Source organism: Uloborus diversus, chromosome 7, assembly GCF_026930045.1.
Source record: "Uloborus diversus isolate 005 chromosome 7, Udiv.v.3.1, whole genome shotgun sequence".
Lineage (NCBI taxonomy): Eukaryota > Metazoa > Arthropoda > Arachnida > Araneae > Uloboridae > Uloborus > Uloborus diversus.
The window spans coordinates 74,280,293-74,350,974 of NC_072737.1; the positions used below are offsets into that span (position 1 = coordinate 74,280,293).

Below are 70,682 nucleotides of genomic sequence, written 5' to 3' on the forward strand. Positions count from 1 at the left end.
ATTTTCCTCTTTGTCTGCTCATAAAAAGTACAAATGCGTCAGATGCGAGAGAAAAAAAAAGCCTTCAAACTAAGATTTTAGCAGCCAAATTTGGCCAATATTGTACCACTTAAACTTATTTTTTTTAAATTGACTGTTCAAATTTGTTGCATTTTATTCAGACACCCCGTAAATCAATTGTTGTATTACAAAATACTGTTGAATTTGTAAGGGCATGAACTTTCTATATAATGTGAAAATGATGCATCTATGTTTTTTTTCCCACGTGAAAGTGAAAAGTTAGGAGCTTCTGAAGAGCTTGTTTCTTTCTGCACTTAAAACTGAAAATAAATTCTGATTAAAAAATGTTATAGGTAACTTAAATTAGGAGTTAAATTATTCTAAAAATATTTATTGCCTGGATCCAAGTCAGGGTACAAAAGGAGCAACTGTATAAGGTCCTAGGTATTCAGAAGGCAGTGACTAATTAAATGCAAAATAGATTTGATGAAATTTGTTTCAAGTAGACTGAAAAATATATTTTGATTATATCATTATTAAAGACACTTATGAACATTACTACAGTTGTTAAAGTTTTCTCTTTATCCAAGTCACAAATATTAAATTTCAGAAAAGGATTTGGCACTATAGGTGCATAGGTTCGTGAAACTTCTCTCTTAGCCCCGGTTTATTGCTCAAATAAATTGAATGTGTAAATGAAGTGCTCAAAACAGAAATAAAACAAAATTAAAGTAATAATTTAATATTTTCTAAACAACAATACAAATTTAAGAATAATTACAATGACCATAGTTAAACATTGAGCATCATAAACATATTGAATTTTCACCTGAACTTTTTATTAAAAAAAAAACTGGCAATTCATTGCATTAAGTAAGTTAAAAGCAATATTGTGTGTGTTCAAAATATACAAATATGTATAATCAAAATTACAAAGAACTTCCACAATTCTTTCCAGATTTTGGTATTTATTAGAAATATTTAACTACATAAATTTTTCATTGCAATTTAGTTTTAAATCAGTATATACACTTATATAATTGTATAGCAGAAAAGTATTATGTTTAAAATTATTAAGTTACCAGTAATAGCATATGTTATTTATCGTATTGCTTCAATAGCTGAATACAATGTCACCCAACCGTTTTTTACCCGAGGGCCGTACCTTATGCTAAGACAAATCTTGCGGGCCTGAACACAATATACAGTACAACCTCGATATCTCCAATCTTTTGGGAAGGAAAAAAAATTGAGGTATAGAGGTTTCAAGTTATGAAGGTATTGAAAAAAAAGTATAAAAAGAAGATAAATGAGAGATAAATAAGAAAAAAAATTCAGTCATTGTAACTCTCACAATGGCATGTAGATATATCACATTGCATAGAAGACAAAACTAATAATTCCTTTCAGCAATGTAAAGGTACTAATTTTTAAACACACACATTCCTCTACTTCAGAATAAGCAGATTCTCGAATTTTCATTTTTTTTACAATTTCCTTGATTATAGTTTTTTTCGATAGCTTGACGTTTTTTTTATTATTAAATGCACTGGTAGGGATTTTAAAATTAACAGCAATTTCAATTTTCTTCTTCAGCATGTTTTCATCAATAAACTTCAAAATTTTAATTCTATCCTCAACTGATAATACACGCTTTTCACCAGCCATTTTGCAGGAGTTGAAAATCAGACTGAAGAAGAATGCGTTTTCGCTGAAAAACTGGTCAACTACAAAAACTCGATCCCCCATCGTCAAAGTGAGCGCGTGTTCCAAACCAGAATAAAAGAGAGGAAAAAGAATCTAACCTTTAAAGAAAACAGATAAAAGACGTCAGCAACTCCCCTCATACCAACATCCCTTCTCTTACCCCAAACCTCTATTCTCATACTTTCCAGGAAAAAGGGGTGAATGGCTACATGCAGATGTCTTCATAACTGGTTCTGCTACAAAATTTTCCAATGGAAAAGCATCATAAACCTTGCTTCTGTGGCAAAAATATAGACATAGCAAGGGTTCTGAAAAATAAATTTCGAGATAACTATAGAAAACACTTGAGAGTTTTATGCAAAATGCAGGGGAAATTCGAGATATCGAGGGTTTTGAGATATGGTGCTTCGAGATATCAAGGTTTGACTGTATTTATTACAATATTATTAATATTTTTTCAAATATTTTTAGATAACCTGGGCAACTTTGGACAAAGGAAAAGAAAACTTACGAACTAAGAATTGTTGTTATCAATTATCTATGCCTATTTTATTAATATGAAGTCTTCATCTGTTTTTTACAAACCCATTTCTGAATATTTGGCTCCAAATTTGCAATAGTTGTTCTTAATATCAAATGAAGATGATTGGTTGCTTTGGAGGGTTGCAGAATATAGTTTTCGATTTGTAGTAGTTAACATAACGGATCACATGGATCAGCTTTGTGGGCCACATTTGGGCCGTAGGTTGGGCACCACTGGTTTAATGTAATGATTTGAAACACTTATATAAAAATCATACTTTTAAATAAAAATTCAAACATCAAGATAAAGGCTTTAAAAAGTATAACTAATATATTTCAATTAATAAAGTTAAGAATCTAAACAAAAGCATGCAAGAATTCAATCAATGCAGAAATATATTTTTCAAAATTTTAAAAAGAAAGAAAAATCAATCTTTCCCCCACAATGTACTTTGACTAGACAACTGAATATATATTGTATATGATATTATACAATGGAATCATGTACTCTTATTCTAAATACTAATAAAACTCTAACACAAAATGATTAAATAAAAATTGTTTTGCAACCTAAAGGGTAAGAATGGCCACTGGACAAAATGATGGAAAATTTCAAACTATCCCACTCTCAAAAATCACTCCCCTAAGCTTCAATTCTTAAAATGAACCTGTTTTAGAATTGTATTATTGGATGACACTGAGGAAGTGACAGAACTCTAAGAGGGCAGGGTTTGCTTGCATTTCCTAGATATTTACATCAAAGTATCTTTTCATATAAAAACTAGACAGGTTCTGGGTGCATCTGTTGAGTAATTGAGAGACTCAGTATTGGGAGAAAAAAAAAGAACAGCATTTTTGACAACTTTTAAACAAAAGAAATCTGTCAAATAACAGTATATTCTCATGCCTGCAATTAAACACTTACAATAACTTAAAAATCATTCTTAATGATTTTTTCCAGTATGTCCAAGAAAAATAAATATTCAAAATGTAAAGTTATGTTTTATATTCATACTTAAAATAATGCATAAAAAAGTTGAATAGGACATCAAACAAACATTGCTGTGTGCTTAGGGGGGGGGGGGGAGTGATTTTATCTACACTAAATACAAAATCATCAATGTTAAATTTTAAACATCATCTTTGTTGGTAAAAAGGCATTTTGTCTCATTTTTGGGTAGTTAATTTACCAAGTGTAGTTGAACCGGGAAATATTTCAAAAACAGTTTATAAATAAAAAAATCTAGTTAATAAATCAATAATTCTAAAAAATATTTCTAACAGGGCAAAGAGTTATATTCAAATAAAAATAACATTTTCAAACAACAGGAAATATTACACACACAGGTTATCAATTAGCAAAAAAAGAAGAAAATTTCCAAATTAGTTTAAATATTTAAAAAGTATATATTTTCAACAAAGTAAGTATATGACAACTTGTTTATTCTTTTATGAAAGTTGATACTTGATGTTTCACTGGATTGGCTACTAATATTTTAACATAGTGCTTTAGTTGTGTGGGAATGTCTTCATTTATTACAGTAAAATTATTAAGTAATTTAATTTTGTTATACTACCAAAAAAGATGTTCTTTAATTAGCACCATTTCTAATTTTTGCTGACTTTTTCTGACCTGGATAATAATTAATTGGACACATACAAAATGTTGTATAAAACTAGATACACAATTATTTGAATAATATTCATTATAATAATTATAGCAAACTATTCTACATTATAATACAACTGTATTTATGTCTATTGCACTTTTATGATGTTGGAGATATGTTGTGAAGTTGAGAAATGTCTTTCTCACATTTTTTTTTTTTAAATTTCATTATTATATACTTTTTATGTATATATTTTTATACCTCTTCCGTTTTATCTTGAATTAACACTAGAATTACGGCGGTCTTCGTATATCTGGAAATACAGTGGGGGTCATTTTGACCCTCGTAAGAAAAATATGCATACTTTTCAATATTCTTTTTCTTGAAAACCTTGTTTTCACATAGAACAATGATTCAGGAAATGTGAAAAAAAAAAAAGTCTGCTTGGTGTCAAAATGACACCTTTTGTAATTCTAGCGTTAAGAATATCATTTAATAATCAAAACAAATAGGTTGCTTGAAGTAAATAACTCTTGCCCAATCAAATAAAAAACTTTCACCTTCCCAAATTTATAAATTGTTACCAATGGTTAAATCACAAGGCTGCAGAGACAAGTACAGACCAACTTACAAAGCTACGCTGTAAAGCAAAACACATTAGATGCCTAAATTTGATCAGGGTATACATTTTTTAATACAAACTGCAAGGCAAAAATTTAAAAATGCATCCCACAAGGGTTTTACACTTTTTTTTTTCAACTAAAGCAGTGTTTACATAAATCAAACGTAGTTGAGAGTTGAATGCCTTAAGTATTCTTCATAAAGAACACTTTAAATATTCTTACAGCACACAATGCTTACAACTTTAAAATTTCATTTGTAATGAAAGTTCTCCAATTGCATTAACAAGGAAAAGTTGATGATGTCCTGTTGTACATTCGATAAGACATCCTTAGCCACACACTGATAGCCACATCTCGGTCATTCAAAAATCCACTATATATAAAAATAATTTTATGTACATAACAGCTTTAAAAGTTAATTGTGAATACATACAGTAAGTTAGGAAACAAAAACTATAAAAAATGGGTTATTGAAAATTCACATAAACATTCCGACTACGTATATAAACCAAATACAGCAACCTATATTATTAATAATTTACTGTTACAAATATATATTTCAATATAAATACAAAATTTATTTCATAAGCAATTCATATTTCACTGGGGTCAACAGAATTCAGAGCTGCAGGGATAGCAAATATGCTTATTTCACCATCCTCTTGGTGTTTTTGTATATGAACTGCCAAATGGTCAGACCTTCGAAATGTTTTAGGACAAAAATGACAAGAATAGGGAAAATTAGCACTATGAGTTAATAAATGTCGTTTTAAGTGATTATTTCTCGTAAAACCTCGACCACAAAGTGTACAAGTAAACGGACGCTCTCCAGAGTGTATAAACCCATGTCTTTTAAAATCTTTTCGAGAATCAGTAGAATAAAGACAAAGTTCACATCTAAAGCGATGGTGTGGGTTTCCTCCTCTATGCCATTTTTTATGACGAGACAGAGCAGAGTTAGAAGCATAAACCATTTCACATTCGTCACAAGCATAACACTTGACACCTAAAAAGCAAACAATCAATAAAATCACATGAATTTTAATTAAAAATGAGCTATTTTTTACATTAATTTCATAATTGAATAAAAAGAAACAATGGGATGATAATATATTAAATAGATACTAAATAAATTGATAATTATGAAATTATATAAATTTTAATTAAAAATGAACCACTTTTATATAAATTTTATAATTGAATAAAGCAATGCAATGGAATCATAATATACTAACTATATTGAATCAAAGTATCCAACAAAAGTTCTAATAAATACAGCTATTTCAGCATATCTATAAACAACTGAGATAAAGTATTATGCAGTATTGTTTATTATTAGTAGTTTCATTAGATATTTATTTTTTAATTCATGATCATCAAGAAAAAAAAATTTATTTGTGTAATAGATTTTTTTTCAATTAAATCTAGTAAAAAAATACATTACGAAAGAAAAAAACAATGACTAAGCTTTGTTAAAATATACTGTAGAAGTCATGCCATAAGATATAAATACACATTAAGTTAGGTAAAAGCTTTAAAAAAAAAAAAAATAAGTGTAAGAGCTTTTCTAACTATCACGACAAAAGAAAAAAAAATCAACTGGAAATATTTGACAGAGCCAATCTGTCACAGTTTTTAACACTGGAACAACCACTGAAACTGAAGTTCAAGAAGACAGGAGTAACATTTTCCAGGTTTACATCTACAATGAAAGATAAAGAATTTATAAATACTTAAGAGAAAAACCAGGAGCTGAATATGAAATCTTTAACATCTTTTATTTCTTCAGGCATCGATAAAACTAGATCAAATTGTGGTGAGCAACAAAATGATATGAACTAGAGAACATTTTAATAATTTGTTAAACATTTCACATTGATTAGCATAGCATATGAAATCAAATATTTTTGTTTCAAATATGACAAAATGTTCTGTTTGAGATTTTCTTTTCAGATGAAAAGAATTTATGAACATTTTACAAAACAAAGCATATTTCTTTAATTTCACATAGCATAAAATAAAACCAATGAATTAACATATATGAAATTCAATAAAGAACAAAATACATCAGATTATTAAAAACAAAACGGTTATTTTTGAATTTTTAAGCTAATATTAGTGGAGCAGATGTCCATACAATTTTTAATAACACATTACAACTATGATGGCTGTCGATTACAATGGCTTCATTTATTTATATATAGTCATTTCAATTCACAGCTTTTTAAAATACTATATATATATCATAACTAGCTTTTACCTGCGGCTTCGCTCACGTTGATGTAGTTTTTTCAATTGATTAAAGTTAATGATCAACACAGGTAGAGGTCAAATAGTTACCAAAAAATGGTTTTTCCCTAGTTTTGCCGACAATTCGAATTGCCTCTCCTCTTTAATCTATTAAAGAGTTGATTAAAACTGAAACTCAAAGGGGGGGGGGGGAGGGTAAATGAAATGTCGGCGAAACTGGGAAGAATCCCTTATTGCAATTTAAAAAGTTACCAAATTTGTGGTAATCGTTTTGGGACACCTTGGATAAGGCTCCCCCTCCCTACTTTTTAAAACTGTGTTACTAATTTTCATTGAAGAGATAGTGTTGCCAAATGCTGAGATAATTCTGGCGACCATAAAATGCTACCTGAAATGTTTCAAAAAAAAGTGGTAAAATTTGGAAATTGTTTGAAATTGTGCGCAAATTTGTGCTGATTATGGATTTCCTTAATTTAGTTGGCGGATTATTTTACATGTTAACAGATGATTTAAAGAAATATTGAAGAAATAGCGATATTTCGGTTACATGTGATAATAGAGAAACAGTATTACGTAGTTTTTAGCTTCAAAAAGAGCGACAATTGAAAAAATTGTCAAATGCCTTAGCTATTGAAATGATTCCACAAAAAAAGATTGGCGAGATTCCTGCTGGTCTATCAAATACTCAGTGAACTCAAATAAAAATATCTCATAATTGCCTCTAAGTTGTGTTAAACTGGAAAATAATCAACCAAATCCATGTATTATTTACCAATCTTGTTCAAAAATCTTACTTTAAGATTTGACTTGAGAAAAGCCTAGAACAGTCAGACGAAAAGCAAAAATAGTCAACAATTGTTGCAATCGACGGGGGAGTTGAGATGCTACACTAAATAGTGTATTGGGTTGAGGAAAGTCTTTGAACAGGGAACTAAATAGCTCGTAACTTGTTTTTTAGTCTACTTAGAAATTTCGACAGGTGCCATCTTAAGCAGAAAAATCAGAATTTTTGATGGACACATAATGTTAATACGTGCAAGTATTTTTTCATCCCCATATTAGAGAATTTATACAAAAATTGTGTTTTATCGCGACTAATGGGGGTTTTGCTCCCCATAACGGGATGAAAACTACCCTATGTGTTATTCTGATGCATAAGCTATATTATTGTAAAGTTTCATCAAAATCCTTTTAGTAGTTTTTGCGTGAAAGAGTAACAAACATCCATCCATACCCCGGTAGCAGAAACTGCGAGACGCGAGACGTGCGTCGCAGATTTTTCAGCGGCCTGCAGACAATTTTAACAAAAGAACAAAGAGAAAGAAAGAATAAATAAATAAAATTTTAAAAAAAAAGAAAAAAAAAATACAACTTGGCAAAGATCGTTTAGAAATCATTTTTAGACCAGAAAGTCGATCAATGCTTTCAGCGTATCAGGTAGAAACATAGTCGCCATATTTGGTCATTCACAAGATCGAAGTAGATAAGATGCTTAAGTGCCTAAGTTTTCAAAAACGAAGCAGAATTGGATGTTTTATTTAACAGAAAACTAATAAAAATAACTTAAAATGTGCATGTGCAGCAAATTGTTTTATTTTTTATTGTTTAAAGTAATTTTCTTGAGAAATGAAAAGTTTTAGATTTAAAATTTCACCTTATCCTTATTGCTTTGGACGCAAAAGCGCAAAAAACTTTTCAACTGAAGTGTAATCTCATGAAGATTCTTATTTTTAAATTATTTTTTGCGCCAAATTCAAAAATTTATATCTTAATTTTCGGCGTAGTCGCCATGTTTGGTCATTCCTAAGATGTTGGTACGCAAGACTTGGTAAGTGCCTACGTTTTCATAAACATAATTGAATGTTTATTGCAATGCAAACTAATGAAAATTATGTAAAATGTGCCTTTTTTTGGATAATTCTTGATTACTGTCTTAAAAAATGCAAAATTTTATCTTCAGAATGTTATCTTATCTTCATTGCTTTAGAGGCTAATGTGCTAAAAACTGACTATTTCATCTAAGTTGTAGTTTTTTAGGGATTTTGAATTTTTTTTCTACTTTTATGTTACAAATTCAAAAATCTATTTAGAATCATGCATTTTTCGCGTTGACGCCATGTTTGGTCATTTGCAAGATGGAAATAGACGAGACTATTACTTCCCTAAGTTTCCAAAAACAGAATTTGATGTTTACCTCAATAAAAACTATTGAAGATTATATATGATGTACAATAAATCATGTTTCTTTTTAAATGATTTTCATAAAAAATGTGAATTATTACCTGCACAATTATATTTGCATTGGAAGCTTTGCTACAAACTGAAACATTCATCTAAAATGCAGTTTCCTGCCAACTTCTCATTTACTAATTTATTTATTGATTCATTTTCTGAAAAAAAATTCGAAAACCTATTTTAACTTACATTTTCCACATTTAAATACATAGGTATTGAATAATTGCTTTTCATAGTGTGCAGAGTTCTATTTATTTTTATGAAAGTAGTGAAAACTGCCCCCCCCCCTCTTTTTTATACTTTAAAACGCGGCGACGGTGGGGGCCACCAAGTTTTTTAGGTCTAGGGGCCACTGGCCAGTTGGAAAATTTCTGAGTCTTGACCTTTACTTGTGTATTTTATGAAAACTTAAAATGATTAAAACTTATAATAATGCTGCAGATTATTTTCAACTGCCCAAAATAGTGTCGCAGACTGGCTAGAAAGTTTCTGCTACTGGGATCCATACAGACAAACTTTTGCATATATAATAGTAGTAAGATACGTCTTTTAACAACAGTTATTGAACAATTAGCTACATCGCCCGGCGTTGCATGGACTACCTCAAAAATAAAAGAGATGTCAAGTTGACGTTTTTGTAATACTCTGACACCAGTTTCTAAAGCGCTAAAGATTAAATAAATGCATACCCAATGCAAGGTTTACTAAACACCAGTAAAACATATTTTTGGCAAAAATCTCATTAACGTTAACAATAGTTGTCAGTGACACAAATTATGAGTATTTTCAAGTAGTACAAAAAATTAAAATACAGTTGGTTCTCTGTTTACTGACCCTCTATTTAACAACTTTCTATATTTAGAGAACTGTTCACAGTCCTGGACGTCTCGCTGTAGTTTTAGAATCACTCAAAAAGTTTCGTGCGTGTCGTAAAAGGCGATTAAAATGGATACCCAATCTAAGGTGTGAGGCACCGTGCTGATGGATGGATGGCATCTGGGTTGTATGATATCTAAACAGTCCCCTCGAGGAACCAGGCGAAACCTCGTTGTAATTTGCCTTGCACTCGTACAGGGTGGTTGTGCGCCTATTGACCTTTTACCACCGCCCAGTTCTCAGCTCCTTTGGAGCTGGGTACTGGCTTGAAGAAGAGAACCAGCAACCTTGCTGCTGGAAGAGATGAAGGGTGCAGGTCTGCAACCCACCGAGGGGTGAGGGGGCATATCTACAACCCACCAACACTGCAATAGGGGGGCAGGGGGTACTCATGAGGGGAGGCTGTTACAGAAGGCAAAAGCTACTGGGTCAGCCATTCCCGAGAAGGTAGGAGAAACCAAACGTCATCGATCGGAGGTTTCAACTCCTTCCCCTGCACAAACTGCTGCATCTTAAAGAGTAAGGACTGGTCAACCACAACCCTATGCTCAAGCAGTGCATATGTTTAAGATGGCTGTTGTGAGCGAAACCTTCCTGTCGGAGAGGTTATCTCGCGATGACATTGAACATATTCAGCTTGTCTTTCTTTTTAAGGAGGACAGACCTGATTCTCTCTGAGGATCACATGCCAAAAATGCAGTAGGCTTCTTAACAAAAATAGCATTAGGAAGGCTTTTGGTCTTCTTATTGGACTTACCACCTTAAAGCGTCAACTTGCTATAATGGGTGTCAGTAATGATCCAATTTGCAGAGGTTAACTCTTTAAGGAGGAAACTATTACTCACACCCTGTGTGATTGTGAAGTGTTTTCTACCTATAGGTTTGAACACCATGGTCATCATTTACTTGAACCATGCAAGATTCATGATATTCCTATTAGGTGTTTGCCGAATTCTGCTTCAGCTACTGGTCTGTTTTAAGACTTCTGTTTGGGGGCTAGTACAATAGACCTCTGGTCGCAGTGTTTGGTTCGTTGCAGCCCCCATTTCATTTCATTTATTTTCATTCCCTTAAGACATTGATCACAATGGAGATGAGCGAGGACAAGCTGGCAGAGAAAAGTTCAATGTAATCTAAAATTTTTAGCATCAAACTTGCCTTCTAAGTTGGTAATCTGGGAGAGAAGTCAAAAATCTGGTAACAAAATACGAACTGTAACTTATTTTTAACAAAGCTTTAGTGTATCTAGTTACATCAGAATACAGTTGATAGCTAATTATCCCAGAAAAATAAACAATTTTCATATGTACCAATATATTGTTTTCATTACAAAATTTGAAATATATTAAACTTTTATTTTCAAAAATCTTCATAATACTTATTGCACTAAAAATTAACGTATCAGATCCAAACTGAAGTAATTAAAAAATTTTCATTAATAATTTTAGTAAGATTTATACAGAATGCAACAACAATAAATTGCATCAACAGTATGTCAATTCACCTTTTTAATAATTGGTGGAATGATATAGATATTTTTTCATCATACTGTTAAAAGAATTGACAATTGAAAGTTACTTGACTTTACTATATGTTTATGAATACTTAATAATATAAATTGTTCTTACACTACATTCAATGCGTCGAATGCTCACTGAATATTCGGTCGATGTTTAAAATTGATAAAATATCGAGATTACATATTGTTAAGAATAAATCATAACATGATCAAAAAAAAAAAAAAAACATATTTATTTTACATTCACCCATACATATACACATCAAGTAAACTAAAAGAAATAAATTAAAATCTTAGGAGACCATAATTTAGAAATTGCTTTCAATGCAGAAATGAGTGTTTTATCTATGGTTTGGAGCTGATGAGCTCAATGGATAGTGTAGAGCTCAATGGATAGTGTATGGCACTGAGTCAGCAGTATGGTAATTTAAATTTTAATATTTTTAATGCTTTCACAAAAGGGAACTTAACACAGACATAAAATAGTTACTAGAAAATTATTTGAATTTACGAGAGGTTTAAAACATTAAATCCAAATACCTGAGCTGAGTGCTTACATCTTTATTAGTTGAAGTAAAAACCAACTGAAATATTAAAAATAGTTAAATACATTATTAATACAGGAGTTTCCAAGAAGTATCATTAACGGTTTCTTTTTTTAAGAATCATTGGACGTAAATTATTATGGATATTCATATTGCTACATTTACTTTTGTATTTCAATAATAAAGTCTATATTTTAGAATTCAATGCACTGAGTGACATGGGATAATGATAATGAAAACCGATAACTTACCAGATTTTCTTTTTTTCAAAGCTATACTTACAAACAAAAATATTTCACAATATTATATACAAAATTTTCTTTCCGATTTGACATATTTTGCAATTTAAAAACTGAAAAATGCACAAAATTCCATCAAAAAGCAGCAAAAATGCATTCTTACACAATTGCTTGAATGAAAATGACAAGGATTTCATAACTACAGTAGAAATTATGAAGGACATTTAATCATTGCATGCGATATAATGACTAAAATTCATTCTTACGAAATTACTTAATTGAAAATTATAAGGATCTCGAATATAAAGTGAAAACTATGAGGGAAATTTAATCATAGCATGCAATTAAATGACTTAAAATTCATTCTAATGAAATTGCTAAAACGAAAATTATCTCATAAATAAAGTGAGTGAAAACTATGAAGGACATTTAATCCTCGTATGCGATAAAAAGATTTAGTAATACAACACATATCAACATCAAACAGCACATTATCCATTTTATTGTAAAAAATATAGCCAGATTTTTGATTCGCAAGCATCTTCGTTAGAAAATCAATTTCACTTTCAAATATTAAATTACCCAAACAGGCCTCTCAAAATTTAATTCGTTAAGTACTAGTAAAAATTAATGATGATAAGAAATGAAACTGTAATTCCAAAACATACAGTCATTTTTTCAAGTAGTTTACAGACAAAATAAACACCAAATTAAAAATTGATAACTATTTTTAATATGCTGTAGTTTTATTTACGCGTGCTTACGATGGGAGGGGAAGGGGGAACAGCAGACAGACACTTCCTATTCCTATTCCTATTCGATGAGCCATCTAGCTCATATTTTTAAAGAGGACTGCGTGCTTAAGCGCCTAGCCTCTGTTCTTTAAAGTTCTTATTTGCGTCAAAAGGTGGAGCTTTAAGGTGACGGAGGAGACAAAACAAAAAAAAAAGTCAAACAAAAAAGGACAAAATCGCGGACGGAACGCCGTCCAGCGATAAAAGTTGCGAATCCAGAAAATCAGTTGTCAAATGAGAAAATTCAGGAGGGATAATGTTAAGCAAATTGTTTCTTGCCCTGCGAAAATTACTGCATTGTTGAATACGATGACTAACTGTATTTGTCACTTTGCAGTGAGAACACATTGGTGATGATTCAATTTTCATACGAAAAAGTTTTTCTTGAGTAATGTAGCAATCGGTGATTAGTCTGTTTAGCAGAATTTCTTCTCTTCTATTTCGGCATTTGATTTTATTCTTGAGGGGAAGCTGTCTGTCCTTGAATTTTAGAAAATACTTGCTTTCTTTCCACTTGCTTTCTCTTTCATTTTTTAAGTCAGTTTTGATTTTGTTTTGACAGTCTTTCCACGTGGAGCATTGAATTTTTGGGGTATAGTCCTGGCTTGTTGCTTCTTTTGCTAGTAGGTCGGCTTGTTCATTTAGTTGAATTCCAGTATGACTGGGGACCCATACGACTTTGATATTATTTTTGTCTGCTAAAATATTTAGGATGTTTCTAGTTGCCGTAATTGAATTGTCTTCTTTTCTCTTTTTGTTTTGAATTGCTTTAATTACGCTTAAGCTGTCTGTTAATATAATGGTTGATTTCATGTTGCTTATTAGGAATTTAGCTAGATAGTAGATAGCTGTTAATTCGGCTGTAAAGATAGAACATATGTCTGGAATTTTTATCTTCCTTATGATTTCATTGCTGTGTTTTACAATTCCGAAACCTACTTTGTTGTTCATTTTCGATCCATCCGTAGCGAAAATATCTGCATTAGTATTGTCTTGCATATAATCGTTGAAAACTTGTTTCATTACTTCTCCATTTTTGTTGTATTGTAAGAATTCATCTTTTACAACAAACTCCAGTTGAGATTCGTGCCAGGGCGGTATATTTTGACTGGAAAAAAAATTATATTGCTCATCAATCAGGTTTTTATTATATTCTTTTACATAGTTGATAGCTTCATTTACTAAGTCGTTTTTCGAGTTAATAAATTGTCGATTATAGATAAACTTATTATTGTTATTATTTTTAAAATATTGCTTTAACATATATTTTATTAAATTCCATTTTACTCTCACTTCATATTCGTCAATTTCTGTCATTCGTCTAATGGTGTCATTAGGAGCAAAGGAATTTAGCTTTAAAATAGTTCTAATAGTTTTGTTTTCCAGGACATTAAATTTTCTTCTATTGCTTTTTGTGTCTTTGGTTCTGACTATACTTCCATAATTGATCTGTGGGATTATGATTTGCTTCATAATCGATATTAAATTATTATTATTCATTCCAGTATTCTGATTACTTAAAATTCTGAGGACATTGATGCTTTTGGTAACTTTTTTTTCAATAAGCTCCGTGTGTTTCTTCCATTTCATATTGTTGTCTATGATTAGGCCCAGAATTTTATGATGCGTTTTCCATGGAATGTTGGTGTCATGAATTTGGATCGAGAAAGTTGGTTTAATTTTGCCAGGAGACATATTTGATACTGCACATTTATCAGGAGAAAATTCTAGCCCATTTCTCTTTGCCCATTTCGAGATCTTGTTAATCGTGTTTAAGACTAATTCTATCGCCGAATCATTATTTTCGTGATGAATTACACATGAGATATCATCTGCATAGGAAAACAGGTTGCAAAAGTTATTTTGAATATCCACAAGATCGATCAAAAAGCAATTGAATAAAAATGGTGAAATAATAGAGCCTTGAGGAAGACCTTGTTTATACATTTTTTCTTCGGAAAATTGGTTTCGCCATTTAACGCAAAAAGATCTTTGTGTAAAAAAATCTTTAATCCAATTGATGATTTTCTCATCCAAGTTTGTTTTGTATAGTTTGTTAAATAGGATGTTGTATTGAATATTGTCATAAGCTCCCTTGATATCAAGCGAGATGAGATAAGTGAAATGTTTTCCCTCCCGGGCATTGGAGATCGTATTAGCCATTTTAAATAGGCAATCTTCTGTCCCTCTTTCTTTTTTGAAGCCATAAATAAAATTGGGGAAAATTTTGAATTTTTCTTCCCACCAGATTAGTCGTTCTAAAATCATCTTTTCCATAAGTTTACAAGTACTTTGTGTCAATGCGATCGGCCTATAATTGCCTGCAAAGTTGCTGTTCTTGTTTGGCTTTTTGATGGGAATTATTGTGGAAATTTTCCAGAGCGCCGGAACTACACATGTTTTTAAACTTTTATTGAAGATTCGTAAAAGGACAATTTTACCTTCATCAGGCAAATTTTTTAACATTTTATTAGACACATTGTCAGAGCCAGGAGATGTGTTTTTAAGGGTCTTAAATGCTGTATTAAATTCATTCTTTGTAAACGGTTGCGATAAATTACATCTGTTTTTATCTTTTTTATTGATGATGGTTGAATTGAAAGAGTTGCTAGTTTTAGAGAAAAAGTATTCTGCGAAAATATCAGCTTGCTTTTTTCCATCTAATATTTTGATGCCATTATCTTCCAGAACTAAATTGCTGTCAATTCTCTCTCTTTGTATGCCATTTTTTAGTTTGTTGACTGATTTGTAGATGTCCTTCGTATTTTTTAAGTTTTTATTGATTTTAGCCCAGAATTTCACTTTAGCCTTTTTAATAGCCCGTCTGAAAACCGCCAACTTAAATTTATATTGAATCCAGTCTTCTAAAGATTGACTGTGAGTTGCTTTGTTAAAAGCTTGGTTTTTTTCCCTTTTTTTCGTGGAACAATTGAAATCCCACCATTTTTGATTCTGTGTGTTATCTTCGTAGATAATGGTTTTGGAGTTATCTTCAGAACATTTATAAATAATACTATTAAAATTATTAAGGATATTGGAGTTTTCCATATTGTCATCATTGAAATTATTTTCATTAGAAATTTCTGTTGCTATTTGCGATTTCGTTTTTTCCCAGTTAGTATACCTCTTTTTAACAACTTTCTTAATTTTGTTCTCTATATGTTTTAGCAAGATAGGGAAATGATCACTGCTTCCTGATTCGCTGCCATACATGATGTTGTAATTCAACATTAAATTATTACTCATACAAATAATATCCAGAATACCTTCTCTTTTTCCTCTATTATGACGGGTTGGAGTTTTGTCGTTAATTATGCAAAACTCGTTATCAGAAAACCAGTTGTAAATTTTGTGGGCTGTAAGGTGGCTAACAGAGTCGCCAATTGATATATGCCTTGCATTAAAGTCGCCAGCATATATTTGGTTTTTATCTTTAATTTTATTTAACAAAACAATGGTATCATCTTTGATAGGCCCCGGTGGTCGGTAACAATTAATAATCTGTATAATTTTATTATTAATACTGACTTTAACACTATTAATTTCTATGTCATTCTCTCCTGTATTAATTTTAATTTCATATGAAGGAATTGATTTTTTAACATATATACATAAACCCCCTCCTTTCCTAGGAGGAACTCTCTCTTTAGAGTAGTAATTATAATTGCATAATAAAGGAATTTTATCATCTTCGCACCAGGTCTCCTGGATACAAATTACATCCGGCTTGGACCAAGAAATGAAAAGTTTTAACGTGTCAATGTTTTTACAGATACTCCTGCAATTCCAGCAAAACAAGAAAAAAGGCATCACAAACACACACACAAAAAGGGGGAAAAAACCCCGAAAACAGCAAAATTAAGTGGAGATATCCGCAGGCGGAGTATCTCCTGGCACCACTGTCATGTCCATAGGGTACCCTAATAAGATATCTTCACACTCGCTACGAGGGGTACAATATCCCTCCTCGGATAAAAAGTCATTTATTTTTATTAGTTCTTCATGCAAACTTTTATTTTCCTTTTCTAGGACATCTGATTGGGTCAAGTTTGTCTCTTTATTGTTAATTAATTTCATTCTATTAATTTCCAATTTTAAATTAAGGATCTCTTGCTTCAGAATTTTTATGTCATTATCTTTTTCTTCTATTTTTTTTAGTAATAAATTTATTTGAGTATCTTTTCCTTCCTTTAGGGGACTGTTTGGTATTTTGCTCGGTGACTGTGAGCAAGTGGCATTCGCATAGGTTTTATTGATGATAGTGTTAGTTGTTTGTGTATTTCCTGATCTTTTATTCAGGGAGGGACATTTGATGTCTGTCGCTTGATGATCACCTTGACAGCGGAAACAAATAGGTTTTTTGCCGCATGCTGTATGGCTGTCTCCACAGTCTGGGCATTTAATTTCCCCTTTACAGAATTTTTCAGGGTGTCCCACTTTTAAGCATTTATGGCATATTCGAGGTCTGTCTATGAATTTACTAATTCTGTACCTTACTCTGCCGATATTCAAATGTTCCCTGTTACTTTTTCCTATCTCTTTGATGAGAATGACAGGAATTGGCTCTTTTGTTCCCTTTTTAGTAAATCTACAAATTTGGGACACATTTATATTTTCTTCTTTTAGTTTTATAGCAATGTAGTCGAGCTTTATGTCTACGTCAACATTTTTAATAATATATTTTGTACAAATATAATCTTCTATCACCCTTTTATTAACCTGAACATCTAAAAAGGTTTTAAGTTTTATTGTTTTTTCCAATGTTTCCTGATTATTTGTTGTCAGAATGATATTTCCATTACGGGAAAAGATAACCGAGTCTCCTTTATTTGTGAATTTGTCAAGTTCCTTGTGAAACTTTAAGCCTTTATTTGAGGGGATTTGACCTTCAATTCCAGAAATGGCTAATTTTATATTTTGGCATCCATTTTTTAATGCTAGCTTAAATATTTCTGAGTCAGATAGGCAATTTTGATATACTAAATGGTCATGCTTACGAATTTTATCACAAGCCAGACTTTCTTCGTTATCAGATTCTTTACTTTTCCGCTTTTTATTTGTCATTTGGATATAAGCATAATAACCAACAAATAAAAAAGAATAACCACCACGAGAGAAAACCAAAAAAAGGAAGGTACAATACTTGAGTCTTCAAAATAATGTCCCACCGGAACGGAAGCAAAACACGAGTCAAATGACTCAAGGAAAGGGCGTAGAAAAACTTGTCTCCTCCGTCAAAACGATGCTCCTATGTCGACCACCAAAGGGCGAAAAAAAACAGACAGACACTTCTAACCCCTATGTTGAACGTTGCCAAAATTTTAGAAGAAATATTTTAAAATGTTTTGATATTTCAACGCAAAACTGCTACTGCTATTCAAGAAATGAATGCATTGTATTCAAATAAAAAAGACTTTCAAAGCATCAATAAATGAATCCCTTTTAATGAAATCGTATGTAAACTGAGCTTTTCAGTGCGTCACTGTAATTGTCACGACAACATGTGCGTTTGTTTACACTCGGAGCTGCGGTGTCTGCGCTTTACAATTTTTTTTTCAACTCCATGAAGTTGAGTAATAACTTGTGCAATTATAGCTTAACAAACTGAAAAATACTAATTTATATCTTACTTTGGAGCAAAGCTTAACATATTTAATGGATTATAACGTAATGAACCTTGTTAGAGCTCTCATCGTATTTATTCATCAAATCATGGTGTCTCATTGCGTGGTGAAATTATCTTATTACCACAATAAAAAGGACCTGCATGGATAATTCAATACTTACTAATCATTTCTTTATATTGACGATAGAAAATGTTTGACTCTAATATTTTATTTTGTTGTGTAACTGTGTCACCTGAACTATTATATCCTCTTTATTAGTATTCTTGACATGGAAAAAAATCATAGAAAAGCAAAATGAGCGATCAGGATTTCTTGAGTAGTATTAAAGATTTCCATTTCACAAATGAAACTGATATTATTGAAATAAGTTGTAGTTCCTCTGATAGTTTATGCTCTGGGTCAGAAATGCATATTTGTAGCTCTAACTGTTTGAAAGTTAGTATACGAGAAGTAAGTAGTTTTAATAAAGTACCTATGTTTTAATTTTTTTTTCAACTTTCTTCTTTTGTGCAGAGCTACTTTATTGCTTCTGTTATGCTTTTAATTTATATTTTGAAAAATGGGTAAACTTTTGAGTTTTGAATCTGCTGTTTCGAATTTGTTAAATCCAAAAAGTAATTTTTACTTTGAAGTAAGGCACTAGTCTATATAATCATTTTCCATTTATCTTTTATAATCATTGTGCTGTAATATTAATGGTGTTTAAAATGCCATATACAACAACCCCACTCCCCCCCTGTAAGATTACTTTAAAACTACAACTACTAAAAGCATGATAATGATTTGCTTTAACCATTAGTTTTATGCTACAGAATTGAATATTGAGTAAGTTGCTCTGCTGTATAGAAAAATTAAAGACTTTTTTCACATTTGTCTGTTCTGTTTAGTATTATTGTAGTTTTACAAACTACTGAACTATTTCACAATTCTTCGTTCCCCATTTACAGTGCTTTCCATCATATAGATATGGCACATTTATGTCTATGTTAAAAAGTTAGTAATTAATAAACTACATGTATTTGTTAGGCAGTTTTACTTGTAATGAAGTTCATAAAAATAATTCTGTTAAGAGGAATAAATACCTTTGTGCTGAAAAGTAATGTAAGAAATAACATCAAATGAGCTTATGGATGTAAAGAATGTCTTTCTATCCTTATGCTCATTTCTTTTGCATTGAAAAAGGCGTTCCTTGTAACGCCGAAACACATGTTTACAGTAATTTGCAATATGCTTTTTGACATTGTTATTTCTTATTTTAATTCTATTTAGTATTGTAACTTTTATTTCCATTTCTTTAGCTGCTTGATCCCTCTTTTGGAATGTATGTGTGGCCATGTGCTCCAGTTCTTGGCAAGTATGTTTGGTTTCACAAAGAAAGATTGAAGAATAAAGCTGTATTAGAGGTAAAAAAAATTTAAAAGTAAAAAATGTGGAATCGAACAATAAAACTGCAATTTAATTTTACTTTTTACACTAATAATGTTTTAACAAGATTTTTATTATGTGTCTTACAGATACATTTGCTCTCTATGTACAAACAGAGTTGGCAAATTTTTTGACATGAGTTTTTCACAAGTTTAAACTGTGCCTAAAACTCTATACCAAAAGCTGAAAAACCTCTAATTTTAAAATTACAGTAGACTTTTGTTTTATGCGGAGTTTACGTTCCACGCAAGGGCGCCCATATAGGGGGGCAAGAGGGCGCTTGAGCCCCTCTTTGAAATTAGAACATTTATACTTTCAGTACTTTTTTTCTTTGCAAAAATGTAAAAACATTTCTTCTCCAGCCATTAATGAATAAGTTATTAAAAATGTCAAATTTTAATGACTCTAATCTGTCCTGAAATCAGTTTCCACGGGAAAAATATTCAGCCAAACCACGGGGAAAATATTTGAGCCAACCCTTGCAACTTTGCATATGGGCGCCCATGGTTCCACGGAAATGCCGCATAAATCGATGATCCATGATCACTTGCGTTATTTCCATGATAGAATATTCCTTCACTAACAAATCAGAAAGATCATTTTTATTGTTTAGGAATGGCTCAAAATTTTCAATGTGAACACTTTTGGTTGTGCATCACCGATGTCGGTACCCTCGTTGGTTTTGGCCTCCTTTTGGCGCTCCTAAAATTTTGGTTTGAATTTCTAAAAACACATTTCTCATTAGGAAGAAATTTGTACAAAAGTATTTTGCAAACATAATTCATTTTTTGTAGCTTTTGGGAATCTGTAAAGTATGTGAACATTGTTGGTGTTTTTATTCTCCTATGTTTATTGTACCGTAATTGCTGTCGCCAATGTCAGATGGTCATGTGTCTAGTTGCAAAGTGAGACAGAATGATTGGAGTCGGATTTCTATCGGAATCCTCCAACCCTATTGTCAGGGTCGCCGCTACCAGCAATGGGGCCTGGGACCAATTTTAAATCCGTGCCCTTCCCCATGACCCCCCACCCCTGCCATTGCTTATTTTTATAACCGTCAATTCATTCCCTCTCACTTATACACTTACTTACTTCAAAATGAATTGCTTAACCCTAGTGTCAATGACCGGGTACCCGGGTACCTTTTTGCGACTTTTATCATAATTTTTACGCTTTGTGACTAGGTCTTGGTAAAATTACTTTTAATCCTTGTTATTTGCATGAATCTGAACTAAAGAAAGTTGTAGCCATGTTTTCAAAAATATTTTGGGGGAGAGTTTTTTAGCCTTTAAAATTTTTATACCTAGATTCAATAACCAGGTACCCGGGTACCCATTGCAATGCACGTCAAAAAATGCCCCTTCAAAAACCTTCTGACACCAATTTTTGATGACTCTCATGTAAAATGAGCCCTTGAATCAAAGTATGACCACCGCTTTCCCCCATCATTCCCCCTCCCCCCTTTGACATCGCGCCCCCAAATTGTATTACGTTTTCGGTAGTTACATAGTAATTATTTATATTTGATAGGGAAAACAGCATTGTATTCACCATTAATATTCTTCTGAAGGGTTAGAGAAGTGTATTGTTCAAAAGCATGAACATTTGTAGCAAGTTGGGACACTGAAGCGCGTCCCCCCCCCCCCAAAAAAAAAATCTAAAAAATCCTCAGAAACGATTTTTTTCGATAAAGGTTCGTTTTTCAATTTTTTCACTTATTTTCTTGGTGTAAAACCGAAGAATTGGACTCACTTCCCATGCCCGAAAAATTTTTCACGCTGTAAAAAAAAAAAATTTATAAACACTTGAAAACATTGCATATTACATACGAGTCACACTGCAGATCTTTGACTTAAAGAAAGTTTCTGTATAATTTACATTTATTCAAATTACATTTACAGCTATAATTAAGATTTTAAATGAAATTAATTATACTCATAATTATATTTCAGAGGGCAATATACTCGTTGGTGTTCACCATTCGATCAAATGCTTCGAAATTATCAAAATATATGGAATATATTATCTGTCTTTTTTTTTTGAGTATACCTACGAATGTCAGACGGCATGAGAGCAAATTTTGAGCAAATGATTGTGAGGATAAAATTAACTGATAATATTTTTTGGTGCAGCAGATCTATGTGTATATGGTATGAGTTTCGTGGGCCCCATGTGGTCCGTGGGTCGTAAGTTGAGTATCACTGGTGTAAATACGAGGCGTATTTTTAAAGTAAGTTCCGTTTTGATATAAAAAAAGAACGAGCACAGATAGAGCAAAGAAATTTATTGCACAAAAATCTACCATCCTTACGCTATTTTTTGACATTGCTCCCGTGATTTTCCAAACATTTGTCATAGCGTGGTACAGGTTTTTGTATACCTATTCATAGAAAATTGCCGCCTGTGTAGTCAGCCATGGGATAACATGCTCTCTGAGCTCATTATTGCTGTTGTGCCACAGACCACCTTGGAAAGACTTTAGATGCCGAAACAAATGAAAGATGCTGCAAGCGAGGTGAGGGCAGACCAGAGGATGTTCAAAAACGCCCCAGCCAAAGCCCTGTAAGAGTCCTCATGGTTGACTAAACGGGCGGTAACTTTGTACGAATAGGTATACAAAAACCTGTACCACGCTATGACAAATGCTTGGAAAATCACGGGAGCAATATTGAAAAATAGCGTAAGGGTGGTAGATTTTTGTGCACTAAATTACTTAGCTCTATCTGTACTCGTTCCTTTTTTATGTAAAAACGGAACTTACTTTAAAAACACGCCTCGTAAATAAAATGCTATGAATTCACAATAAAATACCAAAGTGTGAAATCTAATACATCCAGTATTACGAAAAAGCTGGAGATACACATTTTTTTCTAACAGACAACTTAGCGTGAAACGTAAACATAAAACGCTGGAAAATAATAAGCCATTTCGTTTTTTGGTAAAAACAGGCTACACAAACTTCCCCAGATGAGGGTGGAAGAAAATGTTTTGATTAAATAGAAGAGGTGTTAGAAAAAAAAAATATTTTTCTGCTCTAAATCTTCGAAATTAAAAATGGGTACCCGATTATTGAAAGTAAGGGAAAAGTTTGGTCATTGACACTAGGGTTAAAATTGTATTCATGTGTGATGTTGCATTGTTTTGTTGTTTATAACTGAATTTTAAAATTTTAGTGTAAATTAAAAAACTAATTTGAAGTTTGTACAAAAATATGTTTTCAAATACAGTATCTTTTTACAGCAAAATCTGTCATGTTTGAGATAAGTGAGGTATATCAACACCAGCGAATTTCTGGTAATGCCATAAGAGAAATTGCATTGCAGTATTTATAGTCAAATCTAATTTGATGAATGGGCCCCATAAGGTGAAAATAGATCAAGTGGATTTACATTTATTTATCTTTTGACTCTTTTCACAACACCTTTCATGTTCAACCCATTATCAAACACGTGTCTTCTGCAATCTTCTAATGGAATTCTGTGTCTTTTAAGGAAATTCATCAATTCTTGAGTAATATCAAACCCGCTTTTCCTGAGAGATTCAGAAACTCAATAAATCTCTCTTGAAATAGCTTAATTTTTTTCCACGAAATTATTAACATTATTATTGGAAAAACGGTTTCATGACCATACGGGCCCCTTAAAGCTCCAGACCCCAGTACTATAGGTCTGGTATCCCCCCCCCCCCCCAAACGGTAGCCCTGCCTGCTGCTCTCTTCTTGTCAATGTTCCGTGTTCTGATCAAGGTCTTAAACAAGGAGAGAGAAAAGCCTTTATGAGCAATCTTTTGGCATTGTTTTGCACTCTTCTTCACTTTGGTCCCCCTAATCCATTAATGTTTCAATAATCAACGTAGCTTTGTAATTTTCGCATTCTATGTCGCTATCATAATCAAATTAATCTTTTGTCTCAAAATGTGATGCCCAACTTATGGCACCCATCACCGCTCCACTGCGATCGAGTTCTAATTCATTTTTATAAAAATTATTCTTCTTCAAATTGAACATTAATACACTCGTGTTTGTGAAAATTGCAACACCAAGAAGGAATTATGCAAATGAACTGAAATTCACAGGAAATGTATAGCATGATGAGAGATGCAAATGATTGGAATTACAGAGACGTCGCGCATGCGTGGACCGAGTTACACCCTCTGAACTGCCGCGTAGTCTCTACATAAGGGGCTTTAAAGGTTTTTTAGAATCCTTCTTGTATGATTATCTGCCGATAGTAGAAGTTTTTCTACTACTCAATATGCATTGTCCAAAACGCAGAGCGTCATACGAACGAGTAACGAAGTTAGAATGGGGCCGCATGATCTGCATGCGTGAGGATGAATGTACGTATAGAGAAATCAGTGTCAAAACGTGGAATAATGCCTCAAATGTGATGCGTATTTGTAAAGGATGGACAGAGGACGATGAAATTGAAATGACACCTGCCTAGCTGTGATGGATCGTATAGCGTCCTCTCGTACACTAAGTATGCTAACACAGCGTTGGAGCATGACTACAGGTGTCACACTTGCTGCATTCTCAGTTTCAGGGCCTGCATACAAGGAATCCCCTGTACAGGATTCCCTTTACCCTCAACCATTGTCACTTCCGGCTTCAACAAACCCACTAACACACCCCATAGCGTGTGAACTAGCAACAGGTCATCTTGTCTGATGAGTCCAGATTTAATCTGCACCATAACGATGGACGTGTACGCATCAGACGTTTATCCTGGGAACGTCACCTCCTAGAGTGTGTAATTCGACGTCATACCGGGCTAACGCCAGGTGCCATGGTTTGGAGCGCTATTGAATATCAATGGGCAGTCCCATCTAGTAAGAATTACGAGTAACCTCAATGGCGAGAGCTACTTCAGGGACGCTGTGGCGCCGGATGTACTACATTTTCTTTAGAGCATTCCTGGTGCAGTGTTTCAGCGAGACAATGCACATCCACATGTCGCACGCAACGTACAAGTGTTCTTCGGTGCACTACAGGTTATGCTACTTCTGTGGTCTGCCGTTTCTCCGGATTTGACGCCCATCAAGCATGTCTCGGATTGCAATGGTCGGAGACTCGCCCATGTGTCTCGTCCGGGAGATGGTACGAAAGAACTTTGACTTCAGATTAAAGCCATATGGGATGCTATTCCCAATCGTGACGTTCAGAACCTCTGAATGATTTGATTCCAAACGTGTACAGGCTCACATAGCTGCGCGGGGTAGCTACATTCGATATTAATTTACGTCAGTTAATTTCATTTCATTGATCTATAATTTTGATCCTTTATTTGTAGCACTATGATCAATATGTGCAGTACATTTTATCCCTTTCCAATGAGTCCTTCATGCTTTTGCAATTTTCACAAACATGAGTGTAGTTTCTATTACCTTATTATTTTCAGATAACCAAACTCAGTATCCTTTCTTACGGAAAGCATAGCCTACCAATATTCCCTTTTGGGTTTTTAAATCATCACTAGTTCTGTATTTTTTGCAAATTTTAACATGAGACACAATACCAAAAAGTTTGAAGTGTTTAACAGATGGCGTATAACCACCGTATAATTCAAAAGGTTATTTTTTCCGATTATGGCATAACCTATTCCATTTATATGCTTAATGCAGCATAGCCTCTGGCCAAAATCTTTTATTCATGCCACTGTCTTTTAATAACACTTCAGTCCCTTTGTTACTATTTGATTAAATGAACCTGCTATCCCATTTATTTTGAAACCGTGATCAATAGCAATTTCATGCTTAATAAATACCCTGTTTGTCTAGAAAAACTTTCAACTCATCATTTTTTACAAACTCTTTTCTGTTATTAGTTTTAATTGCTTCTACCTTTAAATTTTGAAACCTTCCAGCTCTATTAATATGATTCTTTAAAATTTCGGCAATTTTATATGTTTCCACAATACAGATGCCCTTCAAGAAAAATCATCAACTACTGATATGAAAAACCTCTCATCTTTCCTGCCTCTGCCTGGTACGTTACATGGTCCTAATGCTGTTACATGCAAAAGTTCCAAAATGGCCTTTTTGTATTACTTTTATCAGTAAAATTAGCTTTCATTTCTTCAAATTTTTCTAAATTGAATTTACATTGCAACTCTTCGTTTGTAAAATTAGGTAGACCTTTAACATTACATACACCATCAGTACGTTTCATATATGCATTATTTACATGAGCTAGCCTCTTATGCCAGACTTCAAAACTTTCTACATTACTATTTTTATGAGTAATTTCCGAAGATTTCACAACTTTTGTATTTACATAATACACCCCATTTTTGAGAACTGCTTTAAACATAAATTTTCCTCTGTCTAATACTTTTACAAAACCTTTGCCCCCTTCGAAAGTAGCTCCACCTTGATCAAAACGTGCACCAGATAACAAATTATTTCTCAAATTTGGAGAATACATTACATTAGACAATTTTATCTTAGTTTTACCAAAATTAACAATTATATCTCCTACCACTTCAATAGGAAAAGTATGACTGTACAGCTACCGCCAATTCTTTATCTGTTACAGGCGTAAATTCAACAAATAAACTTTTATCATGAGAAAAATGATGACTCGCTACAGTGCCAAAAAGCCAAGCAGAAGAGTTGTCCTCTATTTTACTAAAATTCACTTTGGAGATAAAGAATGATTTCTACTCGCTCCTACTGGGTGATGAGGGTCTTAACCTGCTCCTTGGAAAACCTCTCCTAGTCAGACGTCTTCTGTAATTCCTCCTATTTGAGCCTCGTCCTCTCTGGAACTGAGAGTCATCTCTACTCAGACTGGTGGCAGGACAATCAACCTTTCTATGTCCTTACTGGTTGCATCTGTAACACACCATCTCTACGGAAGGCTGATCATGCAGATCAATATAATTATCGGAACACAGGTCTTTGTCGACATTCTTCCGAAATTAACTCTTCTACTATTTTGTCAAAAGCAAAATCTCTATCTGTCTTAGCCAAAATATGTCGGCATATATTCTCATAGTTTGATGGTAAATACCTTAACAGATGGAAACAAAGATATTTCTCAGAAAATTCTGGGTCAATTACTCTAATTCTGTTCCAAATATTCAACAATCTCGCGGCGAACAAGTCTACCGGTTCATCTACTTTCATCCGACAACTAGTCAGCTCTGAAAACAAACTCATATGCACCGATCGATTATCAGGGTAAAAATGTCTTTTAATTCTTTTAAAAGAATCAGCTGGATCATGACATAGTTCTGTTATATTTTTACTTTCTACTATATCTAATACATAGAAGAAAGTATTGGATTTGTGCAAATTTTCGAATTTCGAATTTTGACGGATTCGAACGTTTTGAGGTGTGCTGAGTCCATTTCGACTATTTTTGGAAAATGTCTGTCTGTCTGTGTGTGTGTATGTATGTGTGTGTGTGTGTGTGTGTGTGTGTGTGTCACGTCTGTGTGTGACCAGTTTTTTGTGGCCGCTCTACAGCAAAAACTACCGCATGAAATCGAACGAAATTTGGTACACATATGTGCCCCTATGTGAACTTGTGCCCATTGGTTTTTGGCGCGAATTCCTCCAAGGGGGGTGGAGCAATGGGACGTTTTTCGAGTTACGCGTGCTTGCTATTCCTCAGGAAGTAATTGGCGGAATCAAACAAAATTTGGTCCATATGTTGCCATTAACAGGTACAGGTGCTGATTCAATTTTGGTGTCAATAACTCAAACGGGGGTTGAGCTATAGAACGTTTTTTGTCGTCAATTGTGACTGCTGTATCTCAAGAAATAATGAACAGAATGAAAGAAAAATTTATCGGCAAGTAGTCCTTAGTGGGTATAAGAGCTGATTTTATTTTTGTGTCAACAGCTAAAAAGGGGGTAGCGCAATCGCCCGTTCTTTTTTTCCATTGTGAGTGCCCTATCTCAAGAAGTAATGCTACGTTCTGGTTGAAATTTGGAATATATGTGAATCCATATGTAAACAGGCTTAGGTTCAATTTTGGCGCCAATCGCACCAAGAGGTGCTGATTTATTTTTATTATCATTATTTTTTTAACGAATAAAAATAGCTTTATTAATGCAACAATAAGAAAGATAAATCGTAATAGATTGTAGTCTGCGTATTTCTGGGGATTTTAATTGTATGGAAATGATCGGAAATATTCATAGACTAATAATAAGAGTAGACCGAGCTATGGCAACCCTTTTGCTGCTCATAAACCAAACCATGTGACTGGTGGATATCCTAGCAACAGCGGGCGTTAATCATAACAGACGAGCAACGCCAGCGCGAAATAAAATAAATAGAATTGATGGAACACGGAAGAATGATCTTTTATGGAGTCCGATTTGTAAATTTGTTATTCTAAGTTGTAAATATTTTGTTAATATAGTGAGTTTTTCGTTTAGATAGCATTGTGCATTTTCTTTAGTCAATTTCAATAACTCTCTAAGCAATAAAAGATGCAAGCGACCAAGAAGAATCAGCAAACGGTAAGATTTTTACCTACAGTTTCAATTTAAGATACCGATTAGTACATTTTTGCGTTAACGCAAAACGTTTAAGCCATTTCGTTCACGCCAACGCTGACAGCTCCAAATGAAATAAAAGTTACCGAAAACTGATCAAAAACTATTACTAATGTCAAAATAAGGAACTACTTTGATATACCCCCCCAAATCGGAAATTTGGCGACTTTTTTTGTTTTTGTTGACACAAAACTTTGTTGCCACAAAAACTGTTGCCACAAAACTTTAAAAAAAACTCAAAAAATGGTACAAAATACAAGAAAATACTTAATTTGGCAACAGCAAAAACCTAAAAGCTGAAAAAACCAAAATTGGCAACACCAAAATAAGAAACAGCAACCCTAAAAAGGCCGTAGGAAATGCCAGATTTGGCGCGTAATTTTTGGGGGTGTATATCAAAGTTATACCCAAAATAATGCATAACTAAAAGAAAAACAGTTCAATCTCTGCACCTGGAAATTTTTTTTAATGAAAACACATTGTCTTAAAATACATGTTGAGTGCCAAACTATAGATAATGCTGCCATCTAGCAACCATGCTGCCAAAGTCTTCGCCAAGCCCTTCCACTAGTCACATGATACATCTATGAACCAATTTTCTTTATCAGTAAGAATGAGAAAGCTCGGTCTACTCTTATTATTAGTCTATGGAAATATTATCTCAATGATTTAAAATTTTTAACTGTTGCCATCTTATGTTTGTTAACAAATAAAATATTTGTAATAAATTTAAGCAAGGCTTTTAAAATAACTATCATTTTTCGCTTTTTGCTTTGCTTTTGCAATAATTCAGACATTGGGATGGTCGTCAAGTGTTTTCATGTGTAATTTTGTTTTTGTTGGGAATATTGCTTCCTCGTCAAGCATGGGGAGGGATCAGAAAAAAAAAAAGAAAAATATAGAAGAAAGTTTCGTGATGGCCACAACATACTAGTTAAATCTTGGTTCAATAGTCAAGTAAATTATTGATAAAGCAGCCCTCTGCCTAGCCAGGAAATCATTTACTTCTTTATCAGTGACCCCTGATTTCTCATTTTTTACGGGTAATTTCTCTTCTCCAGTGCCTATTCTCAAAGCACTTCGTTCTAATAATGCAAATTTAACATCAGAACACCATTGGGTATAGTTATCACCTCGAAGCATTGGGGTATTGATGCCCTGAGTAGTCTATTTCAACAGACAAATTTAAGTCCAAAGCCAATTAAAAAATAACTCAAAGTTCAAAATCCACTGAAAAAACGTAATCCTAATTCAACAATATTAAGTCCTCAGAAAAAAAAAATTAAAGTCCATAATTTAAAAATTTGAAGTTCACGACTTCAGAAAATTTCACAGTCCACCATTTTAAAAAAATCGCAAAGTCTACAATTCCAAAAACTATGAAAGTCAACAACTGCAAAAAAATTTCCAAGTCCACAATTTCAAAGTTCAATTTTTCACAACACTTTTTTTTTCAAGTCAATAATTTTTCTCGCGAAAACTGAATTCCAGCAACTAATATCAATATTGAAATTCAAAAACTAACACTACTCCAATTTTTCATTTGTGGGCGCCCCCCCCCCCCCCCCCCCGACGATAACAAACGCGGACATTCACGGCCTAACATCGATATTGAACCAGACTACCAACAGTAACTAACACAAGTTCCCTCATGTTCAAGAGGGATCAATTTTTACGAAGTTTATCACTTATACTAAACATCAGCAATAACTAGATAAGGGACCATTATGACTTCAGTTTCTTAAAATTTCCTTAGATGGTCCCCTGAAACTTTCCACCGTCTAAACCGCCGGAAACTGTTTAAAATTGCGTTCTTTGGATTACAATTTCAAAATTTTCTCCGGCGGAGAACTCCCGGATCCTCCTAGTACAGGAAATTTTAAGCGTCCACCCCAAAAAATATTTTCTGTTTGTGCTATTGTCGGACAGTGTGGGAAGCTGTGGCCGTACTTAGGACCCATAAATTGATGAATAGATGAAGACAACTGAGAAACAACTGCTTTCAATCATAACCATTTTAAGGAGCGCAGGGGGAGGGGCGAGGTTTTATTTTTGGAAGAACGTTTAACTTTAAAAGAATAGAATTACCAAAAGGAAGGGAAATAAACTATATTTGTTATGCAAAAATGAAAACATGTAACGTTTAAACGTTTAAAAAAAAAATATTTTGTTTACCGCTGGGAGGGACGGCACTTTGCAAATTTGTTCCGGGGCGGCAAAACTGCTAGAGCTCGCCCTGCTTTCAGGGAGTTTTGAACTGTGTGAGTTTAATAACTTTACTTCTGGAAAGAGCTTTGGAACCAATCGCATAAAATGTCTCCAGTGGCCCAAGCTCGATTATTAGCTCGCCAAAATGCAGTTGATTGCGCATAATCTGCAATCTTTACGAGTTCGGATTTTGAAAGAGGGGAAATTTTTATCTGTTTGCATTGCCACATCCGCGTAAAACCGAAACTCATCTGCCTAAAATAAAATAAAGGTGTCAAATCTTAAACCGCGTATAGTCGAAACCGCGTAAAATAAATTCGCGCAAAACGAGGGTCTACTGTATTCTTACGTTGGGACTCATAACTGACATCTGAAGCAATGCATTTATTAGATGGTTGTAGATTCAAGAACATGGTCAATTATTATGAATGTAGCTTTTCTTGAAACAACATTGATAAAAGCCTGAATCTTACTAATATTATATATGCGAAAGTTTGTCTGTATGGATGTATGTATGGATGTATGGATGGATGTATGGATGTTTGTTACTCTTTCACGCAAAAACTACTGAACGGATTTTGATGAAACTTTACAATAATATAGCTTATGCATCAGAATAACACATAGGGTAGTTTTCTTCCCGTTATGGGGGGCAAAACCCCCTTAGGGGGGCAATAAAACACAATTTTTGTATAAATTCTCTAATATTGGGATGAAAAAATACTTGCACATATTTACATTATATGTCCATCGAAAGCTCTGATTTTTCCGCTGAAGATGGCACCTGTTCGAAATTTCTAAGTAGAATAAAAAACGAGTTATGAGCTTTTTAGATCTATGTTTGAAGGCTTTCCTCAACTTAATACAGTATTTAGTGTATCATCTCAACTCCCTGTCGATAGCGACAATTGTTGTATTGTTGACTATCTTTGCTTTTCGTGACTGTTCAAGGCTTTTCTCAAGTCAAATCTTGAAGTAAGATTTTTGTACAAGATTGGCAAATAATACATGATTTGGCTGATGATTTTCCATTTAAACGGAACTTTAATGTAATTAATGGTTTTTATTATTATTTATGCTGATTGAACACTTACTCATTATCCAAACAACCAGCAGATCGCCAAAATATTTGCAGAAAGATTTCCGTAGCTGATGCATTTGGCAGTTTTTTCAACGTTGCTGTTTTTGAAGCCGAAGACTACGTCATAATGTTTCTCAGCTTTCACCATGTAAACAAAATATCGCCAATCAAAAAATTTTCAAAAGACTTTTTTTACTGTATTAAATAATCCAGCAACTAAATTAGGCAAATCCATAAACAGCACAAAAACTTCCATTAATTTTCCTTTTTGCACAATTTCAAACAATCACCAAATTTTATTACTTATTTCGGTAACATTTCGGATGAAACTGTTTAACGCCATTTTATGGTGACCAAAAATATCTCAGCATCTGGCGACGATATCTCTGTAACGAAAATTAATATATCGTTTTACAAAGTAAGGAAAGAATGGGGGAGCATCATCGAAGGTATCCCGAAACGACTTTCGCAAATTCGGTAAAATCGCACCAAGAGCCACAATGATTGAAATTTCCCGAAATAACTAAAGCAAGTATAAGGGGATTACGAGCGCAGCTACTTTTTTTTAATCACTTCGTACATCATTAGCCATACAGAGAAGGTTTTAGACTCCATGTTAAAAAAAAAGTATCAACAGATTAATCTTTTTAAACATGAGAAGATTAATTTCATGTTTTTTAAATTTGTGTATATGCTTAAATATAGTGCTTTCGTTTCTAAATCAATACTACTTTGTTCTTTATACTTATTGCTATTTTAGTTTTATGGGTAAGGAAGAAACTCGATTTTTAATCACGTCAAAAAGATGTGTTTTAAATTCTTTCACTTAAAACAGAAAGCAAAAGCAAGTAACGATTTTTTCTAATAATTATTACTGACCCAGGCAACGCCGGGTATTTTTGCTAGTTATCTATAATAATGCATAAAGATAATGCTGTTAGAATTTTTTCAACAGTTGCTGACAACTTGATTGCACAAATACCAACTTAACTATTTGCCAAATTTCATTTCAAATCTTTATTGTTAATGTATTGCATCAATTTAATATACCCCCCCCCCCCCCCACTTTTCTGTGTTGATTTGACATGAAACTTCAATGACTCCCAAGAACTGTTTCATTTTTTTTTGTCATTTCAATTAAGTTATATCATGAAAACATGCAATAGGGAAGTTTTCGATTTTTCAATTTTATTTTTATATGATAGAGTAACATCATAGGTGAAAAAAATTTTGCGATGCGATAAGTAGTTTTTTTTAAATTAATTTTTAAAGTTCAAGCCCTTGTGACGTCAAATGGCATAGGAAGTGACGTCCTCCCCTCTTCCGATAGGGTTGAAGCCGAAGGTCACGCATTCGACTTCGAAGACGAAACGTAAAAGGCTTATCTCCTCGCATTTAACTCCTCGCGTTTCTGGAACATTAAACCTCCCATCCTCTCGAAAATATTCGAATAACATCATTGATATTACATGAGGAAGATTATTTAGATTGTGCTTTAACGAATCCGGCCTCCATAGTGTGTTCAAAAGGATTATTGAATTTCTAAAAAATAAAAATATCAGCGCGCTCAAAATGTTCCTAGCGAAAACAAGGGATCTTCGGCGGAAGGCTGCCATTCGCGCCCTGTGACGTAGGCTCGTGACGTTTCAGAAGCGCGCACTTTTGTGCGTGGATTTTTAAAAATTCATTAAAAATCAACCACGGTGTTTTAAAATTCGGCGATGGTGAATTTTTTAGTTTTGAGGGTCAATTAACAATATCCAAAATATGAACATTTAACAGGTTGCAACTTCCCTATTATAAAACTATGTATTTTATGATTACTTGCACTTGTTTCAATAACGTTATACCACTGATATTTTATAACATTCAATATTAATTAAGGATTCCAGAAGCTAATTAGAAAAATACTTTCAGAATAATTGTTTTTCAATGCAATTTGTAGTATATATTTAATTTGAATTAACAGGTAATATGCAAAATACATATTATTATTATTTTTTAAATCTTTTTCAGCACAAATTTAGGTTTTTGAGTTTTCATCAATTTAAACCAGTTTTTGACATCTAAATGCTTAATCAATAATTTAGTAAATATTTTCTTTTTAATTTTTACCATTTAGTTTTTCATTTTTATCTATTAATATTAAAATTTATTTATGATTCCATAGGCAGTGCTAATGGTTTGGAAGATCCACTGTGCTACAAAAAGCTCTAATTTATTGCACACTACAAAAATATCGAAAAAAAAAATGCGGTTCAAATATCACCGCAAAAACTTTTCAAAATATAATCAGTGAGGGTCAAAATGAATTTTTTAGTTGCTTTCTAGTTTACACGCATGAATCTTTTGAGACATAATGAAAAAAATCAAATGTAGGGGAGACCGGGGCAGGTTTTCGCGCTTTTTTTAAATTATTTTTTTAATTTTTATTTATTTACCTAAGTTTGCAAAAACTGTACTACACCATTTAGAGAAACCTTGGCTACAACGTGAAATTACTTACATCAAATTAATTAAACTTTGTTTTACAGAAAAATAGTTTTAAGTGTCGTTATGTCACGTGCGAAAATGTACCCCGTGACCGGGGCAAGTTTTCGCATTCCTTATTAATAGACAGGGGCAAGTTTTCGCATACACTTATATCATAACAGAGTTTCCTTTGATGATGCAAGACTCGTGGACCCATCTTTTGCAACGAGTGCACTTTACCCATATCTCTATATCCTTAGATTTACTGTAGAATTCTAAGCAGTAAATGCAAGCACAGTCTTCTTCCTCTTCATCATTTGATTCTTCATTTTCTTCGGGCTTGTTAGGTTTTCCAATTTGTCTCTTAACGAAACTCTTTTTTACATTTTTCTTATCTTTTTTTAACCGACTTCAAAAAGGAGGCGGTTATCAGTTCATACCGTATGTATGTTTTTTTTTGTCCACTCACAGCGTCTCACCTAGTGAACCGATTATGATGATTCTTTTTTTTTAACGGATAGGGGATGGCTCAACTTAGGTCCCATTACTTTGTTTCACCATATTTGTTTTTTAGAAAAAAGTTATGGGCAAAAAACAGTAAATTTCATGCAATTCCCAATTAAATGATTAAATATAAAACCCATTGTTATAAAAGTTTGGTGCCATACAACAGTAATATTAATAGTAATTGTGGTGATAATTTTCAATGAAGGTTTCTCTGAAGCAAGCATCGAGTTTCTTCAGTGTCATTGCTTTATAGTGGGGGTAAACCTAACCTGGAAGTGAGATAATTCAGTGATTAAAATCTGCTTAGGCCTTCACAATGCTACCAGATTAGGTTTGTTTCAACTCATAGTAGTATTTTTATCGTTATCATATGCCAATAACAGATGATCTGGGCTAAATAAGGAGATACAGAATTGCATCACAAGCACTTTGTATGCTGTGAAATGTAACTTAGTTAGGGAAAACGTAATATTTAAATGGTTAAAATTAAATTTACACACAAATGAATTTTAAAAATTAACAAGATAAATTTTTAGTGCCGATCTTTAAAAGTTTAAGGCGTATTTATAGTTTATTTTAGTATGGAGCATTTTTATGGAAAAAATAAGGTGAAGTTTCGTGATGGTAACTTCTTACTATTTCTGAATTACATTTACACTAAAAAGAATGAACTAAAAAAAATTTTGGAATAAAAAATAGAACCGACTTCAAAATTGCTCTAAAAAGGGAAAAATAATTTTATTCTTTAAACACCATCGATAATACTTTCAAACATAATTTTTGAAGTTGGCGCAAAAACAATAGATAAAATCATTCACAGTCATAACTCAACTGCACTACAACTATAAATTTAACCAGGTCCACTTTCTTCACTACCGCATACATTATGCATTGATAACAACGTATTTGAGTAACAATAAAAATGTTTCGTTCCTAACTTTAGATGATTTTCTGAAAAAAATATGAACGAAGCGTGGCTACACTGGATTTTACGTTTTGTTTTTGCGCCAACTTCAAAAATTATGTTTAAAAGTATTATCGATGGTGTTTAAAAAATAAAATTATTTTTCCCTTTTTAGAGCAATTTTAAAGTCGGTTCTATTTTGTATTCCAAAATTTTTTTTTCCATTCTCATTTTTCTTCTGTTTTCTCTGCTTAGCTTGAAGCTTGCTGCTTTAGTCTAAAGTTGCTCTTTGACCGGAGTGTCTGTCAAAATGGCCGACTCTCTCTTCTTTCTTCCTTTGCCGGTCTGTTTTCTCGGACCCGCTTTTTCCAGAGTTCTCACTTCTTCTGTGGTGGGACAACCTACGTTTGGCTGTTTTAGAACTTGAGTATCAGCCTCTTCGTGCTGCCCTGTTATAGGCCTGTACACCTCTGCCTGCACTGAGGCAGGTCTGTCGGTGAAATAGGCTGGTATGTAGTCGGCATCTGTAAAGATATCTGAGTTCAAGTTAAAAATCCCTGACACACTGAAGCCAGACATCATATTGTTTGGCGTTGAAGCTAAAGGCGTTGCTGTTGCCATAATTGATCGGACATCATATATTTTCATAGGCCTTTTATTTGTGCAAACCCAAGCATCACAGGCAGTATTGACGTGCTTCTTCAATGGCCCATACACGTTGCGATCCAACGGCTGAAGCTTGTGAGGTGGGAAGGAAATCAGGTGGACACCATTATCTTTTAAATAGTCTAAAACTTCAGCAGATAAATGGGACTCATGGTTGTCTGATAAGAGAAGACAAGGACGTTCTTGAGAACATCGAGCATGGGCTACAAAGTGATGAGCAAAATTTAAAAAAGTTTTTTCCGTCATCCAGCTTGAAGGATTTGCGGCCCCTGCACTACCAGAAGGGCCATCACGGATGAAATGTTCATGAAAATGAACCCTCGGAAAAACAAAGAAAGGCGGTATACTATTTCCAGCTGCATTTACAGCAAATGCAAGTCGCACAATCCGAACTCTGCCGCTACACTTTTCATACTTCTTCCTTCTTTTACTTTGTTGACAGCTTCTACCATAGTCTGAATGGTGTTCTTGCCTCTTTCAGACTTCTTTTTGTAGTGTCATACCATGACAAATCTGAAAACCCAACACTCAGATCAATATCGTCATAATAATCAAGTCATTCTGTGAACATATCAGTTTAATGCTATTTCTATAAACACTTAGGCCTATTTTGTTTTAACATGTATCTCTCATGAATGATTGAGATTGTGATTTATTTTTTGTCTTTTTTTTTTGTTTAAAAATATAAGTTGTCAAGTAAGAAGCTTACCTTTTCATGTGTATTTAACTATTTACGCTTCATTTAAGAGTAAATAATATAATAAACATCAATAAATAGTAGCGATCGAAGGGGGGCGGGGCATATTTTCGAAACGACGGGGCACGTTTTCGATGCGAAAATATGACCCGCTTGGTGTTCGAAAACGTGCCCCGTCGCCATGTTTTTCCTTTAACTTCACGCAGACGGTCAAAAAAAAGAATTTTATGGACAAACTATCACATTATTGATAGCTTCTAAATGTGCTCTTTCGAAATATTACAACAGACAAAAACTTAACTTAAGACGTATGTGTTTGTTTTTAGTTTAAATGAGGTTATCAAAATTTATTTACCTGTATAAAAACAAGTGAAACTGACGTTACCCAGCGATATGAACATCCATCCAACTGAAACTCTTGTAGTTGTCGTCTAGTGGCGCTGCCTTTCAAATAGTCTGGTCGGTGCTTCGCTCTACCTGCTCGCTAACGAGTTAAAGTCAAATCGAAAACGTGCCCCGCTCGAAAACCTGCCCCGGTCTCCCCTATATTCGTTTTGGGTGTAATTAAAAGGCTACGTTATGTTGAAATTTAATAATTTTTGTCATCAGGGTTTGTCGATATATATCATTTGATGTCTATCATGATACATGTCACGATATTTATTTTGAAAATATCATGATATTTTTATATTTTCGATTTTTATTTTTTCAACTACGGTATTTTCTATAGAAAAATTATGTTAATCATAGTGATATTGTTCATTTATTATGTAGTATATTTTAATAATGTCTTAATACATCATTTTTATAACAAAATCTTCTTTTTTTATTTAATATTCATAACATTATTAGTAATGCAACAATTGTAATTCATTTTACAAGAAGAAAATGAAGAGTGATTTGAACATGCAGTTACTACTTTGAAGAGTTAAGTTTGAGCTCATTGAAAATATCGGATATATATCAAAATATCCGATATATTCAAAATATTGGATGTTTTTGATATTTTTGGAAACATCATGATATTTTCGAACCCTGTTTTTCATGGAGTCAATGCTTCCACTTCATTGTACAGGGAAGTAAAGGTGCATGTGGTGAATTCCAGCAGTAATGGAAGGACAGTTTTACAAAAAAAAAAAAAAAAAAAAAAACGATGCATCTCTGTCTGTGAGCATATCAAAATACATATTTTTTCAAAAACTGATGCATAGACTTTTATACGCATCATAGTAAGTTGCTAAAAAAGCCAAAGCCGAGAATTTTTAGTTAGTAACTTTTTTTTAATCAAATTTAAAAAACGGTAAAGGAAGGATATTTTTGCAACATGATTTTCACGCTATCATGTTCTTACCAAAAGTTCAGCTAAATTATAAAAGGGAAAATTCTATAAAAAAAACTAGAGCACATACAGAAGTGTTCAGTCATAATTCCACCTCCAAGTCTTAAAAAATAGTTATTTTAAGCATATAAATTATGTATTTGTTAAGAGTAACGGAAGGAAGAGAAGTTCAAAACAGTTGAACTTGGAAAATTTCAATTTACAAATATTTATTTGGCTAATACAGCAGTCTGAAACAATGATATCTGATTCCTGAGCCATCTGTTGCAATTCTGAATTCTTTAAATACTCAATAATGTTAACATAATCCATAGAAAATTTATCTTCCTGCAAACTTGCCTTCTTTAGCAAAAAAGGAAGATTTTTCCCACATTATTATGCATTCTCAAACAAGTTATTTCTATTTTTTCACCTTCTATATGAAGTGTCCAACATAGCTCTTTGTTAATTTCGTTCCCTTCGATCCGACTAACAACTTGTCCACACGTTAATGAATAATTTGGCATATTCTTATGATTTGGTGTTTTTAATCCAGCAGTATCTTAATTTTTAACATTATTTATAACTGAAAGTTTGTTGACTTTGAAGTGAAATCCCGTTCGATTTGTTGAAGTACTTACTATATTCAATAACATGACTTGTTACATAATTAAAATAGTGCATATTTTGTGTGTCAGGATGAGAAGGAATCTTTTTGGATCCTTTTTCTCCATCTTTTTGAAAGTTGATCTTTGAATTTACCGATCTCTTCGCAGAACATTAAACAGAACAGTCCTTTCTTGTGACTTGTGGCAACAAATCTGAAAGCAATTTCAATCATTGCTTGTATTCTTTCAAAATAAATATCAAGTTTGTGAGCAACTCTTTTTGCTTAAATTGGTTTGTCATATCACAAACATGTCATACCAAATTGATTTTCACATGCTCAGGAACTTTTAAGTGCAGTTTTCATGATTTTTATCGTTTTCAATAGAAGAAATAAAATCATGAAACATTTTTTTTTTAATTAAAAAATAAATACATAAAATAAATAAATAAATAAAAACCTTCATATTTTTCCCACAAACATTACTTATATATGTTTTAAATGTGATTACTAACTTTAAACAATAGTTTGTTTCATACTAGCATTCTAAAATTTTACCCTGTATCATGTTATGGCTAAATGTCCTTCCGTTACCGTATTTTTTTGTCCTTCCGTTACCATTGTAGCGGGTATTTGAAGTAGCTTAAAATTTAAAGCGGAAATCATACTACGTGAAATTAGAATTGACTTTGATTTTATTTGGTTTCTAAATATTGAACATACATCACTTAACAAATGTCAACAAATGAACTTAAAAGGATGGTAAACGACTCGCTTGCGTGTCGCGACAAGGTTTATATACTTTTACGCGATACATATCACGTAATACAAAATTTACATTTTTTGGCGTTGCCAGATACTCCCCTGCAGTTCGAAAGGTGTCATAATTGAAACCGGACTACAGGGTGAGAGATTCTTCCAAACTTTCTGACAGTGTTGCAAGATGGTCAAATCAAGATTTCCCCAATTCCCTTCCAACTTTTCCCCAAAAAGCGATGTTTTCTGTCGAAATTCAAAAATTATTTTCCCACTAATATTTTCATAAAATGAGTCGACTTCCTCTAATATTTTTGTCTCTAGAAAAAAAAAATATTTTTCCCCAAATAGCCAAATTTTCTTATAAAATTCCCCAACTTCTTTTTCCTCCCATTTTTGATTTTTTTTTTTTTTTGTCTTCTTTATCTTTATTTTTTTTATTTTTACTAATAATAAAGCTGAAAGTCTCTCTGTCAGGATCTCTGTGACGTGCATAGCACCTAGCACGTTCGACCGATTTTCATGAAATTTGGCAATGAATTAATTTGTAGCACGGGGGTGTGCACCTTTAAGCGTTTTTTCGTTTCCAATTTTACGAACATTTTCCCGAGCAAAATTTTCATAAGATGGATGACTAAATTACCAAGTTATCATAATGCGGAACCGTGACGTGGGCAAACCAATTGGCGAAAAATTCATCATGCATTATTTGTAAATATACAGGGGAACCAAAATACCTTTTAATTTTCTACTACAGGCAAAGTCGTGCGGGTGCCACTAGTCATAAATACAAGCGCCTGACCGAAAGATAAGAAATAACCAAATATTTTCTTTCTACTCGCATTTACTTACTCTGCTTCTGTATGTACATTTAAACTATGATTTTTGTATATATTTATCTAAGAACATTCTTCATCACACTCTTTTTTGCCTGTTTCACGTATTAACTAGTTACTCACGCAGAACTATTAATGCGAATTCCGTAGCATAATATTCCACATAATGCGAAATGCGAATTCCATAAAGTTGAACAAAGCTAAACCAACGCTGTTTGATACAAACAATGTAACTACAAGATGTCAAGACGCGAATTTAAATACGAAAAAAAAAAAAAAATTCCCCACGTTTTCCCCAATTAAAAAATTTTTCTCCAAAGAATTCCCCTCAAAACCCATTTCCCCAAAATTTCCCCAGAGAGCACCAGATTTCCCCAAAATGGGGAAATTTCCCCCAATCTGGCAACACTGCTTTCTGACAGTATTTTTTAACGGTTCTGAACTTGAAAGCTCACAATAAAAAAAAGCGGGTTTGAGTCTAGCTATAGAAACAGAAGATTTTTTTCCATCTATGTCCAGATGAAATACTTTATCATTTCTGGAAATTACTTTGTAAGGACCAACGTAAGGAGGCTCCAGGAGTTTACGCACACGATCAACTCGCATAAAGACATGAGTTGCAGTTAACAAGTCTTAAAACACAAATGTTGAATCTTTTACATGACGAGAAGCTGGAGCAGGTCTAAGTTTTCTCATATGTTACCGCAGGAGATTCACAAAAGCCAATTGAGAGATACGTAGATGGGAATCGAAAAAAAAAAATCTCCTGGTAGTGTGAGAGGTTGACCAATGACCATATACAAGCTCAGCAGGCGAAACACCAAGATTTTCTTTTACACTTGAACGGATCCTAAGCATGACAAATGGTAGGGAATCCAACCAATTTACAGAATGAGCCATCAAGTAACCCTTTAAATGACGGTGAAAGCGTTCTACGAATCCATTCGCTTGAGGATGATAACTAGTTTTAATTTGTTGAGTTCCCAGAAATTTTCAAAGGGAAGTGAAAAGATTACTTCGGAGGTTCGAGCCACAATTTGTAGTGAGAACGTGAGGAACACCGAATCTAGAAACCCAACCTTCTAAAAACGTTTTAGCTATGGTATCTGCAGTCTGGTCTTTCATAGGAATACTTCCAGCCATCTCTAGTAACGATCAATGCAAGTGAGTAGATAGTAGTTTCCGCGAGCAGGTGTAAGCGGGCCAACGATGTCTAAATTAATATGATGAAATCTTGATAGAAGCAAAGGAAAGGTGCCTAGAGCAGATTTTGTATGTCTTATGATTTTAGCTTTGTGGGAAGGCAAACAAGACTTACACCACCTTTGACAATCCTGGCTCATAGATTTCCACACAAAACGCTCTTTGAGTAATTTCAATGTAGCTTTAATACCAGGACGAGGCAAAGAATGTATGAAATAAAATATTTCGGAACATACGGTCTCACAACTTTTATTGAAACATCGCAATATAATGACTTGTAGGTCGTAGTGAAAGAAACTAGTTTGAGATCAAGACCGGCATCCGAATCAAGCAAAGACAACAATTTCGTGTCCGTAGATTGATCAGCAGCCATTGTAGCGTTAATCAATAGAATCAGAAAAAAAATATTTGGGAAATTCTAGAGAAAGTATCCGCGACGAATTTTTTTTTACCGGAAAGATGTTGTAGATCCGTAGTAAATTGACTTATATATTCAATGTACCTAATTTGGCGTGGAAAATAATTATCGTGCTTTTGAGAAAATATGAAAAGTAAGAGGCTTATGATCTGTAAAAATTACTATTTCTCTAACTTCCAACATATGTTGGAAGTGTTAGATAGATAAATAAGCAGCCAACAATTCACAATCAAAAACGCTATATTTCTGCTCTGTGCGAGATAGTTTTTTAGAGAAAAAACTAAAGGTTCAACTACCGCGTCAACGCATTGTTGCAAAGCAACTCCAACAGCAAAATCACTAGCATCTACTGATAATGATACTTTTGCATTCGGGGCAGGGAAAGCTAGAGCAGTAGAGTTAATCATTCTTTACATTTTTCAAACGCATCGATGGTCGCTTTGTTCCACGAAATAACAGAGTTATCATTTTTTACTTTTTTCTTTATATAGTCATTTAAACAACCCTGAATTTTAGCAGCATCTTTCAAAAATTTACGATAAAAATTTAATGTTGCCAAAAATCGTCTCAACTCGAGAACTGTTTTTGGCAGGGGAAATTCTTTGATCGCCTTAATTTTTTCATGAATAGGAGATATTCCTTTTTTCGAAACTGAAAAATCTAAGAAGTTTACTTCAGGTTTTTCAAAAACACATTTTTGAAAATTTATAACCAAACCATGTTTATTCAGTAAATATTCAGTAAATTGCACCCAATAGCCAGGGCTAAAGCAGAAATACATGAAATACACCGCCAGCTCAGTCATTTCCAGCCGAGGACTGCAGTCCTTGGCTGGAAATGACTGAGCTGGCGGCGTATTTCACGCAAACCATGTTTACTTAAAGTTTGAAAAACACGTTCTAAGTCTTTTTTCTAAGTTTCCTCATCGGAAGAAACGATTAATAAATCATCTACGTATGCATAACAACAATCTAAATTTCTTAAAATATTGTCCAGATATCTTTGAAACGATTGTGAAGCATTACGTAAGCCGAAAGTCCTGTAGATATATTCAAAAAGTCCGATGGGGGTGGTTACAGCGGTTTTTGGTACATCCTTTGACTCGACGGGTACTTGATGATACGCTTTAACCATATCAATCCGACTAAAAATAGTTTTGCCTCGCAAACTAGCAACGAAGTCGTGAATATGAGGTAATGGGTAACGGCTGGGTATCGTTACCCGATTGAGCCGTCTAAAATCTCCACAATTACGCCATGTACCATCTTTTTTAGGTACAAAGTGCACGGGACTGGCCCAAGGACTTTTAGATGGCCTAATAATTCCTTCCGGCAATAATTCATTAAGTTGCTTCTTAAGAATAGCCAATTTTTCTGGGTTCAATCTTCGAGGTTTAGAAAACACAGGACGACCTGTTGTTTCAATCGAGACCCACGTGATAACAGGCCAGACAACTCCTCCCTCCCCCCCGCTTCGTTACGCTACCAGTCGTCGATCTATGAACTTGGCGCGAAACTTTGAAAGCAGTACAGTAAACAGTATACAGTAGTGCTCTGGCTGAAATAGATTAAATAGGAAATATGTAACTTCGAATGCACATTTTTGAGTACAATACTGTTGTATTTATCTCATCCTTTCCTCGTACCGGAATGTAGAGGCAATTAAAAATATATATAATTAAATAATGCAACTGTCTGCCGAATGAAAGTGAGTCAGCGATTTCAGCTTCCGAACAACCTGCATGCGAAGAAAAAAGTTGGGTTTCTCATGGAATAAATTTTAAAGTTCGGAGGTAAGTACTTTTCTCAGATAAACAAATTTACATTTTATGCTTTTAAGTTCATGCAGTTAAGGTTACTTAATTTTTCCTCTATTACACAAACAATTGTCAGTTTCCTTTCTGATATCTTTGCCTGTAATTTCTAATTTCAGCGTACTGCTTAATATTTGAAATGGTTAACTTGCAACTTTTTATTTCTTTATTTTTTCAACCTTGAGCACGCATTTATTCGAAATGGATTTTCCAAGCTGACAATATACATATGTCAAAATTTTCTGCAAATATAATTGTTGTTATCAGAAGCAACGTAACTTGGTGTTGATATTCAGTTAATATGTATGTAAACAATTTTTTTGAAACAGGCTTTTAACTGAACTATTCTTATATTTTCGGTTTCTATTAAATTGTTTTATACGCTAGCATGTGTTATTTTGATCAAAAAACATTCCTTGATGGGCTTCCGTAGTTCTGAGATAGAAGATTAGCTTTGAACGCCGGAGGTCGTGGGCTCGATACTCAAACATTTCCCCCCAACTCGCCCTTGCAATGTTATTCAAACAAGCTGGTTCTGTGCGTAAATTTAAAAAATATATGTTTTTTTCCACTGTTGTCTTTAAGTTTTATGATATTTATGCACAAATTGTGGTTGAGTTAAAGGTATTCATAATTTCTGAGCTTACGAAAGATTACTTTTGAGCAGTAGATACGCAACGTGTTTTTGACAAATGCTCTATGCTTGTTTGTTTATGCCTAAAAAGGGCAAAATGTCTTGAACTAAATATTTTTTGAACTCTTTGGGTTTTCTGTTAATAAGATTTCAGGAACTCTGAAACTGTAACATGAATTGAATTAAGTGGCTGTCCATAAAGTATGTTGCAAAATTTTGAACAAATGCCCCCCCCCCCCTCCTTGTTACACGTAACGCTGTTGAACATGAGCATATTAATATAAACAACGCGTGATGTCATACTTCTTGTTATCCCCTCCCTTCCCCCTGTCACAAAACTGTCACACTGAATTCCTAAAAGGCATACTCAGCAAAATGTTGATCTAAATTTAACATATATGAGGTTTTAAGTATTGAAGAAAGTTGGTAAAATGGTCATTCTATGAAAAGTTTTTTGAAAAAGGTTACTTTGTCATCAATTAATGCTTTTTAAAATAATTTTTCAGAAGCCTAAAATGATGAACTATTGAAGCCCCCCCCCCCCCACCCACATAAGAATCATTAGCAGCAGAAAGAGCTGAAAATGGAAAAGTAGCCAAATTCCAAAAAAAAAAGTCTGCTTAGATATTGAATACATTTTTTTAATGTACAACATACAGTATTCATGATGTTGTATAATTCCTTCTTTAATTAACGTTTTCAAAGTTGAATTCCTGTGTAATTTTTCGAGAGTTCCCACCGAAGGGGGGGGGGTCGGAATCATAATCTCATAGTAATGGTAGCTTTTCAACGGCTATAGTTAAATAACTGTGCCCTTGAAATTTTAAGGGAGACGGAGGAGATGTTTTTGGGGTATTTTTCTTGAAGTTTTCATAATTGAAGGGGGTAGGGCAGTGTTTACTTTGGGGGATGGCACCCAAGCATTCATGTCTTTTTAAAAGCATAAATTTGCTCAGCTAAGTTAACATTAATAATCTGGTATTATGTACTTTGATGTTATGTCATTGAAACATATTGCAGTCATGTTTCCCATATACTTAAGTAAAAATGTTTATTTATTTTTTAAAATTTCATTTAATTCTTATTCAAATACAATGGTAAAATTATTTTTTGTTTTGATGTAATTGTAAAATGAAAGGTCATTTATTTATTTGAATACTTCTTAAGATTTGATGTTTCAATACAAAATATAAGTAGTTAAAATGCGATTATTTGAAAAAAAAATTCAAATGAAAAATAAAACTCTGTTTATTTATCACTTCGATTTAACATGATTGTAAAATAAAATCGTGTATAGTTATTTGAATACTTTGTGAGACTTATAAATGTTTTTATGTAAAATACTATGAATTAAGCTCAGTGTATTTTTTAGTGTATGATTATCGGTTCCTTTTTATGTTTTCAAATAAAAAAGTAGAACTGTTAATGCTACTAAAATAATAGAAGACAATAATAAATAAACTAAATAGTTTAATTAAACCAAAATACTAATCGAAGTGCTCACTTCCCAAAATCATTGTGGATCGACGAACGATGACGTCATTTGCTAGTTGGATGGCCTTCCTATCTCGAAGGCCTCGGTTAAAGAAGTAAGTTTTGGCTTGCTATTTAAGATAGCAAAAAAAAAAAAAAAAAAAAAAATTGAATTTTTTGGCATCTTGAATTCAAATTATGTTTTTCGCAATCACGAGCGTGTGTGTTTGTGTAGGCGCATGTGTGTGGGTGCGTAAGTGTATGTATGCATGTGTGTGAGTGAGTGTTGTGTACGTGCGTGTAGGCGTTCGTGTGTGTGTGTGTAGGCGTTCGTGTGTGTGTGTGTGTGTAGGCGTTCGTGTGTGTGTGTAGGCGTTCGTGTGTGTGTGTGTGTGTGTAGGCGTTCGTGTGTGTGTGTGTGTGTGTAGGCGTTTGTGTGTGTGGGACATGGACGCCACCGCCCAGCAAAAGTGGATTTCGGGGGACAGTGCTCAGGACCCGCCGCGCCGCCGCCGGTGGACGGTGGTGCTGCAGGCCTGGTCCAAGCTGAAAAAGGCACGGACGCCAAAAACGGTCAAGTGAGAACAATAAGCATGATTGCTCAAAAAAAAAGATCAGGATATTTTTCGAGTATCGCATGACAAGGTGAATGAGCTGAAACTGGAGTCAATACCTATACTTCCGATGTACCAACTAAACATTTTACAGAAAGAGTCGACGAGGTATCGATTAACTGTCTATTTTTAACGTCAACTAAAAGTGAGTAAAGCCTTGATTTCCTAGAAGCGAACACGCTTAGCGTCGACGTCGCTCCTTGCCGAGGCGAAAACTTGGATTCTTCTGCGCATGCTGGCTCGAGCTAAATCGACGTCGTGAATGGCCACGTCGGAATCCACTTGACTTTGATTTCAGCGTTACGGCGAGGAGCGACGTCGAAGATCGGCGATTCGCTCCTAGGAAACCAAGGCTGAAGATTCTTAAAAATCAGCGCCAAGTATGGGATGAGAAACTTCCGCAACGAGAAAAGACCAACGAAAATTTTTCCGCAACCCGAAATCCAAATTTAAAGTTATTTTCCCGTAAGTCAAAATTTTAGAACCATTTGCCGCATACAACTGTAGACTATCGGACTGCCTACGATGTGTTAATGCTTTCGGGTAACAACTCAAGACAGCACCACTATCTACAAGAAATCTTTCAATCTAGTTTTAGAATCAGGATTAAATAATCGACTTCCATACGCGTACTGTACCGCCGTCGATTGAACCGTACCGCCAATCAGTTTCCCAAGTAAGTGCATTTACCGGAACATTTGAAAGCTTTTTCCCCATATTTAGAATGATACCCACATAATTTATGTGGACCATCAACTAAGTTTTGTCTAGTTTTGGACGTAGAACTAGATGCTCTATTACGAAACTTATTGTTATTTTAAATCTGGAACGAGATAAACGTTTTACAGAATTTTTTAACTCAATAATTTCATTTTGAGTGTTTCAATTGTAGAACTACTTTCAGCACTAGAAACTGCAAATGAGCAGTTTGAAACTTCATTAATCTTATCGGTAATTAAAGCTAAACCAGCTAAATTATCCGTAGAGGCTGATAAAATTTGCTGCATTAGTAGGCAAACGTTGCAACCATAAATTACGCAACAAGTTTTCGTCAATGTTTTTACCTGCCAAAATGTGCATTTCATTTAGTAAATGAGAAGGCCGACTATCACCTAACTGAAGATCGCTCAAAAACTTTGGAAGTTCAATTGATTCAGACTGAACAATATAAGTAAGAAATTTTTTCTTTTAATTTGGAATATGCATTATCAGTCGGCGAATTGAGAATCAATTATTTTTGCGCAAGTTAGAACCTTTATATCTAAAGCAGCAACGACGTGGTGAAATTTTGTTAATTCGATAACAATGCCACTTAAAGTAAATTGGGATTTGATGTGAATAAACCATAGCTCAATGTCAGTTTCCCAAAATGGAGGTGCTTTAAATCCGACTCTGGAAAGTTCCAATTTTGAATCACTCGAAATGTTAACATTTTCGTTCAAATTTTCCTTAGACATAATTTTAATTTAACTATATCATACACAGTTTAATCATATATTTCAAAAACACAGGGCAGAACAACTGAATAGAGTTTCTAAACAATATAGCTGATCAATCCAGAAAGAAAAAGAAGTTCTCGCATAGATAAGAACTACCGGCAATGAAAACAAACAATGCTTTACTTACCCAATTGAAGAATTTAACTGGACGTTTTCGCACATCTGCGAATTTAAGCACAATAAACGTGTAAACGCTTTGAGTGAATAGCTCAAGTCCTTCAGCTTTGAAATCTTGACCACTAAAGTGTTTTAAGATTTTGTGAAGACAGTGCAAAGTTAGAACTGGGTTTAATCACAAGAACCATGACATAATGACAAGAAAAAACGGGTCACCAATGTAGCGGGTATTTGAAGTAGCTTAAAATTATAAAGCGGAACTCACACTACGTGAAAATAGAATTGACTTTGATTTTATTTGGTTTCTAAATATTGCACATACATCACTTAACAAAAAGTCAACAAATAAACTTAAAAGGATGGCAAGCGACTCGCTTGCGTGTCGCGACAAGGTTTATATACTTTTACGTGAGACAAATCACGTGATACACAATTTACATTCTTTTCGTTGCCAGACCATTGAAAACCATGTAAATTAAATACCCATTAAATTATAACTGTGCCTCCTTGACAAAGGGCATAATTCTGCTTTCCATAAAAAAACATTAATTTCTATACCCAATAGGTTCTTGGTGAGCTAACTGAGATATAGTATTTTGGTAACGGAAGGACATCAAATTGTCACCTTAGCAATGGACCTATTTCATGGTTGAAAAAAAGAAATTTAAAATTACTTACCAACAAGTTTAAACATCCAAAAGATAAAAGTTAACCTAAATATTGTATGCTGATAACAAGTTTATTGAAATTACAGTACGTAACTAAAAGAGATTTTTTGCTCTGTAAAAATACAAAGAGAAAACTTGATTTTGCCCGTGATTTTCTGGAAGTCATCAAACTATTTGGGAAAAACAGGTTAAAATTCGAGAAGTTCATTTATTTCTGAAGAGAATGGTATATGGTGAGTGACAGAATATTTAGTTTTTTAAAATTCAAGTGTCATGTCGCCTTTTTCCTAGAATTTACCACGTCCTTATGTCATACAAATAATGTAGTAATTTAATTGCTAAGACTATTGCTGTTACTCCAATTTTTCAGTCTTCTAAGTTGGCATGAGTCCCCACCATCTAGAAGTTTCAAGACTCTACTGTGTTACTAAAATTGTAATGATATGGAGAAGGTTTGTTACAGTGAAGCATATCTGATTTACAAGTAGCAAAAATGCAAATTAAAATGTTAACTCTTTCAGCAGGGAAATTACAGGGTGGCGACAGATCAGTGAAAAGTCAGAAAACTTTATTAATCAGGGAATTTCGAAAAAAAAAAGTTGAAGGAAAATTGATTGTATGTAGTAATTTTTTTTTTTTTTTTTGCTTTGCAAAATTAAGTTCCCTATAATTTCTTACGTATTTTCCGCCAATTATTTGTTTACAAAAAAGTAAAATTAATGAGGTGCGCTTATACTCTGCCGCATATTTGAATCTTTTTTCCTCAAGGTCAAAGTATTGAATCTTAACTTATTAACCACAGGATGAACTTCCTAAGCTTACTACTGTGTGTGCAAAGTTGTTCATTTTACGTAGCTCGATTTTTCCTTCCACGTATTTCATGCTACGTAAAATAAACAACCCTACAGGCAAAGAGGGAGCCGTCATTAATGACTTAATTCCCTTGCCTTTACTCATTGTCTTGAAGTAATTAGAGTACTGTAATCACGATTTCAAGAAAAAAACTTTGTTTTTTTTTAAAAATTAATAATGATTGAAGCTAAAAAATCATTACTTGGCGTTTTTAATTTAATTGCTAAAATTGAATGTTAAATGAGAATCAACTTTGTTCTTTTTGCCATCGTATTGTTCGCTGTTGCCTCAGCTCAGATTATCCGAAGCGTTTTCTTTTTAGACTTTAAAATTCTTTTATTTTAAAACCAAGTTAAAAACACACATGTTTGGAAATTAATAGCTGTTTTTTGCATTTTAATGTTGTTTGTTACAAAAGTAATCTAAGATTTTTTTTTCGACAAAAATTAAAATAATTTGAAATTGAGTTGTGTACATAAGTTTATGTATTTTTATTATTTTTAAGTAGATAAAATGCTGTATTCATTCATTAAAACCAAAGTTCTTGATTAGAAGAGAATAGCTCAATATGAATGGTTGTTAAAAGGTTTCAATTTGTTTTACATAAATATGTCTATTATTTACGTAAGTAAAACTACATTACTTCTATACTTTTACAGTTATTTGTTATTCTTGCATCAACTGCTTGCATACTGCTTGAAAATTCTGACCAAAATTCTTTCTATATAAACTTTTGTTTTATCATGATTATATATGTCTTTAAGAGTGGTTTTAATAATTTCTTAGAATTCTTATGTTAACTGGTTACTGGAAGTAAAGTATTTGTTTTAGATTTCCTATAATATTTCTTTGTAGATAATTTAATTAAATTTTTATACTAAAAAAGGGTAGCATCTTTTCAAAATATATTTTTAATTAAGAGCTTAAAACGTTTAAAACACTGCACTTTATTCAATATGTAATGGTTTTCCGGTAGATCAAAGGAAAGTAGCAATAATTATTGGTAAGTTAAATAAGGGAAATTTGGTGAATGTAATCAAGAAAAAGTCAGGGAAATTTTTTTCACAGTTCCTGTCGCCACCCTGAATTAACAAAGTCAAAGCAAATATTTTGCATCATGTGTTTTATGTTCCAAGTAATCATATTTGTTCTGAGCTCAAAGCTGAACATATTGTTGTAAAGGTTCGTTGTAACTTTGAAACATGTCTCAATATATTTCAAGTCAATACTTAATGAAAAATTAAAAATATATATCATCTGGTTAAAATGTCTTTATTTATGTCACTATTGCTCTCTCCCCCCCCCCTCCTCCCATGTTTGTGTACGTGTGTGCATTATTTTAAAGGTGTTGTGATACATTTCTTTCTTGAAAGTGTTCTCACAAAAAACCTCATTAAAATCTTGGTTATTCACTGGCGCTGCAAAAAATTAAAATTTTGTTTTCAGCTAGGTGCAGGTACGAGTTTAGCCTCAATTGTTGCTGCAAAGTGTGGTTCTGACGTTGTTGTAACCGATTCCATGAAATATAGTTCTACTCTTCAATTGGCAAGAGAAAACATGTTACTTAATAAAATTCCTGATGCAAGTTTTAAAATAATGCCTTTAACTTGGGGTGATTTTACTCCTTACTTAATTCAGCTGAAGAATATAGATTTTATTCTTGGATCGGATGTATTCTACGATGCTAAAGGTAAATTCTTTATCTCTCTGTGTTTAGATGCATGTTATATATTTTCATGAATTACTCTAATATTTCGATGGATTATTATTTTATGTTTGTGCTGCACATTTGTTTTGTGTTACCAGCATTTTGTTCTATTTTTCAGACAATGTCTGTAAATGATGTCTCACCCAAGCTTGCAAAATTTGGGTTGTGTCATGAAGCTTAAATTTTGATAATCGACTCCGATGCATTTTTTAGCTTCGACTCTGATAATTAATGTTTTTTTTTTTTTTTTTCTCGTCATCAGAAAAGATTTTTAAAGTTTGCAATTTAAAAAAAAGGTTTAAAACAGTTTTTTTAAATATTTATAATTCATTCGTTTCTTGGCTTACATTTTTTTTTCTTCTTTGAGAGTGATGCAAGTTATGTGATTTACGTTCAGCAAAATCTGATACTGATTGCAAGGGATAACATTACTGTGACTTTTTTCTTTCTAAATTTTTAAAGGAATTTCCAGAAACAATATGAATACATGACTTCGTAATCCTAAAAATATTTAGAGGTTTCTCCTACCCAATGCACAAAATGCAAAAAAAAAAAAGTGAAATTTTTATATTTATGGTAAAATTAATATTGATACACTGTTTCGTTATAGCATTTAAGTTAAGAAAAAATAAATTTTTTAATAAAATTGATTTTGTTTCAGTTTAATTAATTAATATTTTTAAATATGATTAATTACTGTTCCTTGCTTAATTATAGATTTTGAAGATCTTATTGTTACTGTATCGTTCATACTGAAAAGAAATATTCAGGCTGAGTTCTGGTGTAGTTACGAGCATAGGTGGTAAGTATTTCAGTAAAGAAGATCCACAATGAAATTCATCGAAGATTTATTTCTCAATAGAATTCATTGCAAACAAAATGTTGTGGAATTAAGTTGTACAGTTTAAATTGCAAAAATATGTCACAATGTGCTGTTCTTTGCAAATATGCATCAACTCTGTCAAATCTGCGCAGCTTGGGCCCAAGCAATTTGTCTAATTTGTAATTTTTCTTATTTCGGACCACTGATTTGTTTATACATTTTTTCACTTTGCATTGAAAAAATATTATCGTTATTTTCAGAGAAACTGTTACACATTAAAAATATATTGCAGTGCCTAAAGAAACTATTTTGAAGAGAAAGTTTTTTTTTTCTTCTTTTCCTGTTTTAGTTCGTGCCCTGAGTTAATTATTATCACAATTTTTGAACAGTTCTTGTTTACTTGAGGTTTCTGTTAATAGATCCTTTATTCTTTAGCATTGCTACATAACTGCAACCTTTACTTCTCGGGTGCCCAAGTACCTTCCTGCCAAAGATCGAAATCCGACGTAAACTGGATTTTTATGGGGAACATACACACACACACACATCACTGTTAAAAAAATTTCCTGAAAATGACGGATAAAGTACCGGCAGCAAAGTTGCCGTAAATATTACGTTTCCGTTAAATTATTTTCCGTGACTTAACAGAAGTTCCATTTCTCATTTCTCCGTTTAGTTCTGTTCATCCATTTATAAATTTTCCGTGATTTAACGAAAATTCCATTTCTCTTCTTTCCGTTGATCTATTTTTCCGTTTTTAAATTTTCCATTCATCTCTTTTTCCGTTTTTAAATTTTCTGTGTCTTTACAGAACTTTCGGTTCTTGATTTTTCGTTGCGCTATTTTTTCGTTTTTCATTTTCACATATTTTACTGAAATTTCATTCTCGTTTTTTTTATTCTATCTTTAAAATGATATATGTGTAATAGAAAAATAGATAACCATTCAAAAACTATTATAATTTAATTTGTATTTATTACTAAAATATATTTTAAGTGAAAATTTTGCTTGATAACTTACCTACCATACACCTTCATATGAATCAAATTAATCAAATAGTACCAGCAGAAAAATTGATGGATTTGAATATGACACCAATTGTCCCTGCTGATACTGTTCGATATTCTCTTCGTCGTACATTGTCTGGGGTGGCATGGAAAAGCATATATGAAAAATAGAATATTTTTATATGAAGAATGAGTCAAATAAAATACCACTAAAAACCTGTTGACTTTATCATGGAATAATACACCTGATTGGAGAGTATACCGATTCACTGTGTTTAAAAGCAGAATCATTGACATACATGTGAAGAATGTTTGGCTCAGATGATGTATACCCCCCCCCCCCCCCGGTGATCCGCATTTTTCACTCATTGGAATAGCAACATAGATTTTTAGTGCATAATCATTATACTTAGGCTAAACATATCAATCAGTTCGTTTTACCCGAAATGTTTTTACAAGAAACTTGCAATAATCTCAAATAAGTTGTTGGATGAGATCCTAATAAAATAAATTAAGTAATTTATATTTATTATTATAAATGAAATTCCGAAGGAGTAATGAATGTTTCCAAATTTCTAAGTAGTCAAGAAAACTTATTCTTGTCAAAATTTTAATCGTATTTTCAAAGATTAACAATCTACTATGCCTTTTCGCAAAAAAATATAACAGCAAGAAATACTTTTATTTAGAGATTTAAAATGTTTACTTTCAATCAGTCAAAAAAAAAAAAAAAACTGAATGATTTTTTTCTGTCTTGCTCGCAACCACGATAATCTCCGGTTGATACGAAATGTTGGCATTTAATGTTTTAATGACTTTCAAAAGAATACAATGCGTTAGAGCAAAAACAATAACTTTATAATAGTTCTATAAATTCTAAATCAGCTACCATCGGAATTCTATCAAATGCATGTTAACAAGAAAAATACATTTGTATATTAACATATACAAAGATATTCAACAATACTTACATGCTACCAGCTGTGCTAAATTTAAGTATCTCCATTGCATCTAGATACAAGTAATCCAATAAATAGCCTTTATTTTAAATGGATAACACGAGATCCTAAAACTATTCTCACCGCTAGAACACACAATATGACTAACGAATAGAATTGTTCGAAGTATTGAGCAAAATAATACACCGCAATAATATTCTGATACTGACTCAGTAAAATCCACAGCAAATCACCGGGGGGATCAAAACACATCTGCCTGTCTGAAAATGGCGCGATCATTTTTTCCAAACCTACAAAGCCTAAAGGAGTAAAAACAATTTCGACATACGAGTATATTGCTCTCCAGACATGAAATAGCAAGCTATCTACTTTGTCTACAACATCTGAGATGTTATTCTAAATAAGCTTTTAATTAACAACATGTAACAGTGCGATTTAATGAGTGTAATCAAAAGGTGACGTTTATCATAACTTAAAGGCTAATCAGAATACTAACAAAGTACAACACAGCGGCAACCCTAAAAATGGAAAAATTCTGTTTTCGTTATTTTCTTTCGTGATATTTCCGTTTTTGTAAGGAAAAAATACGTTTTGAAGCTATTACGGAAAATATTCTGTTAAAATCAGTCAGAAATCTACCTGAGCTTTCAGGTTTTTTTTAACAGTATATATATATATATATATATATATATATATATATATATATATATATATATTTGTTTTATTTATATAGATTTAATTTATATTGTTTGTTATTTGCAATTAAAAAAATATTTTTAAAAAATTATGAAATAATATTTTGATCAACATTGTGAATGGTTTTGAATAATTTTGTTTTGCAGTTCGGACTGGAATATAAACTATTTGATTAAAAAATGGAACTTAACCTGTGAAGAAATTCCTCTTCAATCATTTGGTGCTGATGGATATAATATTGCTGGCTATGATTTGCCTGGTCTTAAAACAATAAGTTTATTTGTTTTTCGTCACATTGATTCTTCAGAAGCAGTATGAAATGAACAAAAATGTTTTCAATGCCTAATTTTAATGTACATGATCAAAAGATTGCATTTGAAACTTTGAAGGATTTATGTTACCAGTTAAAGATTTCTGATTTACTTACAGAACTTTGTATACTTTACAAAGTTTAACAAAGCAAAGGAACCTTGTTTTGTTGAACATTGTATAGAAAAGCCGTCTTTTGTATTAATTTTTATACAGAAATGCAGCGAGATATCATTTACTATTTTCAACATTATTTTTATAAATAAGTAAACATTTTCAACCTAGAGTATAATCCTGATACTTGAAAACTGTCTCTTAATTGCAATACAACAAAAGCGCTTTAGATTAAAATAAAAAAAAGCTGCAATACTCTTTTATGATACTAATAGCTATTTGTAAGGATAATGGGGAAAAAATAAATAGAGAATCATTATACAAGTTATATACACTCAATTAGATATATTTACATATATACACTCAATTCCTGATTATCCGCGGGACGGATTATCGTGAGTCAATCGGCAATCAGGAATATGTATTTTTGCAACAAAAACAAATACTAATGGCTGTTTTTTTTTTTTTTTTTTTTTTTTTTTTTTTTTTTTTTTTTTGTCAAACAACTGCAAATTTAAACTGAGTTGTATTTGTTTTACTTATTTAGTTTTTTGTGCTCTTTTCATAGTACATACACTTGTTCTTTATTTATGTGATGTATGTATTATTACTGCACTGTATATATTTTTACTGTTTGTAGAAAGTATTATGCATCCAGTGGCGGATTTACGGGCCCCACGTGAAGCACAATTATAAAATTACAGAATTTTAAAGTGCTTAATGTTCTATGATTTTTTCGGATCTTTTCTGAAATTTTTGTAAGGTGCAAACCATAACTCAACTCTCGTTTGTGCACGACATTGGTTTGCATGTGGGATCAGAAAAAAGCAAACCACCTCATCGTACTCTTGTTTTTCTTTTGGAGAAGATTTGGAGCCCCCCTCTTAATTACGCTTACCGATATTCAATCCATAAAACAATGGAATCGCGATGAGCCAAGATATCTTCACAAGCATCACCTAGAACAGCATCGTTGGCTCGTGCTTTCTCCATCTCAGCAAGAGCTGTTTTGCAAATTTTGTCCCTTTTTTGCAAAATTAACTTGTGAATAAGGGCAAAAAATTAAATTGGGACATCTTGTTTGGGAGCCCTTGAAAAAATTTGCGAAACTCTTCGTAAAGCAGGGAGATTTGCAATTTCATCAGAACTCTACATATCACCAGGCAGGAAACTGTGCAATGTGCCCAAGATTTTTTACGCAACTATAAAAATTTCTGAAGTACAAGTAGCAAATAAGCTTGATAGCTACAGAGCTGAGCAAGTTAAGCAAAATTGCGCCAGGATTGCTCTAATACTGCAAAACATTTTGTTCTTAGCAAGACAGAACATTCCATTCAGAGCGCGCAGAGATGATGGCCTCTGGAAAACTACTTAACACGGAACAAAGGCATTTTTTGAGCGTTGCTCAGATTTCCAGTTAAAGTGGGAGACATGAATCTTGCTGAGCACTTAAAAACTGCTGGAGCTAGAACGACCTTCATAAGCAAAATAGCCCAAAACGTGTTGATTGAATGCTGTGGAGAAGAGGTTTTAGACTCCGTTCTTTCGCGTGTCAGTAAAGCTAAGTATTTCATTTGTGGACTTGATTAGACTGTCGATTTAGCTCACATTTCTCAAAATACCATATTCTTTAGATACATATGTATGGAAAAGCGAGATAAGAGAATATTTCGTCTGTTATCTCGACGCTCGAAAAACAGTAATTGAAATGGACCAATCCTCTTCCGAAGAGGAAGGTAATGACTCCAATCCAGTTTTAGAGCCTTTTATAACTGGAATAAAATTAGTTCAGATGATTGATTGCAAAGTCTAGGATTGGAATTGAAAAAGTGTGTTGGTCTTGGGTCTGATGGGTGTGCAGTTATCACATCAGAAGCTATAGGAGCACTACAAGAGATCCAAAAAACTGCCGTTTACTCTGTTAAGTTCCCGTACTATAATCACCATTGAAATTAACTTTTTCGAAAACAGTAAAAGTTCAGGCTGTTTGAAACGCATTTAGAATAATGGAAGAAGTAATTCAGTTTTTTACAGCTTCTTCGAAGCGCAATGCTGTTTTGAAAGCAGAGCTACATGGCTAACTAACTCAACTTTGTGATACACGTTGGGTGGAGCGCTATGATGCTGTTTTGCAGTTTCTGCTCAGTTTGGAAAAAAATAGCAAGTGAATTAGAAATCGTTTCGGAGTGGAACGTGAAACGTGAAAGGTAATCAGTCACCATCTAAAGCTCGTTGCTTGTTATCAAGCATGGTAGACGGTCAATTTATTCTGTTTTCTGCCTACAAGTAGTAATGGCTCTGACTTCACCACTATGCAGACTCTTTCAAACGGAAAGCCTGGACGTTCGCACTGCTTCTGAAACTGTTGTGGGCATCAAAAATATACTTCAACAGAAGCGCCTGAATGTCAACAAAGACTTTTCCCTTGTCTACCAAAAAGCTGTAGAAGCTGCAAAAGCGTTTGACAGCGAGATTAAGGTGTCAAGAATTACCCAGAAACAAAGAAATTGGACCAATGCTTCTTCTCGATCAACTAAAGAATATTTTTTGAGAAACTTGTATGTTCCTTTGTTAGACTGGGTAATTGAAGACTTGTCTTCTCGTTTCTCTGCAGAAGTACTTGACACTTAAAAATTAATTCTCGCCTTTGCTGTGATGAAGATATAAACGTTTTGGTTCGAAAATATGCTCCTATTTTAGAAGTTTCTCAGGATCAATCGAAGGCAAATTTGCAAGCAGAAATCTCTCTGTGGAGTGCAAAGTGGAAAAGAGAACTCCAGAGCGAACGACAAATTCCTTCTGCTTCAATGGACGTATATATATGTCTTGTGACGAAATAGTAGGGGAAGGTTGCCGTCAATGAACCGGTTCCATGTCTAGACCGCGAAGATATTTCCCGTACTAGAGTTTGTGCAGACGCGTAATCAGTTTTAGTACCTTCTTATGTCTAAAAACAGTCTACTGCAGAGTCGTCAAGTAGCTAAAATTATTTAATCACATTGTTAATCGATTAGAAAAGATTTCTACCTTTATCTTACTAATTATTGAGATTTTCATTTAGTTATAACATGCTTTGAACATCACTGATCATCCAAACGTGAAAAATGACTTAAAAGAGTGCCTTTTCGTGTACAATTTCCCGTACTTCATGTTTCATCATGATTCGTCACAGCAATAACACCTATAAGAATATTCAAAATGACGCAGTTGCTATCATTGGACAACTAGGTGTTTCCATGAATGAACCACTTGACAAAATGCTTCATTCATGGAAAATCTCAAATATTGCTGCAACTTCAGCTCAATTACCTTTGAAAATTGCTCAATTGTTTTTAAAAAAAATATATTATAATGAAAAAAAATAATCTCAATAATTCATAAAAACTCATATAATTTTTTATGTGATTTCAAGACAAGCTTTTTTTTAATAATTGATTAAAAATTTAAAACATAATAATACAGTTTCAAATACTTTTGCTGTTCCAAAGAAAAGCAAAAATTAGTACATGGCCAGTGGACAAGTGAGAGCACGTAATATGCTACAGTAGGTTACAGGAATGGTGGCACGGACCTTAACGAAGGCTGCCGACATTATAGAGTCCTGAAGACAACTTTCAACAGTCGCATGGAATATAAAAACCGGTTTGTTGTTTCCTTAGTCACTTATAAAAAAATTAGGAGATAAGCCTTCCGAAATAGGTATATGATTAGTGAATCATATTTTGAAACTAGAGATGTTTTTGGAATTCTGAAAAATTGCGGGAATTGGCCTTTCAAGAGGGCTGAGAAAAATAACATGTCCCATAGATTTAATTGAGACAAAATGTCTTTTAGTACAATTGTCTCTGGTAGTTTGAGACTTAACCTTCTGGTTTCAGTAATAAAATGGTCAAAAATGTTCTCTGACATTTTAGAGAGCAAGTACAATCTTGCGTCAAACGAAAATTTTCAATATCGATTTAAAGAAATTCTCAACAGTTCAAAAGAGGTTGAAACGATATTAGCTAAGAACAGAGTTGCCCAGGTTGGGAAAACATCAAGTGGTGAACAAGGTTTATGACAACAGCTGTGTGTTGTGTGAGTGCTGGGTTTTTTTTTTATGTTCCTCTTATCCAAAAATAAACATTTTAGAAAATAAATCTATTTTTCTATAAATTATTGTTATTTAAAGTGTTTATTGATCACCTGTTATAAATATTTGTAAGTTACGCATTGATTTTTTAATTTGAGAATGTGGTCCATCGATGGAAACTCGATGGTCCATTCATGGCACCCGGTAGCCATGAATGGACCACATGCTAAAATATTTATTTTTAATTTTCATTCTTTATTGTGTATATTTACCATAAAAGTGAATATTATTATTAAAAGAGAAATATACTGAGAAATTGTTCTTATAATTAAAGTGAAATTTGAGTTGGATTTCCTTTCTAAAAAAAATCGAAAACTGTTATGTGGTTCATTGACGGCAGCCTTCCCCTAAGAAGTAGCAGGGGCGGATCCAGACAGAATTCTCGGAGAGGGCCATTTGGAAAAATAGGATGCTTTGAAAAAATTTTGAATTTTCCAAATATCAATATAGCCCATCTTTGACTAGATCATTTTTTAAGGAATTTTCACTAAGCGACGCAAGTTTAACATACATGCCAATAATTTTCCTCTTTTCTTAACAAACTTGTGCATATATCGTCGCCTCAAAGTGGTATTCCTGTAATCAGTGCTGTGTTCTCAGGCGACTGTATAAGACTTTTCTGATTTAAGAGGAAGCCGATATGAACCAATCGTAAGTATAGTATTAAATACGAAGTAAAGGGGGCACGGGGATTTCTCCCCCGGGAAGTTTTTGAATTTGTAGTCTTTTAAACGCATTTTAGGAGATCTTTGGTAATGTTAGGGGGGGGGGGGGAGATTATCGGTTGCGTTCATCCCCTGTTTAATTTTGGAAATATTAGCTGTAAGAAGGCAGTTTTAAACGATCTTTGATGACGTTATTAGAAGGAGAAGAGATTTGAAGGCCCATCTAAGGAAATTTATCTGATGTGTAATCTTAGAAATGCATTTTAACTGTCTTTCGCAATATTAAGGGCTCGAATGCGACCCCCCCCATCCCATCATTCGAAATTGAAACCTTAAAAACGTAAACATTATCTCCAATAATGTTAAGAAAAGGGAGGTTCAGGGTTTTTCCGGCGGATTTTTTTTTTTTTTTGCCATTGTAGAGATAAAAATGCAGTTTAATACGATCTTTTCGTGATGATATGTGGAGGAGGAATTCGAGGGCCCACACCAAGAAATTTTTCTAATTTGCAGTCTTAAAAATGCATTCTAATTATCTTTGGTAATGGTAGGGGAGAAGAGGTTTGGAGCGTTCCCCCCGAAACTGTAGCTCTAAAAAGGCTATTTTAGACGATTTTTGGTGGTTTTAAGGGGAGGAGAGATCGAAAGGCCCTCCCCGGAAATTTTACTAATTTCTAGACTTAAAAACGCATTCTAGACTATCTTAGGTAAGGTTACGGGTTGAAGAGATTCTGAAATTGAAGCTCCAGAAACGTTATTCTTAAAGACTTTCAATGATGTTAGGGAGAGAGGAGTTCTCCCCCGGAAACATTTTGAAACTTAAGCGCTAAAGCAAAATGTAGGCCGATTTTGAACGATGTTGACGAAAATGAGAGATGGGAGACCCTCCGCTAGAAACTTCTACAAGTTATTTTTTAAAACGTGGTTTGTAGACGATCTTTGGTAATATTAACAAGAGGAGTGGTTTGGAGGATCCCATATTGAAAAGGGAATGAAGAATAATTACATAGCACTCATAAAGTCTGGTTAAAACTTAAATCTAACTTTAACTTAATGCACGATCATTAAATGTATAACTTTTTATCGGACACTTACTATCACTTATCCCTTTTCTTTCTTCCATGGGGGAAATAAACACATCTAACAAGACGAGCCCATTATGCAGGGGTGCCCACAGGGGGGGGGGGATTATGGCGCAAGTTGCGTTATCAAAATTTTTGGGGGGCATTTTTTTTCCAGAACATTTTTTTTTCTTTAGAACGTGAAATTTTTGAATTTTGGAACGAAAAAATATTTAAACTTATTCAACAAAAAATAGATGCATTAATAATAACTCTTCAGGGCCGTCGCCAAAAGGGGGGGGGGTGCTACACCCCCCAGTTTTTCAGAAGTGGGGCCGCCAATTTCATTTTAGCGATGAAAACGAACGAAGAGAAAGTGAAACTCTTCGTTGTTTTAAAAAATTAGAATAGTAATTATAAATGAACAATTGAAATAATAGTGACAAAAATATCTTTTCTGTAAAATTTGAATAGAAAATTTTATTTTAAAATACAATTTGGGAACATCCATGATTCTCTTTTATTAAGAGTCGCGGAAATGTACGCTTCAAATATTTTTATTTACCAAAAAAAAAGTATTCAGTACAGTACACTCTTCACTAGGCCGCAGAATGGGTATGTCTGCCTAGTCGGAAACTATGGGCACGGCTCAAATTAAGAGTAAAATTAGCATAATGAGAGGAAGGAAAGGCGACAAAACTAACATGGTGCACGCCTTGTCTCTCGGCGGCCCTGGTTGTACAAAACTATGCTTCATGGTTCTTCAGTCAAAAAAAAAACATAAACAAATAGGACAGCTTCATTAGAACAGCCCATAGAATAGGGTTCGCCGAAACATTCCTATATGTATTCTTTTTTTTTTTTTTTGATGAAAAATATTGCCCTGAAAATCATTGCTAAGTGAAAAAAAAATGTATGGGTAGCCGAAATAAATTTGAAATAGAGAGAGAGAAAAAATAATAACAGTTAAATGCAGAAAGAGATTCAATGTATTGTAATGAATACTCATGCCAAAAGTTCTTAATTTTTTTGAATGTAAAAATCGTAAGTAAATCACAGATTAATCAAGATATGCAGTTGGCATATTTAAAATAAAATGAAGTGGATAGGGTATCGCAGAAAATTAACACATCTTTTCAAAATGTTAAAAGTCCTTTTTCCAAGGTCGCAAACGCTTGTATTGCAAGAAAGAAAAAATATTAGGGGGGAAATTGAAAGTTTTATTATGGAAAATTCAAGCAAATAATCGTGTTTTGCAAAGGAAAATTGGAAGAAAATATTACCACAATATGTTTATCAGTAATTAAAATTGACAATGAAGATAGGGGGGGGGGGGGCGTAGCCAAACTGAAAGGAAGAGTGGGGAACTCCAAACCCTTCTTTTTACGTCTCCAAAGCTGGCCTGGAAGTGAGTTTATAATATTTAGGTTTTGAAAAAATCCCGGATAAATGTTCTCAAACCCCATCCTTTAGCCTAACGTCATTAAAGAGGGCCTACACCTGAGTATTTAGGACTGCAATTTCGAAAAACCATGAGAGTGCTCCCAACGGAATTTCCGAGAAACGCCCTCTCAATTAATCATTCATCCTCATTCAAGGTCGAATAAATTTCTTTCTTTTGGACTTTAATTTAAAAAAAAAACTCCCTGAGTTGTCCCGAAACTGTCGCCCTCCAAATATTACCGAAGATCCTCAAAAATTTCATTGTTAAGGCTTCAATTTAGAAAATGTATCGGGGGAGAGATCTCCAAAACCTTCTACCCCTCTAACAGTATTAATAAATCGTCTATGATTGCTTTAATTGAATTTCAATTTTGAAAATTTGCCAATGGAGGACTCCGAATCTCTCCATCCATTAACATTAACATAAATCTTATAAAACTGCGATTTTTACGCATCGAATTTTTTTTCCAGAGAATACCTCTCTCTCTCGCCAACATCATCGAAAAATGTCTTAAATTTCGCTTTTAGTGCTTCAATTACGAAACATTTCTGGTCGCGAGAACCTTCAAACCTCCCCCCCCCCTTCATCGAAGCTTGGCTTAAATTACGTTTTCAGGGCTTTGATTTCAAGAAACTGGCGGTGCACTAAATTTTAACGAAAAAATCTACAAACGGGTTTTTAAGACTTCAAATTTCAAAAAAAATTCGATGGGGGGGGGTGCATTTTTCATCCCCTTAATATCACCATAGATTGTCTAAAACTGCATTTTTCTATCTATAGTTTTCACATTTTTCCAGGGGGAGAGCCCCCGGACCCCCCTTTACGTGTCGCAATCAGAAATAATTCACAATTAGGAATGCGTGCTTGAAGTTTAGATTTTAAAAAATTGTAGAACGATGACCCCGAGTCTCTTCCTCTCTTAACATCACCATAAATCGTCTAAAACTGTGTTTTTCTAATAACAGTTTTGAAAATTCCCGGGGGAGAGCCCTTAAACCCCCTTTTCTGAACATAATTAAATATAACGTATGATTGTGTAGGAACTTAAATTTGGAATAATTATCGGGAGAGGCTAACCTCGAACTCCTCTCCCCTTCCTCCCAAACTTAAAATACAGTTTTAAAACTGCGTTTTTATGTCTTCAAATTGCGAAATAATGCAAGAAGGTAGCCCTCCGACACCCCCTAATTCTGATTGAATATTATCCTTACGATTATATATTTTGCTAGTACTAAGGTCTAGTAATATGACTATTCCTGCTAAACCAGAAGCCAAATCTTCTCTTTCTCTCTGCACAATCGAACATGCGTTTGAAAATATTAAGGGGCCGCCAAACATAGGCGGATTTAGGCTGTAAATTCTGGGGGTGCAACAATACCGGGGGTCAGGGGGGAGGGAAAGGGATGCCAATTACGGTTAAGGCTACTATTTTGACGGCAAAGGCGACTAGGGCGACTATTTTAGTCAAAATATGTGAAAAAAAGACAATTATGCATCCAATTGTGAAAAAACGACGACCATCTAAGTAAATTCGACTGAAATTTGTAAAAACGGTTTTTTCCCCCAGGAAAAAAAAAGGTTAAAAAAAATGAAAATTTGCTTCACCAGGAGAAAAAAGTACCGCGTTTAATTTTTTAAAACAATCGTTTAAAAAGTGGAAAAATGAAATGTTTAAAAAGTGAGGAAATGAAAGGCTACTAAAGCAACTATTTTTAGCAGCGGAACTCAGTGGTAGCCCTGGGGGTATTCCTTAGGACAAACATGGGCTCTTCGGGGGCCCTTCTTTGGAAAATTTTGAAAATTTACAGTAAAAATGCTGGTTTTTAGTTCATTTCAGAACAATTTTATAGCACTGTTTACTGGAATGAGATGTATAAGGACTTCAAACAGTTTATATAGTGAAATCTCGTTACAATGAATACTAAAACAACGAAATTTCAATTTCAACGAAATGAGTTTTTGGTCCCAATTTAATTGCTGTTACGTCGATGGGATTCTATTACAACGAAATTCCCTTACAACGAACAAAATTTTTAGTCCCTTGAAGTGCGTTATAACGGGATTTCACTATATTTGTTTTGAGGAAGTATGTTACAATAGTGATAATTTTTGACTTTATTACCCATGGTTGTTTTCATCTTTCTTTTTTAAATGGATAAAAACACTTCTTAATACGTAGCACAATTTCTCTTACACTGGCCGAATCATGGCCGAATGGTGTGGTGACCGAATCAAACAATAAACTGCATATTACTATACTATTTTTGGGTTTGCTTTCAAGTAAATTAACTTGCATTGTAAAATATTATAAGTTAAAATACAAACTTCCTGACGATTTTTTTTTTTTTTTTGATAAAATATATTTTATTTAAATTTACTCTGAAAATATCCAACCAAAAATTTTGGGGGTGCGGCGCACCCCCTGGCACCCCCGTAAATCCGCCTATGCCGCCAAAAGCGTACCCCCCCCCCCCTTCAGTTTTTTGAAATAACGACGGCCCTGGTACTCTTTCCAAAATTTAATGACCGTGTCTCTTTTTCAATGAAAGGAGCATCACAGACGGCATGTAGTTGGTGTCCATTTCAAAGCTGGATCAAAAAATTTGATTTCTTTTCAATATTGTAACGGATCCGATGCGACTTCCAACTTTCTTGAAAGGACTACACAGTTCTTGATTAAAAACACAGAGAATTTATCTACACTATGTACAGGAAAGATCGTCAACAACTGCTAAATTAATCATCAGCAATTAAGCAAATATCACACCACACTGTAAACTCAACGGTTACACACGTATTTACTTCCAAATACGAAAAACAACAACTCTGTTTATTGCGAAATGCCTCGCAATAAACAGAGCTAATACTCTCAGTACAAATTCTAAATCGAAACTAAACTTTTTATCCAGCGTAACGGCTTATATACACACCGAAAAGAGAGCTCTCAAATATTCCACAAGATTCGAAACGCTTCTCGAAATGCATAGACCGTTATCAAATTTTATCAATGAAAAAAAAGAAATAGGGGGTACGTATACTTCAGCCGAATGTATAGGGGCTGTATATTCATTACGGGAAACTATTTACAGGTTACGTTACTACAATAATTACTATTTACAGAATTTGTAACAATATCTTATAAATTTTCTGGAAGTAGCACAATTCTGCGTGATGAATACGTGTGACAGTGATAAGAGGGAGGGAGGTCAAAATGTTTCATTGTTTGTAATAATTCTGACCAGTATGCTCTAGTCTTTCATTGATTCATTTGCACCTTGACAATCGTTAAGAACTAGTTTTGAAGTCCCCCCAATCGACAATTAATATATTTTCTTCATTAACTAGCTTAAGCTTATGAAGAATTTTTCTCATTTCACTTTACTCCCATCTTCTCTACCATTTTTTAAACTGATTGTTTCAATTTATCATTAGATGATTTTTATTAAAACTTTCAGTGATGTTGGTTTTCTCTGATGGAAGTAGAACATTCTGTTCTTAAGGTGTTTAAATTATTTTTCGTAAATCATATTTACTTTTTCCATATCTGATATGTACAGAAAGATATTTGATTCGTTGAAAATCTCGAGTTCTGATTTTCGATGTGTGCAGAATAGCTGAATCCATTTTTGAGGATTTCCGAAAAATATCTGTCATGGTGCGTGTAATCCATCTTTTTTTGGCTATGCGACTTCAATTTTGGAGAACTTCCAGGAGAGCGCCCCCACTGTAACGGCAGAATGACACCCTCTTTATCATCAAGAGTCATCCAAAACTGCGTTTCTAGTAATGCAATTTTGAAAAATTTATAGGAGAGAGCCCCAGATTCCCCCCTCTTTCCTTAACACGATCAAAGACAAGCCTAGAATTGCGGTTTTGGAGTATCAATTTTAAAAAAATGCCGGAGGAATGGCACCGAAATTCACCTTCCACTAACATTATCAAGATATTTCAAAACTGTGTAGCTACAAGTTCGGAAATTTAAGTGGAGCGCCCCTCTCCCTCCTCCCCACTCTCGTCAACATTATTAAAAAGTCGTCTTAAATTTGGTTTTTAGGGCTTCAATATCGAGAAAATTCCGGGAGAGTTTCCGAAAACTCTTTTTCTTAACGTTACAAAGGTCAGGGGCGTTTTCCAGGGGCGAGCCATAGGATCTCTTCTTTCCTTAACATGACCACAGACAGCCTAACACTGCGTTTTTAGAACTACAATTTTGAAAACAAAGGAAAGCCCTCCTTAACACAACGGTAGACTATTTACAATTGTGCTTTTAAAGTTTCAATATTAAAAAATTACCGGAAAGGGGCCACCAAACCTTTTATTCTCCTAACATCACCAGAGATCGTGTAAAACTGGTTGTAAAAGTACAATTTTGAAAATTTTCCGTAGAAGAAACTCCCCGGACCCCCTATCTAATTGACAATAAATTTCCGTTTTCACGGTTCATGTTGTATACATCTAGTAATGACTCCATCCCAAACCAGAAAGTTGCCCCTGTAATTATTCATACGTTTGAAAAAAAAAAAAAGGTGTAGCAAAATTCAGGGGTACCCAAAACTTGTTTACTCAAGGCCCACGTTTTAAAAAATTAGGGAAGGCAAGACGGGTCAACAGTCCAACAACATTTCAGTTCAAATGGCATTTGTTAGCGCTCCCCCCCCCCCCGTGAATTTGACTGGAATTTAAACACTCTAAACACTGTTATGTTTAACCCAATTCAAAAGCGAGAAAAATTTTGGGGGGGGGGGGGAATTCGCGCCATTGAGCTTGGGGGGATGGGCACCCCTGCCATTATGCTAAATGAACCCAAATGTTTGGTATACACTTGATATTTTTGAAATTTCCGTGGGGTGGCCATGCTCTACCTTTGGCATTGTTTCCATTCTTGTTAGACTTCACATGAATTACAATGAAGTTTTTTTTTTTTTTTTTCAATTTAAGCAAGGAAAGAGGGTTTAAAAAACTATACTTGAAACTTCCTCATTGTGGTTTTATGGCTCCCCGGAATCGTTTTCATATTCTTGTTAGACTTTGAGGAATAAAAGGAATTTTTTATATTTAGCTCTAAAAAAGGTTTTAAACTATTTTTAAAACTTTATCAGGGTGTCCATGGCCCCCTTCTCATTGTTTTCCTTATTGTTAGACTTAGTATGTATTATAAGGTTTTTTTTTTTTTTTTGCATTTTTGCTCAGAAAAGGATTTTAACTATTCTTGAAATTTTGGCCATGGCCCCCGACGAGATCCACCCATAAGAGGTAGGTATTGTGATTTTTACCGTTAGTGAAAGAAGTAGCAAAGAGGAATGTGATGACCTCCATAAGCAGGGGCAGCATTTCAACATTTCATTTGCAGGGTCGAGTTTTTCAAATGTGAATCTCAGTATGGAATAAAATGCGTAAGGATCATAAACAGATTTTGTTTTTTAAAGTAAGATTATTAAAGTTATTCAAATTTTAATGACCACAGTTGAACTATTGCACAAAATATCTTGATACTGCCGTTATGTAAATTTTAATGTGCGATTTTCTGAATCTAGAAGGAGAGGAAATCTTGTTACTATATTCCATCAGTATCCAATGTCATGCTCTGTTGCCAGCATAGCTGAAGATGAAAGTCTTTCTTGACCCATTATGCACAGAAGAAAATTCTCTAATCTCCTGAGACACGAGAATGATCTTTCACAGCTAGCTGAGCTGATTGGAATGGTTGAAAAACAATTAAAGCAACAAAGTAATACTCTTTTAAATTTTTCTCTTTAAAATAACCCACGCAACTTTAAAATTTTTTGCCAGTATTCGTTTTTCATCATTGAACGGTTGACTGGAGCGAAACAATACTTTTTGCTTCTTACAATAAATTTTACTTGTCTGGAGATAGATTGTACCAAATGTTAATGCAGCAGTCACGCAAAGTTAAGATGTCTTGACATGGGGGTGTTTCAGCTCTGAGCTGCCTTTGCATGAAATCCCTAATGTGCCCTGTAGGATTTAAATCCGTTGAATGTGGTGGCCAAAGCATTGCTTGGAATACTTCATCGTGTTGCTGGGTCCACTCCATCTCAATTATAGCCTTGTGACATAGGGCATCGTCCTGCTGGAAGATGCCATTTCCAGTAGGGAAGAACGATACGCCATGTACGGGTGCACCTGATCTGCCACGATGTTCAGATAGTCCACAGCCTTCAAAGTATGTTCTACCACAACTAAAGGTTCCAGAGGCTGCCAGAAAAAGTTCCCCAAACCGTAATAACGCCTCTACCAGCCTGTTTACGACCAGCGGTACAAGAAGAGAGCAACTGTTCGCCTGTAAAACGACGAACCCTGACACGACCATCCATGATATGATGAACAAGAAATCGCGATTCGTCGGATCAGACAACTCTCTTCCAGTCATCCAGGGACCAGTCTCGGTGATCTTAGGCCCACTGTAGGCGTAGTTGGCGATGACGATTAGTCAATAGAGGTACACTTTGTGGAACGTCTGCTGCGCAGTTCCATATCCAACAGTGTCCGCTGAACTGTGTTTGGTAACACTTTCACTCGCAACTGCATTGCATGAGCTGATCAATTGTCTACAGTGTCCGCTGAACTCTGTTTGGTAACACTTTCACGCGCAACTGCATTGCATGAGCTGATCAATTGTCTACCTCCGATTTTGCTTTACCAAGCGGCCTAGTCTCCGACGTCCCTTATCTTTGATGACGCGTGGCCGTCCAACACCTTTACGCCTACTGTTAGTTTCACCGTTCTTTTTCCACTTCGCATAAGTACTAATATAGACAGATTGTGAACAACCTACCAGTCTTGCAGTTTCAGAGATACTCGTTTCACGTCTTCTGGCCATCACCTGCCCTCTCTCAAATTCGCTGAGATCGTTACCCTTTCTCGTAATTCACAAAGGAAAGTGCTCGAATGAAGCCTGGCCTTCTCCATCCTCACATATGGTACCAAACGCACTTCATCATGTGGTCTCCACGTTATCCAGACGAATTCTTTGAAAATGTTAGGGGTGATCATAATTTGTTTCGGCTCTTCAGTGTATGTCTGTAAGGACAGAAGCGAGAAAAAACAAATGAAAAAGCCCCTTTTGCTTTGCAATTTGAAGAAAATGTTTTTCATACCGTCAAAAATTTGGCCGAGAAGTGAATTTCTAGAAATTTTGTGAACTTAGAACAAAGTGGTGTGCTACTGTTGGTTCATCTCGGATGCATACTGCCTGTGTGTGCACTGCTCACCAGAATGTAAAGCTTATGCTTTTAATGTAGCCTACTGAAAGAGGACTAGAAAGTTTTATTAGCTAAAACTGTGTGACATTGAGTCAAACGGCTGTACATTGTGAAAGTGTGATCAATGCCGGACAAAAATGCTGTTGTGCTCTATTTATCTGAAAATTACATGGCATCGGTTCCAAGGAAACTTGAATTCAAACGGTAGATTCAAACTGATCGTATTTAATTGGAATCCAAGCAAATGACAGTAGAAGACTTTTTTGGGTGAATTGACAAGAAAGCTTTTTGATCTATCGGTTCATCATTACATTTCAAAACACCATGCAGAATACCTCATCAGTGTTAAAGAAAATCTGAAATCTGACGAAATTGTTGCTTTATTGGGCTTCTCTGAGTACTATTCATTTTCAATCCAAGATACTGTTCAAGTTTCACGGCTGGAATTGACTGACCTGGCCGTGCATTTCATGTATACTGTTCAAGGTTTCCATTGGGAAAACAGTGAAGCTACACTGCATATTATTGTAGTGAGTGGCGTAGCTACACTTTCTGCCGCCCGGGGCGGTTCCTCAATTTGTCGCCCTTTTTGATGGGAAATAGTTAATACATTAAAGAGTCAAAAGTATTTTAATGAACAAGAAAATAAACTTATTTTTTTCCTTCTTATTTTTCTTGCAGAATTAAAAAAAAAATTCAGAGCTCCGCCGAAACA

The 70,682-nt window shown here is 33.8% G+C and overlaps 1 protein-coding gene across 1 annotated transcript; it reads left to right on the forward strand.

The window, feature by feature from the left end:
- The first annotated feature begins 18,719 nt into the window (after positions 1-18,719).
- Positions 18,720-55,428, forward strand: LOC129226452 (histone-arginine methyltransferase METTL23-like). The gene is made up of 5 exons (XM_054861059.1): positions 18,720-18,997; positions 19,846-19,950; positions 51,273-51,516; positions 52,252-52,336; positions 55,166-55,428. Exons 1-5 carry the CDS (start codon positions 18,842-18,844, stop codon positions 55,335-55,337), a joined length of 762 nt encoding a protein of 253 aa, XP_054717034.1. The 5' UTR covers positions 18,720-18,841; the 3' UTR covers positions 55,338-55,428.
- Positions 55,429-70,682: the final 15,254 nt, after the last annotated feature.

Excerpts from the sequence above, each read along its gene's own strand:
- LOC129226452 (XM_054861059.1), top strand. The coding sequence starts at position 18,842 with ATGAGCGATCAGGATTTCTTGAGTAGTATTAAAGATTTCCATTTCACA. Across the intron at positions 18,998-19,845 it reads TGAAAGTTAGTATACGAGAA|CTGCTTGATCCCTCTTTTGG; the intron begins GTAAGTAGTTTT and ends CCATTTCTTTAG. Across the intron at positions 52,337-55,165 it reads TGTAGTTACGAGCATAGGTG|TTCGGACTGGAATATAAACT; the intron begins GTAAGTATTTCA and ends TTTGTTTTGCAG.